At 40.3% G+C, this 72,089-nt stretch overlaps 3 protein-coding genes and 1 long non-coding RNA gene across 10 annotated transcripts in view; 3 read left to right on the top strand and 1 right to left on the bottom strand.

Annotated features, from left to right (window-relative positions):
* The window catches only part of LOC111870829 (putative methyltransferase NSUN7), a 24,702-nt gene extending 8,784 nt beyond the window's left edge, over positions 1 to 15,918 (top strand). For 2 of the 5 annotated variants that reach the window (XM_023863400.2, XM_023863398.2), the window contains exons 2-10: positions 3,676 to 3,935; positions 6,400 to 6,458; positions 7,331 to 7,632; positions 8,324 to 8,510; positions 10,236 to 10,411; positions 11,993 to 12,293; positions 12,600 to 12,863; positions 13,909 to 14,022; positions 15,330 to 15,918. In XM_023863400.2, coding sequence (XP_023719168.1) covers positions 3,701 to 3,935; positions 6,400 to 6,458; positions 7,331 to 7,632; positions 8,324 to 8,510; positions 10,236 to 10,411; positions 11,993 to 12,293; positions 12,600 to 12,863; positions 13,909 to 14,022; positions 15,330 to 15,911 — 2,220 coding nt within the window. In that variant the 5' untranslated portion in view covers positions 3,676 to 3,700 and the 3' untranslated portion in view covers positions 15,912 to 15,918. The remainder of the gene's footprint in view (positions 1 to 3,675; positions 3,936 to 6,399; positions 6,459 to 7,330; positions 7,633 to 8,323; positions 8,511 to 10,235; positions 10,412 to 11,992; positions 12,294 to 12,599; positions 12,864 to 13,908; positions 14,023 to 15,329) is intronic. The other 3 variants (XM_023863402.2, XM_023863401.2, XM_023863399.2) reach the window with 2 other exon arrangements.
* Positions 15,919 to 23,049: 7,131 nt separating this feature from the next.
* LOC117282823 (cytochrome b561 domain-containing protein 2-like) lies at positions 23,050 to 26,447 on the top strand. The gene is made up of 2 exons (XM_033754029.1): positions 23,050 to 23,237; positions 25,257 to 26,447. Exons 1-2 carry the CDS (start codon positions 23,073 to 23,075, stop codon positions 25,749 to 25,751), a joined length of 660 nt encoding a protein of 219 aa, XP_033609920.1. The 5' UTR covers positions 23,050 to 23,072; the 3' UTR covers positions 25,752 to 26,447.
* Positions 26,448 to 32,511: 6,064 nt separating this feature from the next.
* Positions 32,512 to 47,633, bottom strand: LOC111870859. Its single transcript, XM_023863451.2, has 9 exons — positions 47,123 to 47,633; positions 46,495 to 46,629; positions 42,278 to 42,612; positions 40,388 to 40,658; positions 38,541 to 38,632; positions 36,648 to 36,921; positions 34,918 to 35,016; positions 34,235 to 34,366; positions 32,512 to 32,627 (listed from the first exon to the last, which is right to left on the bottom strand). Exons 1-9 carry the CDS (start codon positions 47,267 to 47,269, stop codon positions 32,595 to 32,597), a joined length of 1,518 nt encoding a protein of 505 aa, XP_023719219.1. The 5' UTR covers positions 47,270 to 47,633; the 3' UTR covers positions 32,512 to 32,594.
* Positions 47,634 to 56,898: 9,265 nt separating this feature from the next.
* On the top strand, positions 56,899 to 63,318 carry LOC117282818. Of its 3 annotated transcripts, none has more exons than XR_004513709.1 (3): positions 56,899 to 57,050; positions 59,035 to 59,204; positions 61,040 to 63,318. It is a non-coding gene; the product is annotated as an uncharacterized LOC117282818 (long non-coding RNA). The 3 variants fall into 3 exon arrangements; XR_004513708.1 differs by having other exon boundaries at positions 56,899 to 57,060; XR_004513707.1 differs by having other exon boundaries at positions 56,899 to 57,068.
* Positions 63,319 to 72,089: the final 8,771 nt, after the last annotated feature.

Here is a 72,089-nt window from a genome sequence, read left to right as displayed (position 1 = left end):
TCACCGTAATTAACCTTTAAATCTAACCTTGAATATATACACAGTGAACTGGAATATTGGTAACTACCTATACTCATATTCATGAGGTGTTAAGTTCGAGACGCGGAGGAGACATTGACTCTGTGGTCTAACGGTCAGCGTTCCTGGCTACATATCCAAATGTTTCGGGTTCGATTCGCGGCCCTACAAGATTTTCTGAGAAGTAGTGGGTCTGGAACGGGATCCACTCAGCCTCGTGAGGTTAACTGAGAAGTTATTTCAAGGAAATAGCGGCTCGAGTCTAGAAAACCGAGATTAACGACCATGGGGATCCGTTGCTCTGACCACGCGACACCCTCTATCTGCAAAATTTGGCACTAACTTCGCCGACAAGCGGCGGTTTCTCGGTCGGTATAGTTCGCTTGCAGAATACAGGCCACGGAGTTTGTCGTAGTCGTCCTCGGTTCATCAAGGAAAATACTGGGATAGTACCTTGATTAATTCAAGATTGTTTTTTTTTCCAAATCATTTATTCATCTGTCATCCATCCATTTGACAGTATGCAATGAAGCTACTGAAAGCATCCTCAAATAACAAAAAATCTGTAAATTACGCCTAATTTTGTAGCGAATAGAACATATCGTACCACGAAATGAGGTTTTGTCATGTAACTGGCTAGATTTGAACTAATGTTTTTAGTTAGAACAAGGTCGATCATCCATTTTTCGGATGTTGCCATTTTCCTATGTGGTTGCGCAGTTAACCAAATCCCCCTCACAACCCCACAACCCCGAAAGTTACTGATTCAGGATGAACTACGCAGCATAGCGTGACTCTATCAAATATTTTTCGGTTTCTAACCACGGCTGGAGCCCATCACTGCCACTCGGAACATAGTCTGTCTCTGTCTCTCCTGGTCATCCTGTAATATCCAAATTTGGTTCATTCCGAAGCTAAACCATGCAAAAATGAAATTATGATAACGTGTCATATTTTGACACGACTTGATACTCTTTGATTGATTGTAGCGAGCTATCTCCTTCATTCTATTACTGACAAGCAGCCCTGTAATTTTAAAGAGATTTATCTCTTCTCACAGCTCGCAGACAGGCCCTTGAACTGATCCAACGTCCTATCCAGTGGATACTTTGAGATATTTTTCAGGAGGGTAAAGTTGTTGGAGCGTGATACTCACCACTCACCTCTATCTAGTTCATTAATTAATTATTTAATTCATCAATAGCTCTACAACCCCTTGTTGGGCCCTGACCTTTTCTTCAGTTTTGTAATCTTTTTTACACAGATGATATGACTCTTTGGACGAGTGATCAGCCCGTCGCAACTTCCGTCTTGTACCGAGGTTAAAGTGCATGGACTTATGATTCAACTCCACCACGTCTTCATGGCATGATGATTAATGAATTGCAAGGACAATATCACTTTTACTCATGGAGCCTTCCTCCATATTTGATTCTATGTACGTTAAAATTGTCGGACATAACCTCAAAGTTTCTCATTCTAGCCATGTTTGTGATTGTTGACGTCACACCGAACTTCATACGTCATGTATACTAATTTTTATGATCTTCACACAAAATTCCCAGTGCTTAGCTCCAGTGGGTCATTAGTTAAGATGCTAAAACCGAAAGCCAAAGAATATTTTCGCACGACCATCATGTTGTAATTTTACATCATACATAGAAAATTGCTTTAATCTAGAAATTTCGGATTTTATTCCTGCGGTGCCAAGCCGCCATTTTGGATCGTTAGAGCTGCTCTGTCTTCATGGATAAATAATATTTCTAGATATGCCCCCAAAATTACAATATGTGGAAAATTTTTTCCAAGTAGTTCCTAGCTATATAGTACTGATAAGTTCCCAATAGATGCCACTTGCTGTCTTGTATAAACTCATAAAAGTAGAAGTTTCTTACACTTGTCACTGGTAGGTTAATAAAAGTTTCAAGATGCTGAATTAAATGGCGCTAGTGTTGCTTCCACCTCGCAATTTTGTGCCTCCGCCATGTTGTCTTTATCGGTTATAGGAAATTATAAAATAAAATGTTTTTATGACGTGTAATGGCATACTTTCCTTATCAGGTTTCATGAGAATTGTTGAGTCAGTTCGAAAGTTGAAACAGGAAAGACAGATGCAGAAGGCTGATCTCATAAGTTCCCCCTCCCCCCATGACGAAGCAAAGTATGCTAAGAATTCCAGTATAAATGGAAAAATGGAAGTGTAGATAATTGTTCTTTCTTCACGTGGTTCTTTAGTCATAACATTTTCTGCAGATTGAATTACACAATAATGCAATTATTGGGAGCCCGGGATAGTATAGTCAGTATAACGACTTTCTACTGGCTGGACGACCGAGGAGTCGGAGCTCGAGTCCCGGTAGGGTTAAGAATTTTTTCTTCTCCACGTCGTCCAGACCGGTTATGGGGTCCACCCAACCTCCTATCCAATGGCACCAGGGGCTCTTTCAATGTGGGTAAAACAGCCGGGGCGTGAAACTGACCACTCATCTCCAACTAATGCCGGAGTCAAGAAAATGTGGATTTATACATCCACTCCTCCATACACCTTCGTGGCGTAATGCTTAATTAGTTAATCATTAGGACAAGTTTAATTAGTAGATAAAATTCGTCATATCAAAATTGTTGGGAATTCTTAGGCGCGTTTTAGAAGTCTCTTTATAGATCAGTTTAGCCCGTAGCGATAGAGTTGACAAACCATCGATTGCTGGGAAACAAAAGACTGTCTGGTGTCAAAATTTGGAAGATGGATGACCGTACGTGAGAAAATGACATGGAACGGACAGAAGCATAAAGAGAGCCTCAAAAGATTTTCACAGCAATTATTTTTGCTTCTTGCAAGCCATCCGGCCGTTTTGTTTTGGAGCTACATATATGAGTCAGGATACATGCACTCGAAGTGATCAAAGCAGGCATCAACCTTGAAATGTGGGGCTGACGTTTCAACGCAATTATAATTACGTTTTGCCCGGAAAGGAACCTCCGAAACTCGCAAAATCTACAGGCAAAAGTAAAGTTTTTATCTCTCTTCTGACATTCATCAGCGTGAAAGACAAGTCCAATTTTGTCTTAAAAACCACTTTTAACGTTTTCTGTACGCTAAATGCCGTGTAACCCGAAGTGAAACTGACAACAAACCGGAAACATGAAACATCTTGTATTTTTTTCTCGTGACGAAAATAACTTTGTCAAGGTCTCTAAAGTTGAAGATTTATGACATCTATTCCTACTAGACCCTGGTGCGTTCAAAAGTTGCCAAATATAACATTTTTTGCGGGGTGAACGAAAGTGCGCAAAACCCTAATTTTAAATATGTTCATGTAGATAAACCGGAGACGAGGAATGCGTATAGGATATTGGTGGGGAAGCCAGAAGGAAAGAGACCACTGGGAAGACCAAGGCGTATGTGGGTGGACAATACTGGGATCGATCTTAGGGAGATAGGATGGGATGGTATGGATTGGATAAATCTGGCTCAGGGTAGGGACCAGTGGAGGGCCCTTGTGAACACGGTGATGAACCTTCAGGTTCCATAAAATGCTGGGAAATTCTTCAGTAGCTGCAGAATTGGCGGCTTCTCAAGAAGGGTTCAGCTCCGTGAGTGAGTGAGTAAGTCATGTAGATAAACCGCAAATGGAAGAAAGTTTTATTGGCCAACAGGACGACGTGTGTGACGCCGGAGAGGATGGAAGGAGAGCCCACTTCGTCGTCCCAACCACAGGCGAAGAAACCCCGTCGGTCTTCATCCTCACTAGACTCGGGATTGTCCCTGTCGTCGACCCTGTCTATGGAGACCACATGGACCGTGTCCGATATAGCCAAGGCTGCACATCTGCTCACCGTCCTCCCGCGACCTCTCCGTTTCGAGGACGAAGAAGAAATGAGACGTGTCTATTCCATCATTTATGACGTCTTCAGATGTAACCTTCCCTGACTAATGACACTTAGCAGAGGGGGCAGTGGTAGCGTAGTTCCTTGAGGCACTACGCTACAAGCCGGAAGGCCGCTGGTTCCATTCCCGATGAGATCATTTGCTTTTTCAATTGACATAACCCTTCCAGCCGCACTGTGGCCCTGGGGTCGACTCAGCTTCTAACAGAAATGAGTACCAGGAATATTCCTGGAGTTAAAGGGCGGTCGGAACCTATGGGCCTCCACGGCCTGTTACAGGGATAGCTTTACCTTTTTGAATCTAGCAGAGTCGTACTCGAGAAGTTGATATTGTCTGGTACACACATCTTTGAGGGTACATCGTAAAGCCCATGTGCTCTGTGAATCAGGGTGCGTTATACTTTGTGCAGACAACCTTACGGAAGAAAATTCATTTTTAAATATGTTTGAATTTCCCATAGGCGTATGAATACCGAAGTGCATCGAAAATGCAATATAGTAAATATGTGTTGATGACGTGAAGTTCTACTTCACTAACTGGTGATGACGCAGCCCAGTGTCCGTAGCAGGCAACAATATGGACGTAGCGTTAAACAAGATCTCCGGTGTGACAATTCCAGTTCCCAACCTCCGCTGAAAATAGGTTCTGGTATCTTTTAGTGATGACACAAAAGTATCCTTAATAATTTCATGATGACGCGATTTTAGACACCGCGTAGCCAAGAAATTCTCCGTACTTTATGGAAGACGGAGGTTCATTACCATGTTCCTATCAGATTAATTTTAATATTATACTCCTACCTATTTATTTGTCCGGATGTCTTAGTACATCAACGATCTACGGGCTGGACGACCGTGGAAACTAGGTTCGATTCGGCGCAGAGGCAGTAACTTGCCTCTTCTTTGCAGAGTCCAGACCGGCTCTGGTGCACACCCAACTTCCTATCCAGTGGATACAGGAAGCTCTTTCCTCGCTGGTAAAGCGGCCGAGGCTTAAGGCTGACTACTCACCTTCAACTAGTGCCGAGGTCAAGAATGGTGGAGCCATACTTCCACTCTCCCATACATCTTCATGGCGTGGTGCATAATTATTTAATCACAGGGAAAAATTTGCTTTTACTTCGTATCTTACAGTAGGTACCGCAAGCTTTCCTCTCATAGCGCATGCGCGTAGAAGTTCCCTTGTATCACAGCGGTTAATACAGGCATCATCTGCTTTAAAAACTCTGCGTTTTACCCACGAAATGGGTTTTATTTGTGATTCTCGCAGTAAACAAATATTTACCTGAAGAGTATTAACAGTTTTATTTCTGTAATGGGGATGTTGTGTGTTTCCTCTGAGGTACGAACTGAATGTTCAAGTGTTATTTGTTTAAGGGTTAGATGTCAAATTGTTGAGGGCCTTTATGTAATTTCTTGTTGATGACGTGGAGGAAGTTGAAGTGGTGAAGCACGGAAGGTTCTACAGTCTGTAAATCTGCCCTGTAATCACAGAACCCTCCAAGAAATAAATCAGGTTCTTCACGCCTCTAGACTGCGTGTGTATAGACTAATATGCAGTGCTATGAAAGCTCAACCTGTGCATGCTATGCAAATCAGACTGCTCCAACTCGAAACATGCGAAGATTTCTTGCATGATAGCGCACGGATGGTATGGTTTGTGTGTATTTCAGTAAAGCATTGTGTGGTTGCAGTTTTGGTCTAATTACATTCTCTGATGCAGTTTACATGCAACCACAAACGGCCTTCAGAGTTTACACAGAACCATCCGGTAAGAGAGTTTTATAACGACAAGAGTGTATATACAAAAAGGTGAAAAAGGAAGTAAAGCTATCCCTGTAACAGATCCCACACATTTTCTAGACAATCGGCTCACAGATGGCGGTGAGGTTGTTAGCCCTACGCGCCGGCTGCCTTTTACCCCCAGGAATATTCCTGGTACTCATTTCTGCTAGAGTCTGAGTCGACCCCAGGGCCATAGTGCGGCTGGAAGGATCAGGTCAGTTAAAAATTCCAATCATTTAATCGGGAGTGGAACCCGTGACCTTCTGGGTTGTAGCATAGTACCTCAACCAAATACGCTACCGCGTGCCCACAGTTTATATACATGCTTTGTTTTAATGTATGTCTAAAACTGCTTAGAAAGTACGTGATATCTCGAGCAAGCAACCTTACCGGAAAAATATCTGTTTCTTTAAAAATATCTGCGATGTGGTGATCCTGGTTGCCATTATCTGTTAAGAAATTAAGAAATTGTTACAATTATAGCTTTACTTGTTTCTTACATTGTAACTTATTATTTTTTTTTAATGGCAGAAGGGTGTGTCATGCAGTCGTCTCTAAACCGAATTCTACGAGTAAGAAGTGTAAGCTTGTCTGTTCAGGATTTCCCAGAAAGAGATCTATCTCTCGGTTCGATACTACAAATATCTGAGCAAAACACTAGGTGATGTACAAGTAACTGACATTTATATGAAATATTTTTCCTTCCAGATAAATCTGTTTTGAACCAAGCCTTGATACAGACAGCCTTCTTCCTCAAGTATCCACAGGTAAAATAAATATAATTTTAATGACCAATTCCATTGAGCAAAGTCATTGTTGAGAAACTAATTGTTATTTTTTCCATATTATCAAAACACCCGTCAATATCTTTTGTAAAATATAAAATACAAGTAAAAGTGCCACTTTAATACTTTACGATGTTGTTAAAATCATAAAATATCATTAAGACACTAAAAGTGATAATCAAATTTTTAAAATGTCTCTAGTTTTACACATGTTTCTTCTCACTTTACATGTTTCGGCCGCACATGGGCCATTATCAGGTAATTTCTTTTTGTTTTCGGGGAGACCACTGCACTATTCACTTTTATATTAAAAAAAAAATATTGTTGCATTATTGACGGGCGCTTTGACAATAAGGATAATGGCCCAACACAACGGGATGCTGAAATATAATAAGTGAATTTTAATAAATTAGTTAATTAATATAAATTCATCTGTTGATCAACGAATATTTTGGACTCGTTATAGCTCAAGCGGTTAGTTGTTGGATGTCCCAGTTTCGATTCGAAGTCAGGTCATGCGGGATTTATGGTGAACAAAATGGTACTGAGGCTGATATTTTCCAAATACTTCGGTGTCTTTTTCCAATTCTCATTCCACCAACTTATTTCAAATTCATTAATATTTTTATCACTGATGCTGTATAATCTAAATAGTTAACAATCTCCGTCTCTTCTTGCCAACTGCTTTCACGTTGGTTTCTTGACTATCTTATTCTTCGATCCTGAAGATGGAGGTGATATTTTCCTCCGAAACTTTGGTTGACTTCTAACGGACTATACGGCGTTATATCCCAGAAGATACAACTCTTCATAATTACCACTGCGAGAACCTCAGGCCCTTTTGTGTCTGATAGTTCCAGAAGCAACCGTGTCTGGTGTCGCTACTGTTCTACGATTTGTACAAAAGACGGTTTCTACCTCGCGAAAACCACGACGAGCCTCTGCGGGCTCAGTTATTCGAAGAAGCAGGCCTTCAAGAAGCGGAAACGTGTTTGTGGGACGTAAGGGTTAAGCTGGCTGCTTCATTATCCAGGCTACGCATAAAGAACAAGGCTCTTAGCCTTTCAAAACTTCTACCCCCACACCTCAGGGACTCCCATGTGGCAGCCCTAGACGAACTTCCTGTCGCTGCCTGGATCAACACCTTCAAGATCGAGTGAGTTTGCTTTCAAGCAACGTGGGGTGCGACTGAGCCCACTTGTTACGTAATCCAATGTTTGGCCAATTTACCAGTCTCGGATAATAGAAGATGATGAGTGTGGAACAGTAGTTGAAATGAGAATTGGCAGGGGAAACCGAAGTATTCGGCGAAAACCTGCCTCAGTTACACTTTGTCCACCATAAATCCCACATTACTTGACCTTGGATCGAATTCGGGCAGCCGCAGTGGAAAACCAGTCACAAACCGCCAGAAATTTGGCATTGAACTCGTCTTACATAGTTAAAATCGAGCTTCCTATTGTGGAAGGCAAAAGTTAAATCCCAAGTCAGGATATTTGGGATTTGTAGTGAACGAAGTGTCACTGGAGCAGTTTTCTCTTCAGAATACTTCGGTTTACCCTACCAATTTTCATTCCATCTATACCTGACACTCACACTCATGTGTACGTGAGAACAAATAGAGGCCTCGTACCAAGTGGACTCAGTCTCAACTCATCACATAAATTAAAATAAATAAAACCAACAGACAAAGCAGCTAAATAACTGACCAGCTAAGTCTGTTTGCAGTTGGGCTCCCACTCAGAAGGTAAAATCAGTCCTAAGTTCTTTTTTATGGTTGGTCAAGTTGTGGCTGAAAGGTTACTGTGCCCAGAATTCTGAATACTTTTCAAATTTGTGCCGTGTAGTATGGATGAAGTCACACATCTGCTGGAGAAGGCTGGTCTCAAGCGTCTGGATTCAAAGGAGCTGAAACCCGACGCACTGAGCTACGTGCTTGATGATTGGTGCCCGAAATTAATTAAGTCTCATCCCACTCATCGGTCAGATCTCGCGCAGTCAGCTCTTGTGAAAAGGAACCTCATCGTGCTCCAGGTATTTGTTGCTACTCCTTGCATCTGACGATGCTCTCACTTGATCGAATGACTAGAGAGGAGATTTGGGTTGGTAACTACATTTATTGGACATTTGTACCCGTAACTACGACACTCCAAATATCACTGTAACAACTTCACACATGAATTCTTCTCAGTCTTCACTAGCCGTTGCTTAGTAGCGGCTTCCAACAGCGGTCGTTCCCCTTCCTTTGGGTTCACGAACTGTCCGCGGCCTCAGCTACCAGCTTCTCGCCACTGCATCTCGTTATATATTCGTGGCACTGACCGCACAGAGAACATATCTTTCATTATTGCGTGTTCTTTCGTTGCTGGGGTAACAACGTGTTCACAGAGCTTTTCCCTAGGAACAGCTGTTATACTGTTGTCTGTTTATGCAACTGTTATTTGGCAATGGGTCTACATGTCACAATACTAATAAGATTGAAAAAAGTATACACTTAAGAAGTTCAAAGGAAGGGGATTATATAGTGGGACATGGTCTTGAAAACTTGTGTGTGTGTGTGTATGTATATGTATATATATATATATATATATTGTTGTAGACTTGTGCTATGTGGTTGTCTCTGCGCAGCTTCAGTTTACCATAGTGACCAACTGTAAAGTCTGACCATTTTGCCTGAGAGAACTTGTAATCTTATTGGTTGCTCCCTGTCTCTCTGGAGGGAGAAGTTCTCGGTGTAGTACCAACATAAAACACACAGTTTTCCCAATTAAGCTACAGTGGACGGAGTAGTAATTTTTTTTTATTTATGTTGCGAATTCATTTGCGTTTTATGTTTGATACATACACTTGCAGATGTTGGTAAGAATGCAGGTTGGTTCGTATTGGGCAGCCATTCTTCACATGAAGGTCAAATACAATTTTATCGATTTAATGAAAGCATCTGATTGGACACATATACATCGATCGGTTTAGCATAGCAGTAACGCTCTATACTCGTATTCTGGATGTTCTAAGTTCGAATCTCAGCCAGGACATCGACTATCCTGACCGAAAATTTTAACGGCTTTCCTCAGGCCCTCTTGCAAAATTCTGGGATAGCATCTTGAAATAAATCATGGCCAGATCCTTCCTTATCCTTCGCAATTTATTAATAATATTCATCAAACCATACGACACTAAAGCGGTTAGGTACTGACAGCAAGGTGAAGTAACCGTCAGACAAGTACAAGATATTAAGATTTCAGAAGTTAGTATTTAATAAGGAGCTTCATAAATTGTACACTTCCCCGAGTATAATTAGAATGATCAAGTCAAGAGAATGAGATGGACAGGACATGTAGCACGGATGAGGGAGAGGAGGAATGGGTATAGGATATTGGTGGGAAAGCCAGATGGAAAGAGACCACTGGGAAGACCAAGACGTAGGTGGGTGAACAATATTAAAATGAATCTTAAGAGAGATAGGATAGGATGGTATTGAAATTATCTATCTGGCTCAGGATAGGGAGCATTTTATGGCTCTTGTGAACACGGTAATGAACTTTCGGGTTTCATAAAATGCTGGGAAGTTCTTGAATACCTGTAGAATTGGCGGCTCGTCAAGAAGGGCTCAGCTCCATGAGCGAGTGAGAAGTTAGTATTTCGCTGAGTGATCGCTATGAATACCTGAGTGTCACAACAAAAAGCAACAAATCACTGAACTTAGAAGCAAGTATCAATAAATATAAAGCTGAAACTGTAGAGACACTGTCATTTCAGGACCGAGCGTTCTGCTTTGGGCCAGCTGTCATGTGCAAGATAGTGCATGACCTGGATCTCGCGGGAAGACTGGTCCAGACTCATGTAGTTTCTCCCCGCACCACGGCGTATCTTGCGAACATCCTCTCCGACAACGAGAAGATTAAGACTCTGATTGCTTTCGGTGCAGGACAAAGGTGAGGGTGAGCCTTGACAACGTCACGAAAAGCATTACAGTCCTCGCTCGAGGCCAACTGCATCATTCTGGAGCAGACGTTCAATTTTTCGGAGACCGTCCCCGATGAACGAGACAGAATCATTGGAATTTTACACCGAATTGACGCGGCTGGTTGCCCAAGAAGAAATTGTATGACTGAGTATTGATTTATTTGGCAAGTAGTTAGTTATTTAGAGAGGGTGGGTTTCCCCATGCACGGCGACCAGTTTGATCTATTGTGCTTCCCTCTATGATATTCTACCAGTCTCTTTACCCTACAGATAAATGGTGCTTACCATCAGTCCCGCCGAGCAAGCGAGTTCGGCCACTTGCTTAGCGGTGTCTATAATGCTTCCCCCATCTATCAGAGGCCTTAGAGACTATTGTTGGGCGGGAAACGTCCTGGAATTTGGCTCAATGATCCCATTTGGGGATATGAGGTTCTTTTACGTGCCGTAAAGTTACGACACGGAACACACAGCTTAAAGTCCCTCCCGGAGGACTTGTTCCCTGAATTTTTCCGCCCTTAAAAATTCGACGACCTCCGCCGGGTATTTGAACCCGCGTACCACGAGTCATGAGGTGGGAACGTTACCTCTAGACTACGGAGGCCGCTTTATTTGTCAAGTAACTCTATGTGTTGAAAATAAACGTCAGAATTTGTAAAAGGCTCCCGTGTGGAGGCGGGGTCGAATACTTCCACCGTGATCTTGCGAGTCGTAGTAAAAAAAAAATTACTTTTGATAAAAACAAAAAAATGAATGCCCATTGCAGTCTGACAGAACCTTCTAAGAAAGGCTGTGGTCAAAGAGGACTGTATCGCCAATGATGATTATTGGTGAAAAGACTGTAAATACATTTACAGTTATCTCAGGATTCAAACAAAATGGCTACACTTAGAGGGGTCTCAGTTGCGAGGTAGCAGCGTTTCTCATTTGGAGATGAAACCTGTGAAACTCAAACTTTTGACGACCACATTCACCTGTTTGTGTGGCCTCCTACAGAACATTTTCATGGGGCTGGGATGGGTGAGGGGGTGGGGGGAAGTCAGCCAGAAATACATTTAAATATTTGGGACAAAATTTACCTACCGATCTAGAGTAGGCGTTGTGGAAGAATACTCAATCAATTTTGATTTTTGGTATTAATATTTCCTATGTTTCGTTCTTCCCCCGAAAACTGTGCCATAGCTCAAACGATTAATCGCAGGCGTCCCACTATGACGGCCTGGATTCGAGCCCAGATAAAGTCATGTGGGGTTTGTGGTGGACAAAGTGTCACTAGGGCATGTTCTCTCCGAGTACTTAGGTTTCCCCTGCCAGTTCTCATTCCAGCGACTGCCTCACACTCATTATCTATCATCCGGGGCTGGTACAAAAGGCCAAACAGTGGCCGACGTACCTAGTGGACTCAGTCCCAACCCACTGCAAGAGATTTTAAAGAGGAACTACATGGTTTCGAAAATCCAGAAAGGGAGATGCCTGTATCCTCCCCCCCATTCGACCTATATACCACCTTCAAGACTTCTAATTAAGAACACACAGACTTTTTGTAATTACAGGAAGGAAGAATACGATGCGTATCTTCGGATGTTGGGCGTGACTAATACTGAGGTTCGCGCCGAGAGCTTCCTGGATGTTCCATCCGACAGTTGCCTTCTGGAGAGTGTTGTTGGGGTCCTGGCGACCCCACCCAACACGTACTCGGGGGTCAGAGACCCTGTGGATCTGGCATGCAGCCGGGGCGGAGACCTCTCGATGCTGGAAGTGCTGACAGAGGTGGAAGATTGGAGAATGAAGAGGATTGACGCGATCCTGGAGGAAGAGCGTCAGACCTTGCGCCTCGCCATGTCCAGACCTCAGGTTAATAGCAGTAGCATGAAAGTGAAGCCGTTAGAATAATTCGTAAGTAGTGGCTTGAGACAACAATATTAAAATGGATCTTAGAGATATAGGATGGGATGATATGGATTGGATTGATTTGGCTCGGGATAGGGATCAGTGGAGGGCTCTTGTGAACACGGTAATGAACTTTCGGGTTCCATAAAATGCTGGGAAATTCTTCAGTAGCTGCCGAATTGGCTTCTCCTCAAGAATGGCTCGGCTTCATAAGTAAGTAAGTAAGGCTTGAGGTATGGGCCCTGCGGGATTTTGATCTCCTGATTTCAGATACAGGCTGTGTTGTATGAGACGCACTCAATCGTGCCCGCAGAGAACAATGAGATGGTTAACCGAATGGTTAATGAGATGAACCGCCGTGCGCACGAGAAACACGCGGAGGAGTTGGGCAAGACGGTCTTGGCCTCCCAGAAGGAGGAGGGATTGGAAACAGCCGACGAGAACGTCGTGGCGCCTTCAGACAGCGTCGCTTCCATTGAGAACATTTATATGAGAGAGCCAGAGAGACCGAAATTCACGGAAGCAGATGTAACAGTAAGTTCTTGTTATTGCTAATGCACCATTAGACATTAGTAATGTCATTCTTAAGGATTTTAACGATCCATTAGAGTCGGGATCGCTCAGTCGGTATAGCGACTGGCTACGGGATGGACAGCCGAGGGGTCGGAGTTCGAGTCCTGGTAGGGGCAAGATTTTTCTCCTTTCCACGTCGTCCAAACCGGTTCTGGGTCCCACCCGACCTCCTGTCCAGTGGGTACCGGAGGCTCTTTCACCTGGGGTAAAGCGGTCGGGGCGTGAAGCTGACCACTCACCTCCAACCAGTGCCGATGTCAAGAATACGTGGATCTATACATCCACTCACCCATACGTCTTCATGGCGTCATGCTTAATTAGTTAAGCACAGGGATAATTTCTTAACGGCCCAGCAAGTTACATAAGAGGTAAAGCTGTCCCTGTAACAGGCCGTGGAGGCCCATAAGGGTGTGAGACGTCGAGGGTCCCACGTTTTCTAAACAATCAGATCACAAATGGCGGTGAGGTTGTCAGCCTTACGCTCCGGCCGACCTTTATCTCCAGGAAGATCCCTGGTACTCATTTCTGTTAGAGACTGAGTCGACCCCAGGATCATAGTGTGGCTGGAAGCGTTAGATAAATTGAAGAGTACAATGACATCAGAAATCGAACCCGCGACCTGCCGGATTTTAGCATAGTGCCTCAACCAACTACGCTACCGCGTGCCCCTATACTGAATATTAATAACGAAAATTAAAAGTTTTTTAATTTAATAAAAACATTAATTTTAGAGGTATTAAATGTGAATTTGTGAAGACATTTCCTTGCTAGCTCCTTTCCCCTGCTGCGTAACTGGTTACCCGCCCTGTAAAGAAGAAACCTTCCAGTGCGCATCTTAGTGTCCAGGAAAACGACGATTTACATAATCACCGCTATGAAAACCTCAGATCTCATTTTGCTTTCATAATATTTCCAGAAAATTTGTATCCTTTTCTGGCATTCCTCACGCGTTGCTACGTGTTTCCTTGTCTCCCTCGCCTGTCACGTGATACATTTACTTTTCCAGGTACCGTCATGTGACGTCTTTGAGATTCGCTTCCTTCCTGGACTCTTTCTTCAGGAAGATATTCACGTCACTATGGAAGAGGAGGGCTGCTACTTGGCTTATCTGCGCAGAAAGGTCAGCTCCTGCATCTAGCCCCCAGCCCCTCCGTAAAGAGCAGGGTATCCCAGTCTGTATAGCCTGATATCGAGGTATCGTGGCTCGAGTCCTGCAGAGTTCCGAGACTGGTTTCAGGCCCACGCAGTAACGTGTTTAGTGGTCTACTAATTAAGTGACTTAATGGAGCTGAGCACTTCTTGAGAAGCCGCCAGTTGTGCAGCTTCTCAAGAACTTTCCAACATTTTATGGAACCCGAAGGGTCATTAACATGTTCATAAGAGCCCTCCACTGGTCCCTGTCCCGAGCCACATCAATCCAGTCCATAGCACCCCATTCTATCTCTCTAAGATCCTTTTTAATATTGTCCACCCACCTATATCTTGGTCTTCCTATTAGTGTGTTTCCTTCTGATTTTCCCGCCAATATCCTATATGCATTCCTTTTCTCCCTTTTGCGTGCTACATGCCCTGCCAATCTCATCCTCCTTGACTTGATCATTCTAATTATACTTGGATAAGAGTTCAAGTTATGAAGCTCCTCATTATGCAGTTTTCTGCAGCCTCCCATCACTTCATTTCTCTTCGGTCCAAATATTCTCAACACCCTGTTGTCAGACACCCTCAGTCTATGTTCCTCCCTTAATTTCAGAAGCCAGGTTTCATACCCATACTGAACCACAGGCAAAATCATAGTTCTGGTTCTGTATGTCTGTGAAACTTGGTCTCTGACATTAAGGGAGGAACACAGACTGAGGGTGTTTAAGAACAGGGTGTTGAGGAGAATATTTGGACCGAAGAGAGATGAAGTGACGGGAGGTTTGAGAAAACTGCATAATGAGGAGCTTCATAACTTGTACTCTTCTCCAAGTATAATTAGAATGATCAAGTCAAGGACGATGAGGTGGGCAGGCATGTAGCACGAATGGTGGAGACGAGGAATGCATATAGAATACTGGTGGGAAAGCCAGAAGGAAAGAGGCCACTGGGAAGACCAAGGCGTATGTAGGCGGATAATATTAAAATGGATCTTAGAGAGATAGGAAGAGATGTATGGATAGAATTGATCTGGCTCAGGATAGAGACCAGTTGAGGGCTCTTGTGATCACGGTAATGAGCCTTCGGGTTCCCTAAAATGCTGGGAAATTCTTGAGTAGCTGCAGAATTAGCGGCCCTTCAAGAAGGGCTCAGCTTCATGAGTAAGCGATGGTGAAAGCAAACTGTGCAGTTTCAGAGATATCATCGTACGTTTATAAAATCTTTTGGTATACAGAGGTAACCTGACAAGGTACATTCTTTCTCTGAAATGTGTTGATTTCCACCGCGCAGGAGGTTGTGCGGCTCAACGCCAAGTATATGATCAACATAGCTGCGTCAAGGGGCCTGTTCGGGGGCGAAACTGGAGGTTCCAAGGAGGCCAAGAAGTCCCAGAGTGGACGGCCGCAGCGGAAGAAGCCGGATCTGCAGCGTCAAACTTCCGGTACTCCATTGTTAATTAGACCCACAAGTCGACGAGTTGAAATGGAACGTATTGCAGCCCCAACACAAGCTTCCATCTCTCGTCGGGCCACAGGCCCAGGGAAAATCTCATCAGGAAACTTCCAACAAGGGACTTGGTCCTCCACCATTTGTCAACGTCATCAAAATCATTTTCAGCATGAATTCACGCCAGTTGTAGGAATCAATCCCAAAATGGTTGCTCAAATAAGACGACAAGATGCCAGAAAATGGTGGCGAGAGGCAGCGAGACATATTATCGTGTTTGGTTTCAATTTTGAGCTTGATCAAAATTCAGTGGATAGATATATGAGACCTCGTTTGAAACTATCTCGAACAAAACCATATTATAAAGTACCATTACGTGTTAATGTTGCGTCAATACAATTCGATGACCCTAATAAATTTTTGTAATCTCTAACCCAGTGTTCAGGTTCTGTCACATCCATTATGTATGTCTGTTCACAAGTTACAATACTCGTAATGTCAATTGTGGATTGTGAATACATTTTGTTATTTTGAAAATCATGTGTTCTACCGAGGTTCAAGTAGACTGAAGGCAGAGTTTTTCCAGTGCCTGATCAATCCTGTCCATACTACCAAGTGTATGTACATTCTCTGATGTTAGATTCGCTCAGTCGTGGAGCTGAGTCCTCCTTGAGAAGTCGCCAAATCTGCAGCTACTCAAGAACTTGACAGCATTTCATGGATCCCGAACGTTCATTACCGTGTGTACAAGAGCCTTCCACTGGTCCCTATCCTGAGCCAGATCAATTCAATCTATCTCTCTAAGATCGATCTTAATATTGCCCACCCACCTACTTCTTGGTCTTCCCAGTGGTCTCTTTCCTTCTGGCTTTCCCACCAATAACCCTCATGCATTCCTCTTCTCCCCATTCCTGCTACATGCCCTGCTCAACTCATTATCCTTGACCTGATCATTCCAATTATACTTGGAGAAGAGTACAAGTTATGAAGCTCCTCATTATGCAGTGTTCTCCAACCTCAAGTCACTTCATATCTCTTCGGTCCAAATTCTGGTCTTAGATTAGGTTATGTAATGTCACGTTACATTGTGTTAGAAAGGGTTTGAAAGCATTAAGCTACACGTCTTAAGGGAGTATGTGGAGGCGGAGGTGTGTTGAAATACAAAACGAATTACGAAAAAAGTAAAAGTTGAAATGGAGATTTTTTTTTTAAGAGTATCCTGGGTATTGGCAAAATTGATGTGTCCGAGAAGTACACAGTTCGAGTCTCGGTCGGAATACCGGCTATCCTGGCAGGATTTTCTTGTTTTTCTTCAGGAATTCTAGGAATATGCATAGATAATAAATTAAGCAATGAGAGCTTCCTTCCATATCCCTTCTAATTCACTACTCACAATCGTCCTATGCAATAGCGTAGTTACCTCAGGCATTTTGCTATAAGCCGAAGGTCGCGGGTTCGATTCACGATGAGGTCATTGGATGTTTTCATTTTACCTAATCCTTCCAACCGCACTAAGGCCTTGAGATCGACTCAGTCTCTAACAGAAATGAGTACCAGGAATCTTCCTGGTGGTAAAAGGCGACCAGCGAGTAAGGCTGACAACCTCGCCGCCATCTGTGAGCCGATTGTCTAGAAAATATGGGAGCCTCGACCTCTCACAACCCTATGGGCCTCCACTACCTGTTACAGGGATAAATTTGCCTTTTCTTTGTCATGACCCTGTCATTCAAAACTACGTAATCTGAGGTTCTGAGAGGGCCATTTCGAAAAAAGTGCAAATAAATAAAAGATAGATGTGCTTGTGAATCAAAGTTAAAAAAAGTTTTGGGTATTTCGAAATGTTTTAATTCTCTGAGAAGGAACTCCCCATAACAGACTCCTTGCTAAGAAGTTAATGAGCGATCGGCTAATCAAATGCATCCCGTTTATGGAAGAACCTGCCTCAATTTTTAGGATATAATGACACTTTCATGCTCATATTCTGGAGAGTGAGGCCACAATTTTACGCTGAAGATGAAGGCAGGTTTCTCCTCCGAAATTCGGTAAATATCTACAAAAGTACACAGCGTCAGAACCCACAGCATGGTTATTTTTAAATGCTGTTATGTCGTTATGTATGTTACTTATTAGTTGGTAGCAGAAGGTGGCAGATTTTGTAGTAGTTACGGAGAGGAGCTGAAGATGGGAACAATAAACATCACTGGCAGTTATGCCTGAGTTGTCGGTACTGTAATAGACATAGTTTCATAGTACAGCCTGCATGTAAATCGTGTAAATTAGTACATATATATTATTGAAGAGGATTCCAAATTCTTTGGTGACGTTAGGTTATTTTTGAGGATCAATTCCCCATTGCAATTTGAATGGATTTAATGCAAGTCATTTTCATATAAACGCATTTTAATTTTCCCAGATCATGATAATGTTATCATTCTAACACCTCTTTAAGTGCATGTACAGAGATGAAAGCGATATAATGTCATTCTCTGGGCGTGATACAAGATAAAGTTTCGATAACAGCCACTTACCATTTAATGACAGTATGTCGTCTAATTCGACCAGGCAGTTGAGGATGAGACACTGTCTTTTATTCAGCATATTTGAGTCCAAAGCTGTATTTTCGCCCCTGTTATTACTTCAGATTCTAAAGAAAACACAGATAAAACCAAACTATTTAGCTTCACACAAGATACATCATGTTACGACTTAAGTTTTGTGGTTAAACACGTCGACGTTCTTTGAATATGTGATAAGATATGAGAAAATGTTCACAGGCCGTTTTTAATTTTAATAGTTGAAAGATAGTTCGCGAAATTCGTGGAACCTGTAAAATCAAGAATGTCAGAAGTGTATCGCTACAGGATTAAGTGAGGTTATGATGCATTATGATATGCCGTATGTATAACCAGCGGCCAACAATGGGTGTCCCGAATAACAATCGGATTTCTTTACCAAGGTAACACAGTTCAAACGCAGTCCTACGTGTAGAACGGTATACAATATTTTTTTCACCGATTTAATTTCTGGTTTTTAAAGCAGTTACCGATCGAGAAGCGGTGTTGTGACCTTTACCAAAGGGCTCAGATGACATGTGACCTGTATATGCACCATGATGATCACCAACATCGAGAAATCTGTCTTCCGCGGCACACTTTTTTTTTTTTTGAAAAAATGAAAATTGGAAAAAGAAGGAAGAAAATAATATTTATACTAACAATTAAAGCCTAATAAAACAATTATTCTTCTGTTCTCAATACTGTAGGGTGATTCCATAAAATATTTTAAACTGCTTAAAGATGGTTGTATCAGTGTTTTTTTTTTTGCCGTGCTCCCTTGCCAGTTTAAACTATTTAAAAATAAATCTCTTGCAAGTACTAATTGTCTACTTTTCTTTGTTGCTGTAATGATAGCAAAGAAAAGGTAAAATTGAAAATGGGCAGACAGACAGCAACGTGATTCCATAACCCTCTTTTACTTCTTTTTTTTTCAAACTAAGGAGAGTACTTTAATATTGCACAATAATGCGGAGATAGCATCATTTCGATTTTAGTGTGACTTATGGATTGGTTTCGGATTGATGACCGGACTTATTGAACAATTATACGACTTCTTACTACACTTTACAAATCAATATAGGATATGTCTTCTCAGGCTGTTACAATCTTGACTAGCCGTTGCTTAGTAGCGGCTTCCAACTGCGGACATTTCCCTTCCTCTGGGTTCACGAACTCTTCCCAGGCTCAGCTACAAGCGTCTAACATAACAGTTGGCAACAACAGAACCGCAGCGGTTCTCTAACTGGAACACGGTCGGGTAAACTGCCGCTGGCCTTCGCCAGCACAGTCATTCCTGGCTTTAGTCTCTTCGAGATCCAGAACCAAGATTTTTATTCTCTCCTAGACATGTACATGTTTCGAAGTGCTTTTCTTGTCCTGCTTATAACATCTAGGCATGGATCGCACAGAACCCCCCCCCACTTTCTTGCTGTTTCCGGGCCTCTGCATAGTAACGTCCGTTGTTATTTCGCGGTGTAACTAGTATTCCGGAGATAGTTGTTCGAATCTCGACTGGGAAACCGACTGTCCTTACTGAAGTATCTTCTGCCTCGAATTTTAGCGTAAATGGTGACAAAATATACCTAAGCCACTACCAAGCAACGGTTAGTGAAGACAGAAGACTTTATATGAGCTGTAGTTAATACTCATCTTTGGAGTGTCGAAACTCAGTTGGACTGTCGTAGTATACGTAGTTACGTTCTGTAAGCGTGCAGTAAATCCGATTACAAAATTCAAATCTCGTCGAGAGTCAGTCACGTGACAATACGATATGAATTTAAATCGCACAGGATTTATTTGTATGTAATTTAATGACGCGCTTCGTGTCCAGATTGGATTTTTCAATTGATCTAATCCTTCCAGCCACACTGTGGCCCTGGTGTCAACTCAGCCTCTAACAGAAATAAGTACCAGGAATCTTCTGGTTATCAAAGTCAATAGAAATGGCTGAGATAATAATATCTATCCTAAGGTCCATCCTTCATTGTCCTGCGCTTTAAATCTGATTACTTGGTAAACGTACCAAATGTCACGTATCTCACTTCGCGGTGAGTCATTCTAAATTCATCACAAACTTAGCCGGTGTAGATTCCTGTCTTGTGGGATAGAACGCCATACAGACCGTAGAAAATCAAGGTTTCGGAGGAAATTTTCGCCTCCATCTTCATGGTACAATAATAAGACAGGGAAAAACAAGCATGAAACAGACAACATGAGAGTGTAGTGTATGAGATTTACAGGTAGTTTAAATTTTTCCGTAATAAATTCATAATTACTCTTGATTATATTGTGAAGTAAGACAGCTGTGTCTGAAGACGGTGCCTGTCAGCATGTCTACTGATAATTCTGTCCGTCTGTGACCGAATATCAAGGCCCAAAATCCCTAAACAAATATTTTATAATTCGATATGGGAGACTTTTTCCATAAATTGTAGGGTATTTTCAATTTAAGCTAAATTGAAGCAGAGAGATCTGATTCTTTGCTTGATGACCTACATGAATTTTAGAGCATTTTGATGGATATTTTTCTTGATATCTATCCGTTTGTAAAGTATTCAAAACAAACATTTTACAAAGAGGAGTGAAACAGATTTCAAAACAAACGAAATTCAAGTTTCCGTTCTCTTATCTCTTACCAGAAGAACAACTGGCCTCATCTTGATAAAGTTTATAAGCTTAATGGAGGCCCTTAAACGAGCTTACTGAAGGTTATATTTGTCTAACTGTGATCTAGTGTTATCACCTAAATTGCTGATTTTTTTTTTCTAATTCGATACAGAGAACTTTTCGCTATAATTTCTCGGTCAACTCAGATTTTTAGTCAAGTTGGTCCAAATTAACTCCAGTATATTAAGTCATTACATATTTTCGCTTATGTCACAAAATTTTAATAGTGTCTTATAAACAGATTGCTGTAAATGACAAATTAGCTGCTGTAACGTTCAAAAGACAGCTCTCCTGCAGATTTTGAAACGCTGATAAAGCAATGGGACCAGTGTTTCACAGCTGGTGGAGGATATGTCGAGAAATAAATGTTTCCCCCCTCCCCATATTTGAATATCAAACAAAACAAACTCCGTGGTTTTAGTCCGCAAGCGAACTATACCGACCGAGCGACCGCCGGTTGTCAGCGAAGTTAGTGCCAACTTTAGGGGATAGAGGGTGTCGCGTGGTCAGCGCAACGAAACCCCGCGGCCGTTAAATTCGGTTTTCTAGACCGGAGCCGCTATTTCCTTGAATTAGCTCCTCAATCATCCTCACGAGGCTGAGTGGACCCCGTCCAAAACCCACTATTTCTCATAAAATTTGGTAGCGCCGGGAATCGAGCCCGGGACTTCTAGATCTGTAGCTAGGAACTCTGACCACTAGACCACAGAGGGGGTCCATATTCGAACGTCACATGTTTTAAATTTTGTATCCATTTTTGGTCAATTTACTGACTCTCCCTCGTATTTGGTACATTATTTTTAACGATTCTGTTGGAAATAATTTCCCCTCCTATGAATATTCAGCGAGATACGCACATATATATCCATTAAATTTGTCCCATGAATATGAAAACATGTCGAGATTTTTTTTTCTATTTTCGTCAAATTATCTAATTTAGAATTTCATGAAAATCTTCTCTTCCTTTCTTGAGTTTCTTGCCTACAGACGAAGGGGCGATTAGATTTAGTAGGCACTCCGCATGGTTTCCAGGGAGTCTAAGAAGAGGGACGGCTGAAAATATTAACGAATCAATTGAAATGATCTTCTACTCTCGGAACTAATTTCTTCACTCGTAGCGGACAAGCAGATCAAAGTCTTAGTTGAGCCCCGCATGTTATCAGCAACAAAAAAATAAACAGAATGAAACAAAAGGAATATCATTTTTAAAATGTTGTCATGTGTTTCAGTTGCATTAAGTGATCCTTCAATGTCACTGGTTTTCAGATGCAACTGTTCGCCTTTGTAGAATGACTGGCAGAATTTCTCTTTCGTGGACGATTGTTCTAATATTCAAATCGTCTTATCAATTTAATTAAAAAAACTCTTATCTAAGATCTGAATTCTATGCGCTAAGTTATTATTAGTAATTATCATAGTGTCATTATCTCTTATTCTGTTTTTTCCCCTTGGCACTACAGCCCCAGTGGGCCTAGGCCTACCTCCATGAACTTCTCCGTTTACTTCGGTTTTTCTAGATTTTACACGTTCGGTAGGACTCCTTGGGTGGGTGATCAGCTCGTCGCAAAGCCTCTACCTGTACACAAACACAGAAAAACGCGCACACACAAACTAAACATCCATACCCTGAGTGGGATTCGAACTCACGATCCCGGCTTCCGAGCGAGCGAAGACAGTGCATGCCTTAGACCGCTCTGCTACCGTGACCGGCTCTCTTATACTATGCCACTACTAAATTTCATACTAAACCGTTTTACATAATTCTTGCAATGGATTTTAAGGAAATTGTGAAATGTTCGTGAGACAGCGATTAGCTCTATAAGTTTGGCCCAAATGAGTATATTTTTTACCTGAAGATGGAGGCAGAATTTAGTCCCCGAAACTTATTAAATAAAGAAACAGATAACGGATTAATGATGAATTGTAGATGAGTTAGGAGGAAGTCGTTGTGCCACAATAGAAATCTTATTCCGGAATTTTTATTAATGTTTTTAAATATTGTCACTTGTAGGGGTTTGTATATGACTTATAAGCGGGTGACTTATAAGTCACAGAAAACACCACTCTTGTATTGTTGCATGCATTCTCTTCCGCGGGAATGTGTTTACCGAGCTGTTACCTAGCAACAAACTATTCTAGATTTCAGGCGTCATGTCACAATATTATTTAGATGGTCATTTTTCATGTATAAATCTATGTATTCTCAAATTAAGTACAACGATTTATTATGGAGAAATAAGAAAGGGCTGTTGTATGCCTAATCTCGTGTTATCTCGACGCGCTGCAGTTCATATAAAGCAAGAGACTGGCCTAGTGGGTTAGTGAGGTTTGTTGCGTTGCTCATAACACAACTCACCTGAACAACATGTCTTCAGAAGGTGACTCGGGGAGCAGTCTGTATAAAGTATACAGAATAACAGCTACTGCGCTAAGCCTGATCATTTTAGTAGGCTTAACAATTTATATATTTTATGACAGTTTTCAAACGACAACATTGTATTCTTGGCATCCCTCATTCTTCACATTGGGGGTAAGTAAATATAAGATACCTTTTTTTTCCCCCGAATTTATGAATTTACTATAAGATATTATTTATCTGACTTATCTGATAAGTCTATGTTTAAAACTTTTAATTGGAAAAAAAGAGAAAATGAAGGGTATATTCCTACCGAAACGACGGCCTGCAATTTTGCTTCTAAAATATTCTTGAGGGTGCGCCATTGTCACATAATAATTTAGATTCTTAGACAAAGATTACAAACTTAACTGCATTTTATTTTGAACATTGAATGGCAATAAACACCACCATGCCAGAGACACAAGACTGTTTCCCCTTTCAGGTTACCTACTGTAGTTTTTTATTGCTAGTGGGGTGGGACTAAGTCCCTTGTACTGCGGCCACTTCTGGCCTATTGTACCAGCCCCAGATGATATGTGAGGGTGATTGTGGAGCAATTGGTGGAATGAAGATTGGCAGGGGAAACCGAAGTACTCGGAGAATACCTGCCCCAGCGCCACTTTGTCCACCACAAATCCAACTTCACCAGACCCGAGATCGAACCCGGGCCGCCGTGGTGGGAAGCTAGTGACTAACCGCTTGAGCTATGGTGCGGCCCTACCTACTGTAGTTAATGACATACTTTCAAACATGGTTTAGTCACCGAAACTTCAGTTTCATTCATGGAAGTTACCCAGGTCCTGAGGAGTGTTGTTACTCATTCCTTCTTTTCATTATATTAAAACTACATATTTTCAGTCATTATATAAGCGAAATTATTATTTATTTAAAGTGCAAAAGGGTTTTTATCCGATGGAAGTGGCACTACAGTAAGACACAGCACACAAATAACACACATCACACAACATAACACACCACACTCAAACAAAACAGAGCACACAAAACTACACACAATGAATAAAATACTAATATAACTACAACAAATACATGAAGTCGTCACGTTTCTGAATGAAAAATATATTAAACATATATTTACATATTTTGATTTCGCTATTTATTTTCTTCTTGGCTCTGTGGATCTCTGAAAACCTTTGTCACCTTTAAGGCAATAGCCCATTTTCTCTTATTATTTACATCTTCACTCCACCTTTTCAATTTAAGGTGTTTTAAATCATTTTCCGCATGTTCCAGCGATTACACACATCGAAAATAACGAGTAGCTCCTTTCTCTTACAACACATTTAAGATCTTTAGTTGGCTCGAATTGTTAGTGGTAGTGCGAGGTTATGTTTATTTAGAAACTCAGATTTTTCTATATTCAATGAAGATGGCAGAAAAGCTTTAAATTATATTGACGTTTTATTAGTTACATATCACGGGGTCTCCATCAGTCGTGCGAATAAAACACAAATTAAATAAACATAATCTCAGTTTATTAATCTTTCTATACTTAAACATACACACAGTGGAACACGAATAATTTTACTTTAATTTGAGGAGACGCCAAATCTGAAGCTACTCAAGAAATTCCCAGCATTTTCTGGAACCCAAAGGTTCATTACCGTGTTCACAAAAGCCCTCCACTGGTTCCTATCCTGAGCCAGATCAATCCAATCCATACCATCCCATCATATCTCTCTAAGATCCATTTTAATTTTGTCCACCCACCTACGCCTTGGTCTTCCCAGTGGTCTCCTTCCTTCTGGCTTTCCCACCAGTACCCTATGTGCATTCCTCATCTCCCCCATTCGTGCTACATGCCCTGCCCACCTCATCCTCCTTGACTTGATCATTCTAATTATACTTGGAGAAGGGTACAAGTTATGAAGCTACCAAAAATTTTAAAGAATATAAATCCGCTATCCCCCCCCTTTTCTTGAGCCAAGCTGGTTATAGATTTCTGATGGTTTCATAAGTCTGCATTTTTATGTTGACATGTTGATTCACGTAGTTTTATATTTCGAAATTTTGTTTAGTATGTGTTCTGTTTTCAGTCCCTTAACATGTCTTGATTCAGTGAACTATAAAACAGAGAAATACGCGAATGTAGCTTCTACTGCTTTACTAATAATCTGAATTCTTACCTTTCAGTTCTCTCTACTGATGGCAGAGTCTATTCTGGTACTATCGAAAGACAACGTCCTCTTCTTCTTGCATCCTAGCGTACAGAAAACTGTTCGTGCCCATCACTGGATTATCCAGATAATAGCTGCTATCTGCAACCTTGTCGGATTCGTAACAATTATACTTAACAAAAATAGAAGCGGCCGCTCCCATTTTGTTTCAGATCACGCCATAGTTGGTTTGGTAGCAACCATTTTGTGTTTCGTCACCTGCGCTGGAGGATTTATTACTCTGTACGCTACGAAACTGAAGGATTGGATTAAGCCTTCTCATAACAAACTTATTCACACGATTATTGGGATTCTTACATTTGTGCTTGGGGTCGCAGCTGAAGCTACAGGTCTTGAACTGTTGCGTGATGAGCCTGTTGTCATAGCAACAATAGTTTTGTTGGCTGTTGCGTCATTTGTCGTGTTTGAAGGATCAGTGAAATCTGCATATTCAAGAATAAAACGATTGTAAGAAGTGACGTTCTCGTGGCTATGATACTGAAGGTTGCTATCCTGCAGGATGTGAGATCACAGCACACTACACAGCATCCAACGGCAGGATGATTTGAGAATAATGATTTGGAAAGTATTCAGGAAGGAACAATCTATTCGAGATACTATTTCGGTATTTGCTGGTGTAAGAAAGTAAAGAAAAAGAGAGAGAGAGAACCTTATTTAGGACAGGCGGTATTCCTGCTGAAATTCGAACCGAGCACCTTATGGGACAAGACTAGAACTTTACATGTAGTCCAACTTTTTAGGTTATGGTAGGCCATGTAGTCTCATTTACACTCATCAGCATTATGAAGGAACCTCTTGCCTCCATTTTCAAAGAAGGAAAGCAGAATAAAATAAAGAGTAACGTAATATTTTTATAACCTGAAAGCTGAGACAGAAAGCTTTTCTGAAACGTTCATAAGGATCTACCAGGCTACACAACGCCATGTTCTCGAAGAGAGTAATCATTATAATATTTGTTTTTCTGGAAGATAAGATACCTTGTGTTTCTTTTAGATTTATTTCTTTATTTCTATATCGCAGTGGTTGCTCTATATATTCCCTTCTTGAAAAGTCTTTAATCTCTTCATTCTGCCCATACAGTGTATATATATGTGTGTGTGTTCCTTAAGGTTCTCACAATAAACAGCGATTACTTCCTTAAACAGCATTAACCGGTTGGGCTTTGTAACGGAGACGTAATGTGTTTCCTGTGAGGTACGGACTGAATTGCTATATATTCTGCCCACACAGTGTATCTGTGTGTTCCGTAAGGTTCTCACAGTGAACAGCGATTAGTTCACTAAACAGCATTAACCGGTTGGGCTCTGTAGCGGAGACGTAATGTGTTTCCTGTGAGGTACGGACTGAATTGCTATATATTCTGCCCACACAGTGTATCTGTGTGTTCCGTAAGGTTCTCACAGTGAACAGCGATTAGTTCACTAAACAGCATTAACCGGCTGGTCGTTGTTATGGGGACGTAATGTGTTTTCTGTGAGGTACAAACTGGATTCTGTTTAGATTATCTACATGTTTCAGAGGGTTACAAAGCGGACTTCACTGCTACGTATAGTACAATATTTTCACTTTTCCATTCGCTAAGTTTTTAGCGCCTAGAATAAAGTTACAGGCATCGGTGAATATGTTTGGTAAGGATAACCAATATTTACATTTAATATTGTTATTTTTATCGCCAATGTGATTGATTATAGCTCTTTTAAAAGATGTAATCAACTTTTCAAGTCGAAAGCCAATTGTGCGTTTTTCGATTAGTTTATTCTGTTGCTACATTACAGTGACCTGCTTATGATAATAGATGGGTTAACAGGGCAGTGGGGGAAGATTTTTAAGTGTACAGAGGGCCATGTGGGCATTGTGTAGGCCATTTTTGTATATATTGTACATGATTTTTCTTCAAATTAAAGAATTATAAGTGGAATCACGAACTCTATTCAGTTGGAAAACTGTGGAAAATAAGAGAATTTTAGAAACAAAGAAGCGACATTGAGGGCCCATATTTTAATAAATCAGGTTTTTCTATGCATGTGTCAGTTTGGAGTTCTCACCACAGTGAGTGTGAAGAGTAGGCTCCTGTTTTATGGGATGTGACCCCGTGTAGTCTAGTAGTCATTCGCTGACATTTCTGAGGAACTCAGTGCCTGCACCTTCAGGGTGGAGGAGTCAGCCAGCCAAGCAGTCAGCAAGAAACAAAGAACAAGTTTGGAGCTTGTTTCATGTTTCTTTTTCTTTGCTTACTTAACACATTTTGAACTATGATGATGGAAGCAGTACACACTTCCGAAACGTTGGCGAAATTCTGTTGAACGTCATGTTGTCGCATTTCAGAAGACAAGAATCTTCATACTGACCATAGTGACAGCATCAATCAAGTTATTTTTTTGTATTTTATGTGGAAAATGTTATTGTAGGTTGTATAAAAAATAAATCAGTGTAGTTGACACAAATGTTATTTTTCTTTTATAATTTTAACCTTTTTATTTATTTATCTTATTTCCTTCAGTCTGTTATCAAGAACTGAAAGTTCGCCATATTTGTGCCCCCCCCCCCGAAATATAATATAAATCAGCGGATTGTCAAGATATTCGGTATGAATGTCATGCCAGCTGAGGCCATTCTAACTACGTGTCTCTCACTTTATTATAATCGGCATTAAAAATAAGGGGGGGGGGCATGAGTGTGGCAAGAACACTGGAGACATTTAGTAAGGAGTCGCAAAATAAAGGAAGATAATAGACAATCAAAAGCATGTAAATTTTATTAAGGTAATTTTTTAACCTGATTCAGGAGGAATTTAAGAGGAGATTGAACTCGGGTAATGCTTGCTACCATTCAGTCCAAAACGTTTTGTCTTCACGTCTGTTGTCCAAAAACATAAAATTTAGAATATGCAGAATTATAATTTTGCCTGTGGTTCTATATGGGTGTGAAACTTGGTCTCTGACATTAAGGGAGGAACACAGACTGAGGGTGTTTGAGTACAGGGTGTTGAGAATATTTGGACCGAAGAGAGATGAAGTGACAGGAGGTTGGAGAAAACTGCATAATGAGGAGCTTCATAACTTGTACTCTTCTCCAAGTATAATTAGAATGATCAAGTCAAGGAGGATGAGGTGGGCAGGTCATGTAGCACGAATGGGGAGATGAGAAATGCATATAGAATATTGGTGGGAAAGTCAGGAAGAAAGAGACCACTGGGAAGACGAAGACCTAGGTGGGTGGACAATATTAAAATGGATCTTAGAGAGATAGGATGTGATGGTATGGATTGGATTGATGTGGCTCGGGATATGGACCAGTGGAGGGCTCTTGTGAACACGGTAATGAACCTTCGGGTTCCATAAAATGCTGGGAAATTCTTGAGTAACTGCAGAATTGGCGGCTCCTCAAAGAGGGCTCAGCTGCATGAGTAAGTAAGTAATTTTTGATAGAATATAAAACGAAATTATAGAGACTGTTCGAATGTGTTAATTTATCTTAATGTTCGACAGAGGTAACGGCATAAATAGGACCGTATACGCAACAATATCTACAAAATGAAGACAACAATAAACACTAACGTACCGATATTTATTATTATTATTATTATCAGACAGATGCGTAAGGGTAACTGGAAGATGTTCCAGAACAACAAAAGTTAAATTAACAAGATCTAAAAGTTTGTGACATATTTTTGAACATTGTCCATCCTCTTGTCTTTACCTCAAAACTGTCTTGATTATTTTTCAAAACACAACGTTTCGGAGACTGGATACTGTCTCCGTCTTCAGGTAAAACCTACCCAGTTGGATCCAATCATAGAACTAGTCCTTATCTCCGGCCCAACTGAGGATGTTTTACCTGAAAACGGAGACAGTATCCAGTCCTCCGAAACGTTGTGTTTTGATAAATAAACAGGACGTTTTTAGATAGAGATAAGACGATGGACAATGTCCAAAAACATAATATTTGTACCAAAATTTAACTTCTTATATGTAGGTTTCTCAGATATTAAAATGAATGAATACCTCCTCCCTCCTAGGCACAAATACGTAAGATAAAACAAACTTCTGCTGCAGTCAACTAATAAGATAGCTGTGTGTGTGTGTGTGTGTGTGTGTGTGTGTAAACTATGGATCTAAATTCTGTTAACGTGCATAAGAAACCACGAGATATAATTTTGCAGAGAAACGAGGAGATACAAGTAAAACACAGATTATCGATAAGATCCCTGGATTTTTTTTTCAAGTGACCTAAACCTTCCAGCCGCACTATGGCCCTGGGGTCGACTCAGCCTCTAACACAATTGAGTACCAGGAATTTTCCTGGGTGTTAAGGGCGGCCGGTACGTGAGGCTGGAAACCTTACCGTTATTTGTGAACCGACTGCCTAGAAAATGTGGGAGCCTCGACGTCTCACAATCCTATGGGCCTCCACGGCTTGTTACATGGTTAGCTTTACCTTATTTTACCCTAAAGGACAAGAAAGAATATAAGAAAAAAGAAAGAAAGGAAAACGAGAGAATGAGAGAGAAATTGATAACGAAATAAATAAATACAAATTAGAGAAGATATAATTTGTATATTTACGCGTGTTAATATATGTAGTGTGATGGAAGAACATACCAAAATGACACATAAATAAATAGCATTATTTTCATTTCCTGACTGACAAAAACTAAAAATTAAAAAAAAACAGTGTAAACTTGTTATTTTGGACCCAGACCAGAGGCCTCATGGTAATTTTACTTTACATAAATAGCTGACACAACTCCTCAAATGACTATCAAATAACAATAGCCTCTTAAAAAGATAATTATTTGGAATAAACGCTTTTAAGTACTCAGTATTGTTGATTCATATCAGATTATCTCGAATTCAAACTCCTACACTCAAACGGCGTAACCCGTACTTGAAAGTTCATTTTGTAGATGGACTTATCAATTGTAAATATAGAGAAAGTGAGCTGTGCCCTTCGGAAACGTTTGTATGGGAAACATGCAACTGTATGATACACCAATCTGTGTATAATTTTATTGATTACCACTAAGTGAAGTTGATAACATGATTGTAACTTGCCCAATATTTAAATGTTAGGTAATGGTGTAGCAAGGTCAAACATTACTGTACATGATAAGGTTTTGATGGATCCATTGAAAAGTCGAAGTTTGGACTTTTTAAGTTTACAGGACATGTTGTTTCTCACGTCGCAGTTTTTACAATTGCAATAAATTTATTTAAGGTTTTGTTGGACCCATTGAAGACTTGAAGTTTGAACTTTTTAAGGTGACAGGACATGTTGTTTCTCACTTCTCGTTTGTTACAATTGCAGTAAATTTATTTGAAACATTTAGTGTCCTGTGGATAAAGGAACGTAGTTTCATTGTGCGGTAGTTATACCATACAGCTAGACGGATGTTACTAACTTCCTGTCATCTGATATTCTAAAAACCAGAAAACAGCATCTTTGGATCTAAATTTTCTGCAGTCCTCAAGTAGGGTGTACGTATTCAGTCACATCAACTGAAGGTTTAGACCCTTCGAAGTGTCCTAACAAAATCAGGAGCGAACAACGGACCCCACAGTATTCTGAATGCTTGGGGCAACTGAGCTATTTGTTCCTCCCTCGAAGTCGAAACCAATATCTAAGGAATTGTGTCCGTTATAAAGGGGTAATCATGGAACATGATCTGAAGGTTATGTGATTGGTAATAAATTTTTCTAGTTTATCTAGCCGAATATAATCACTCATTCACTCATGGAGCTGAGCCCTTCTTGAGAAGCTGCCAATCGTACAGACACTCAAGAACTTCCCAGCATTTTATGGAACCCGAAGATTCATAACTGTGTTCACAAGAGCCATCCAGCGGTCCCTATCCTGAGCGAGATCAATCCAATCCATACCATCCCATCCTATCTCTCTGAGATCGATTTTAATATTGCTCACCCACCTATGCCTTGGTCTTCCCAGTGGTCTCTTTCCTTCCGGCTTTCCCACCAATATTCTATATGCATTCTTCTTCTCCCTTATTCGTGTTACATGTCCTGCCCAGCTCATTCTCCTTGACATGATCATTCTAATTATACTTGGAGAAGAGTACAAGTTATGAAGCTCCTCTTTTTTTGCAGTTTTCTCCAATCTCCTGTCTCTTCACCCCTCTTCGGTCCAAATATTCTCCTCAACACCCTGTTGTCAAACACCCAGTGTGCTAATTGCAGAACCACGATTGTCGTAATTCCGTAAAAATGATACATTAATAGTAAAAAAGTATTATCTGCTGTAGAATCAGGTATGCAGCTCCTGTTCTGGTTTCTGCAGTCGTTGCTCATGCCACGTTGTTGCAGTTTTGTCAGTGAGTGTACGCATTTTCGTTTTGGTTCCTTGTGATTGTGTTTAAATGCATACATTAACGAAATATTAGTAAAAAGTAAAACACAAAAAGTGAAGCTATCCCTGTAACAGGCCGTGGAGGCCCATAGGGTTGTCAGATGTTGAGGTTCCTACATTTTCTAGACAATCGGCTTATAGATGGCGGTTCGGTTGTCAGCCCTGTGCGCCGGCCTCCTTTTATCCCCAAGAATATTCCAGGAATATTCCTGGTACTCATTTCTGTTAGAGGCTGAGTCGACCCCAGGGCCATAGTGAGGCTGGAAGGATTAGGTAAATCGAAAAAATATCCAATGACCTCATCGGAATTCGATCCCGCGACCTTCAGGCTTGTAGCATAGTGCCTCAACCAACTACTCTATCGCGTACGTCTGATGAAATGTTAGTACTTTTTAAAAATAATAATCCGGATTCTGATGAAAATTTAACGGAAATTATCTTTCTTTTTAAGATCACGTGCCGAGCCATCTGTTATGACATTCTGCGGTCAGCGCATATACAAGTCAAGTGGCGTCTCCATCGGCCCTCCCACGAACTAATTGCGAAATGGCAAAGAACGGACGTTACATTAAAATTATATATAAACAGACGTTAGTCAGAAATATGAACTTTTAATGATTTCAGGTGTTGAAGCGAAAACAGTAAACCACAAGGCGTAAATTTGCATTCTTTTATTGAACAAGATCGTATGATAAATAATATAAAAATAAATCCTACAATAAATCATTTACTTACTATAGAAGGAAAAGAAAAACTTATTCTAAAACAAAACAAACTCCGTGGTTCCAGTCCGCAAGCGACCGAGCGACCGCCGCTTATCGGTAAAGTTAGTACCAACTTCAGCGGATAGAGGGTGTCGCGTCGTCAGCGCAAGTACAGCATGTACAGCCGAAGTTTCTCAAACGCAGTGATCTTCCCGCGGTCACAATTCTCACTCATCATCCTCATCTGAATCTGGGAGGTCCTGAAACGTTCCAAACACAACACTTGTCACAATTTGTCCTGTTTTTGTAGGAAATTAGATTCCCACAGCAATAGTTATGAAGAGCACTATAATGCAGTGTAGTCCTTTGAAAATCAACTGATGTTTCGAAGTAACTTATCGCTTACGTCGTCAAGGTCGAAGAATAAGGAGAGAAAGAAACCTACTGGAAAGCATGTGGATAACTGAGCTCCCTTGGCTTATTCTTCGACCCTGAGGATGGAGGCAATATTTTCCTTCGAAACGCCGGTTGACTTTCAAAGGACTACACGGCGATATATTCTAGAACATATCACTCTTCTTTGCCCTGTTTTATATGTTGAAATTGTGGGACAGCAATATTCCCTGCTGTTTTTGTATGCTCTAAATGCAATCACATTCTCTACACCGTGTACCAAAATGACTGAAGAAATTTCACCGAGTGGAGACGATAGGGCTTCATTTCCAGTCTCCCGCAACACCCTCCCCCCACACACTCATAGTTCACATCTCCAATTCACGACCCGCAAGGCTCGCAGATTTCTTCGGACTGCGAAGAAAGGACTCTCTCACTCGTTCCACACTTTCTTCTGACACACACGGACGTCCTGCAATTTTTTTTTTCCTTTTTTAAAGGCACCCCTTTATCTCAAACTGCTGATACGAACGCCTAATGCTGTTGGCAGATGCGGGATCATTCTAGAATTGTCGCCGGAAGGCCTGCTGAACAGGAACACCTGATTCATGCTTCGCAAACTACAACACACGAAACGCTTTCTGCTCCGGAGTCGCCATTTTATCTTTGTGACGTCACGGACCGATAAAGAGAGAGGGGGGGGAAGTGGGATTGCGCACGCGATCAAAACTTGAATACCTGCTGTTTCATTCCATGTGGGAAACATACTTCTGCATGCATATCGAAAGCCGTTATGGCCGCTTCAAACTGCTCCAATCATTTTGGTACACCCTGTATTAATTATTTATTTTGTTTATTTGCGGTTCATCTGACAACGCTGCCAGTGTCTCACTTTGTATAGCGTAGAATGGTAAGATGATAAGGCAATAATGAATTACTCGCGGCCGAAGGAGCGTTCCTGCAGCTAATTCGGGGAGTCTCCAAGACGGGGATCGGCTATCGTGCCTGAGGTTTTCTTTGTTTCTCTCAGTCCTCCCTCCAGATAAACATCGAAATAATATCACAGATTACGGTTCAACCACTTCCTTCCACATCCTCTCCAATTCATTTTTCACTACCACTTGCCATCCGACGTTATCATGGAAATACCACGGACGCGCCTGGAGCACCGAAGAAAGGCACGCTAGCCGGTTTCTATCACATGATATAAACCCCCGACCTTCTGAATATGAAGCAAAATGCTACCCGTTTAGTAGGAGTCGCTCTTGAAGGCCTTCTCACGGGTTTCCCCGTTTTATAACACAAGAGAGCCGACCACCGTGTTAGGAGCCGCTACTGGTCCAATTACATTGATGACTAATTTAAAGGAATATAAAAGAGACGTTCAGATTTTCAATTTCTATAAACTGGGGCTGCTGAGATAAATGTAATAGAATATTATGTAAATTAAATTCTTCTGATAGGCAGTACTTACAGCTCTTATACATTTAATTAGCATCTCCATTCTTCTACTCTGTTTCTTCATAATTATCATGTACTTCTTCAGGGATAGAGCGTATACTTTTCTTAGACTCTCGAATTCCTTCTCAAGATGTGCGCCTTTCCTCTGAAAACATTAAAGCCAACCACAGAATAAACTCATGTTCAGAGATACAATGATCGAACAAAGAATAATATCTCACAATAAAAGACAGACACAGTAAGTTATGGAACAAGGCCGCGCCATAGCTCAAGCGGTTAGTCGCTGGCTTCCCACCACGGCGGCCCGGGTTCGATCCCGGGTTTGGTCAAGTGGAATTTGTGGTGGAGAAAATTTTCTCCGAGTATTTCGGTTTCCCCTGCCAATCTTCATTCCACCAAATTCTACATCATCATAATCACCCGAAGCAGGCTACAATAGGCCAATCAGTGGCCGCCGTGCCGAGTGGACCCAGTTGGACACCACCCCCACTAAGCGAATTTAAAAAATAGTTATGGAACAAACCAGTGCTTCTGTAACAAACAACAGAAGATGTAAACAAAATAGCGTAGCATATTTCAGTTAATTGTAAGACTTGGCATTCCTAACCTCGCTTCACCTCTTTCCAAGAATCAAGACAAGTCATTATAACCTCCATATAGAATTGTACCGTTCTTACATGCCGTAGACCTACTTACTTCTGTCAGGATTCTAAGGATCTTCCTTTGGCTTCTATTGTTCTTTTCCAGTGCCCTCAACTGTCTGGCTCTGTTTTGTTGTCGCAGTTTCATGTGCCCCTGAAACAATCGAAGACAATCAGAAAACTGTCACGTTTGCAGGCAGTGACATTAAAGAGAAAGGATTCAATAAATGGAACAACAGATGAAATATGCCGTATTTTGAAGCATTCTTTGACAAATTATATTCGTCAGATTCTGTTTTCATAGTTCACAAGATGGTAACTGTGCCCTTTATATACACAAGCCTTCCTATCATTGTATAGTTGAACTTAATGATATACTGAGAAAGCAGTTTTAATAGATCGTAATATGTCTATGGCTATACGCGTATATAGGTACATCCACCTGCAATTACATTTCTGTTCGAGATATCGATTGTTGATTGTTACAGCATGTCGAATGAATTATCTTTTGAGATACAGTAACTCCCTTCCATGGAGGATGTTGAAATGATGTGTATTAATATATTTTCAAAATTTATGCAACTATTTGAGGTTATATTGCTGTAGAATGATGAATATCAACCTGCAAATTTTGTTGTTGCTCTCAGCTGGACGGAAATAAAAAAAAATTAATTTGGGCGATGTATCCAACATTTGGTAGGAAGACAGATAACAGACACGAGTACATACAGCGTACGAAACATTATTTGCCTACCAGCATTTACAGTATTGGCGACGGTATAAATCTCAAGAAGTAGTAGCCTGCAAGAATCACGTAAATGAAGCCGGTTCTTGATTAATTAGAATTTTATCAGAGTCTGTAATGAGACGATGAAGTTGATGCTGATAACACAGGTAACCCACTCAAAGTTTCAGGCAATATTAGTAAGAGTAGTGAGACCCGCGTGCTGTCTGATCACGTGAGCACTGAGAAACGAGTCCTGCTCACTAGCCCATAAGCTAAGTTACATTTTGTTGTTATATCTTAAATATTTTCTATTGCTTTCTCCACAGCATTCCGGAAGAGGCTCCCTGACCAGTAAAAGTAAGTAAAGTTGTCCCTGTATCAGGCCGTGGAGGCCCATAGGGTTGTGAGATGTTGAGGTTCTTAAATTTTCTCTAGACAATCGGTTCACAGATGGCGGTGAAGTTATAAGCCTTACGCTTCGGCCGCTCTTTACCCCCAAGATTATTCCTGGTACTCATTTCTGTTAGAGGCTGAGTCGACCCCAGGGCCATAGTGCGGCTGGAAGGATCAGATCAATTGAAAAAAATACACCTCATCGGGATTTGATCCCGCGACCTTCCGGCTTGTAGCATAGTGCCTCAACCAACTACACTGCCTTTGCCTCTTCCCTATACTGTTGCAATTCGAAATAAGTTTCTGAACGCGGGACCTCGAAGTTTGGTAAGTATCCTTGCCCGGAAAGGGGGGGCTGTTCGGCCCATGTCGAGGGTTGTCCCTTTCCAGAACAAAACAAGCACAGATGAAACGCGAACAAATAACATCCCTTCTGGGCTACGAAGGAACAAACCCTTACTGGATTGTTAGGAAACAGCGCGCCTTAGCCTACACCATGACTGAGATCAATGGAAGAGGTGGAAATCTTTACAATAGGAAACAGGTATATGAGGTTTCCACGGAACTCCTCTATATTCCAAGGGCGATTCTATCCATTTCGTTGTATCCTCACAGCCAGCTTTCCTATTAACCTCCCAGCTACAAAAATACTCACAGTTCCTTACCTGCTCTACATTTGTGTTCAAGGACCCTACTTCTGTTGATGACGACGCATTTTCATTGACTTCAGAAGCATGTAAACTAAGTGTCTGTCCGTTTTTGTCTTCTTCAGGCACTTTGTTTTCTGCTTCGTCGTTCTTTGTCCCTGCGCCCGTCATGACCAGCTCCACAGATACCACTAAGAAGTGCTTCTCTCCTTCTTGAAGTATGAAAGCTGCATCGGTGGAGAAATCGCACTGGTCACCTCTCTTATGTATCACTGGTTGGTGGACTTCTTTCCTGTAAACACAAAGCGAGGTTCATCACACAATCAGTAGATGTACATGTATATTTAATTGCTGCCGGTCACGGTAGCCGAGCGGTCTAAGGCATGCACTGTCTTCGCTCGCTCGGAAGCCGGGATCGTGGGTTCGAATCCCACTCAGGGCATGGATGTTTGTGTTCGTTTTTCTGTTTTTGTCTACAGGTAGAGGCCTTGCGACGAGCTGATCACTCGCCCAAGGAGTCCTACCGTATGTGTAAGATCTAGTAAACCGAAGTGAAACGGAGAGTTTCATGGAGGTAGGCCTAGGCCCAAATTGGGGCTGTAGCGCCACAGGAAAAAAAATTAATTGCTAGGGCTTCTTTCTACTATACACACAGTCATAACACCAAATCTTATAGAACATGTGGATGTCAGGGTTCTAAATTTCATTTTGGAAGGCCCTATGTTCGAATCTTTGCCGGGATATTAGCTGTCCAGCCTGTGGGGTTTCGTTGTTCTTCTTAGTCCCTCAAGTCAAATTCCTGAATTAGTCCTGGACCAATTCAGTCCAGGTCATTCCAGTTCTTCAATCACACTACAATCTGACTCTACACAGTCTACATACCGAAGTAGTATCGGTAAATAAAGAACAAACTCTAAAACAAACAAATTCCGTGATCTGTAGTCCGCAAGCGAACTATACAGACCGAGCGACCGCCGCTTGTCGGCGAAGGTAGTGCCAACTTTTGTGGACAGAGGCTGTCATTTGGTCAGCGCAACGGATCCTCACGGCCGTTAATCTCGGTGTTTTAGACCGGAGCCGCTATTTCCTTGAAATAGCTCCTGAGTTATCCTCAGGAAGCTAATTGGACCCCGGAAGAAAAATTCAGTAATAACAAACAGATACGTGGCATAATTCAAAGTGGTCTGCCAAGTAGTCACACTTGGTTACTCGAATGTTGCGCATCATAAATTGGTTGTATTGAGAAACACATCGGCAGATGGAACAGCGTTACAGATGGAAGATATGGAGGATCGAAGTAAAGTGGAATTATGTAACTCTCGCTTCCAATTCAATGGATCAGGCGATTTCACTGATGAACTAGCAGGCATGAGCAAAGAGAGGGCTTGGACCCACTAGTGGTTTAATATTCAGGTAGGATTGTACACTCGAACGAAAGTAAAGGGAGTTGCAGTTCATAATTGCTTTACTTATGCAGATTTATATGAATGTTTGTCGTGGTGACTTTTATTTTATGAAGCACAGAGTGGCTATGGTCTAATTAGCTGCACTCGTACTACCTAGACAGTCCGATGGAGTGACTGAGTTAAACTACGCAAGCATCAGTATTAAAAAGAAAGAGAAATTTTCGAAAAGCTTCTCTCATTCATAACAATTAGACCAACAGATGATGTACCTGTATTTTAGAGTATGAAATACACGTATTATATGCATTCATCTTCATCTGCTTACTCGGCTGCATGACAATAATTTCTTACGTCCATATCCGCAAGATATAGCAGTGTTCTGATATGAAACTTGTGGAGTGCTCATGTACGTCCCATATCTTACACGGTGCCAGTTCAGTGCACGCGAGCAGCCGATGTACCTCACGGATTGAAACCCCGAGTCAGACACTAGAAGTATACATACCTGTCGCTGGGTCTGTCCCCCTGACCAATTGCTGGGCTGTCATCCTCGTCGGTCGCTCTACTCCCGGCGCCTCTTGTGTCGTTCCGAGGCACCTGCGAAACAGAACATCGCAATGTGGTCATTATCTGGTAGCTAAGGGGCTTCTTAATCACCGTCGGTATTACGTGATTCAAGAGTAGTTTGCGGCATCACAGAATTCATATTCGTTGTGAGTGTTCTTCGATTCGAACAACTATACCATGGTAAGCTGCTTCACACACACACACACACACACACACACATGCACACACAATGTATTGTGCCAAGTATGATCATTTGCTAGGCAACGGTTTAGTGAACATTGCCTAGAAACCGGAATGGTAGTTGAAACGAATATAATCCATTGCTACTCGATTAATGGTTAAAACAATTTTCGCTGAAACGAACAAGCGTTTCCCCGAATTAACACAAGATTCAGAGACAACAGATTCATGGGAAACCGTAATGGAGCCCTTCGACCTGGTGACTTCAGTGAGGACCGCGTGGTACTTATAAAAATCAGTGGATTCCTGAATTCGTGAGGCAGACATTGTTTAAGGCATCGAGAAAGTCATTCGAAAAAATTCGAAATGCAGTTCAATAGTTGAAGTGTTAACCAGATAAGATTCGTTACCGAACAACGACTGAGCAAGCAGACGCCGATGACTTTGTATGTTACAGCCGCTGTAATCTTTACAGATTTATAATTATTTGTATTTACAACTTGTGCGTGTCCAGTAAATCTATTCATCGAACCCAGAACCCATTATTATTCACGTCAATCAGGAATACATGACAGTACGTATTTCTTTGTTGTATGTCCCCATGCCTAGTCGCAACGAAGTCTGCAAGCATTACGTAAATGAAGCCGGTTCTTGATTAATTAGAATTTTATCAGAGTCTGTAATGAGACGATGGAGTTGATGTTGATAACACAGGTAACCCACTCAAAGTTTCAAGCAATATTAGTACGAGTAGTGAGACCCGCGTGCTGTCTGATCACGTGAGCACTGAGAAACGAGTCCTGCTCACTAGCCCATAAGCTAACTTACATTTTGTTTTTATATCTTAAATATTTTCTACTGCTTTATCCACAGCATTCCGGAAGAGGCTCCCTGACCAGTAAAAGTAAGTAAAGTTGTCCCTGTATCAGGCCGTGGAGGCCCATAGGGTTGTAAGATGTTGAGGTTCTTAAATTTTCTCTAGACAATCGGTTCACAGATGGCGGTGAAGTTATAAGCCTTACGCTTCGGCCGCTCTTTACCCCCAAGATTATTCCTGGTACTCATTTCTGTTAGAGGCTGAGTCGACCCCAGGGCCATAGTGCGGCTGGAAGGATCAGATCAATTGAAAAAAATACACCTCATCGGGATTTGATCCCGCGACCTTCCGGCTTGTAGCATAGTGCCTCAACCAACTACACTGCCTTTGCCCCTTCCCTATACTGTTGCAATTCGAAATAAGTTTCTGAACGCGGGACCTCGAAGTTTGGTAAGTATCCTTGCCCGGAGAAGGGGGGCTGTTCGGCCCATGTCGAGGGTTGTCCCTTTCCAGAACAAAACAAGCACAGATGAAACGCGAACAAATAACATCCCTTCTGGGCTACGAAGGAACAAACCCTTACTGGATTGTTAGGAAACAGCGCGCCTTAGCCTACACCATGACTGAGATCAGTGGAAGAGGTGGAAATCTTTACAATAGGAAACAGGTATATGAGGTTTCCACGGAACTCCTCTATATTCCAAGGGCGATTCTATCCATTTCGTTGTATCCTCACAGCCAGCTTTCCTATTAACCTCCCAGCTACAAAAATACTCACAGTTCCTTACCTGCTCTACATTTGTGTTCAAGGACCCTACTTCTGTTGATGACGACGCATTTTCATTGACTTCAGAAGCATGTAAACTAAGTGTCTGTCCGTTTTTGTCTTCTTCAGGCACTTTGTTTTCTGCTTCGTCGTTCTTTGTCCCTGCGCCCGTCATGATCAGCTCCACAGATACCACTAAGAAGTGCTTCTCTCCTTCTTGAAATATGAAAGCTGCATCGGTGGAGAAATCGCACTGGTCACCTCTGTTATGTATCACTGGGTTGACTTCATTCCTGTAAACACAAAGCGAGGTTCATCACACAATCAGTAGATGTACATGTATATTTAATTGCTGCCGGTCACGGTAGCCGAGCGGTCTAAGGCATGCACTGTCTTCGCTCGCTCGGAAGCCGGGATCGTGGGTTCGAATCCCACTCAGGGCATGGATGTTTGTGTTCGTTTTTCTGTTTTTGTCTACAGGTAGAGGCCTTGCGACGAGCTGATCACTCGCCCAAGGAGTCCTACCGTATGTGTAAGATCTAGTAAACCGAAGTGAAACGGAGAGTTTCATGGAGGTAGGCCTAGGCCCAAATTGGGGCTGTAGCGCCACAGGAAAAAAAATTAATTGCTAGGGCTTCTTTCTACTATACACACAGTCATAACACCAAATCTTATAGAACATGTGGATGTCAGGGTTCTAAATTTCATTTTGGAAGGCCCTATGTTCGAATCTTTGCCGGGATATTAGCTGTCCAGCCTGTGGGGTTTCGTTGTTCTTCTTAGTCCCTCAAGTCAAATTCCTGAATTAGTCCTGGACCAATTCAGTCCAGGTCATTCCAGTTCTTCAATCACACTACAATCTGACTCTACACAGTCTACATACCGAAGTAGTATCGGTAAATAAAGAACAAACTCTAAAACAAACAAATTCCGTGATCTGTAGTCCGCAAGCGAACTATACAGACCGAGCGACCGCCGCTTGTCGGCGAAGGTAGTGGCAACTTTTGTGGACAGAGGCTGTCATTTGGTCAGCGCAACGGATCCTCACGGCCGTTAATCTCGGTGTTTTAGACCGGAGCCGCTATTTCCTTGAAATAGCTCCTGAGTTATCCTCAGGAAGCTAATTGGACCCCGGAAGAAAAATTCAGTAATAACAAACAGATACGTGGCATAATTCAAAGTGGTCTGCCAAGTAGTCACACTTGGTTACTCGAATGTTGCGCATCATAAATTGGTTGTATTGAGAAACACATCGGCAGATGGAACAGCGTTACGGATGGAAGATATGGAGGATCGAAGTAAAGTGGAATTATGTAACTCTCGCTTCCAATTCAATGGATCAGGCGATTTCACTGATGAACTAGCAGGCATGAGCAAAGAGAGGGCTTGGACCCACTAGTGGTTTAATATTCAGGTAGGATTGTACACTCGAACGAAAGTAAAGGGAGTTGCAGTTCATAATTGCTTTACTTATGCAGATTTATATGAATGTTTGTCGTGGTGACTTTTATTTTATGAAGCACAGAGTGGCTATGGTCTAATTAGCTGCACTCGTACTACCTAGACAGTCCGATGGAGTGACTGAGTTAAACTACGCAAGCATCAGTATTAAAAAGAAAGAGAAATTTTCGAAAAGCTTCTCTCATTCATAACAATTAGACCAACAGAAGATGTACCTGTATTTTAGAGTATGAAATACACGTATTATATGCATTCATCTTCATCTGCTTACTCGGCTGCATGACAATAACTTCTTACGTCCATATCCGCAAGATATAGCAGTGTTCTGATATGAAACTTGTGGAGTGCTCATGTACGTCCCATATCTTACACGGTGCCAGTTCAGTGCACGCGAGCAGCCGATGTACCTCATGGATTGAAACCCCGAGTCAGACACTAGAAGTATACATACCTGTCGCTGCGCCTGTCCCCGTTTCCGATCGCTGTCCTGTCGTCGACCTGACCAATCGCTGGGCTGTCACCCTGACCAATTGCTGATTTGTCGTCCTTGTCGGTGGTTGTGCTGTCACCCTGACCAATCGCAGGGTTGTTGACGTGATCTGTGACTGTGTTGTCCCCCTGACCAATTGCTGGGCTGTCATCCTCGTCAGTGACTGTGTTGTCCCTCTGACCAATTGCTGGGCTGTCATCCTCGTCAGTGACTGTGCTAACGCCCTGACTAGCCGCTGGGCTGTCGTTCTCGTCGGTCGCTCTACTCCCGGCGCCTCTTCTGTCGTTCCGAGGCACCTGCGAAACAGAACATCGCAATGTGGTCATTATCTGGTAGCTAAGGGGCTTCTTAATCACCGTCGGTATTACGTGATTCAAGAGTAGTTTGCGGCATCACAGAATTCATATTCGTTGTGAGTGTTCTTCGATTCGAACAACTATACCATGGTAAGCTGCTTCACACACACACACACACACACACACACATGCACACACAATGTATTGTGCCAAGTATGATCATTTGCTAGGCAACGGTTTAGTGAACATTGCCTAGAAACCGGAATGGTAGCTGAAACGAATATAATCCATTGCTACTCGATTAATGGTTAAAACAATTTTCGCTGAAACGAACAAGCGTTTCCCCGAATTAACACAAGATTCCGAGACAACAGATTCATGGGAAACCGTAATGGAGCCCTTCGACCTGGTGACTTCAGTGAGGACCGCATGGTACTTATAAAAATCAGTGGATTCGTGAATTCGTGAGGCAGATATTGTTTAAGGCATCGAGAAAGTCATTCGAAAAAAATCGAAATGCAGTTCAATAGTTGAAGTGTTAACCAGATAAGATTCGTTACCGAACAACGACTGAGCAAGCAGACGCCGATGACTTTGTATGTTACAGCCGCTGTAATCTTTACAGATTTATAATTATTTGTATTTACAACTTGTGCGTGTCCAGTAAATCTGTTCATCGAACCCAGAACCCTTTATTATTCACGTCAATCAGGAATACTTGACAGTACGTATTTCTTTGTTGTATATCCCCATGCCAAGTCGCAACGAAGTTCCGTTGACGTGTGCATAAGAATATGATACTTTCCATTATCCTCAGATAAATAAAACCCACAACCTCACAAACTATCTATGAATATTAATATTATCCTGTGATGTACAGTATGCCTGGGTGATCAGGTAGGTCTCTCGCCTTCAAGCCTTACACTAATATGATGTGTTCAAGGTGTGCTACAAGTCTGTCATCTCATCAAATTCCTATTAGATATAATATTTCATTTTCCTTTTGTTTCTAGGCATTGTATATATTTCATATAATAATGTCTTTGAAGATGAGGTGAGCAGGGCATGTAGTACGAATGGGGGAGAAAAGGAATGCATATAGCAGGCATGTCGATCGCGGGACGATTTTTGGTCGATCTCATAGGCCTATAAGGAAATTATGCATGAAAAGCATGTAAATTCACTTGTAATATGATTATATTCAGATTTTGAAGGGAAAATACATATTAAAGTAGTCTGTACTTTCAGTGTACGTTGCTTTTACAACAAACATCATGTGTCGTGTTATTTTTACCAATATTGTTGCTTAAAGCGCGGTACGACGATAGTAGTAGTAGATCACAACCTGTTTGAAGTTGGTCATGCCAGGCATATAGGTTATTGGTGGGAAAGCCAGAAGGGAAGAACAAGACGTAGGTGGATGGACAATATTAAAATGAATCTTAGAGAGATATGATGGGATGGGATGCTATGGATTGGATTGATATGGCTCGGGATATGGACCAGTGGCGGGCTCTTGTGAACACGGTAATGAACATTAGGATTCCATAAAATGCTGGGAAATTCTTGATTAGCTGCAGATTTGGCTTTTCCTCAAGAAGGGCTCAGCTTCATAAGTAAGTAAGTACTGTCTTATGTTTGGCTACTGAAGACGCCGTTCGGATTGTTAATTGGTTTAATTAACAACCTACAAGTCGTAACTACAAATAACTACAACACTCTAAGGATTACTGCAATTATAACACATAAATAAAATCTTCTATATGCATTCACTATTCGTTGCTAGGTAACAGATCTGAACTATGGCTAAGCCTTGACAGTGTTTTCACTCTCCCTTTCCTGTTAACGGATTTTACACAGGAACTATAAACGTCTCAATCACACACTCCCAATATCACTGTACTACAGCACACATAAAGTCTTCAAATCACACCAAAGTGTTTGCTCGACGTGCATTCCGTGGCTATCTTCCACCGAGAACTCTTTTCCTGTCACTTAAACACTCAAACACTCCCGAATAATCCAAGATACTCCCAAATACTGACATCTGTTCTGTTCTATATTGTTGGAACGTGTTTACCGACTGATTGCATAGCAACGGTCGCGGGGTGTTTCGCTGTCAGTTACCTAGCAATGCTGTGTCTATCCACTTTACAATAATGTGACGTGTTGCGCAATGGAGGACGCCCCCTCCCTCCCCAGCGGTGGCGTGTCGGGTGAGTCGGCGCTCCGCCCTCCCCCCCCCGCACTGTGACGTGACGCGGCTTCCAGATGTGACGTGACACCGCTTCCTACTGTGACGTGGCACGCACGTGGGGAGGGCGGGGGCGTTCTCCATTGCGCAACATGTCACAATATTGTGGCGTATAGACTCGTCGCTAAGCGGTGACTCTGTAAACAGTGGCCGTTGCTTGGTAACGCCCTCACTATACACTATACACAATATAAAGCTGTGTTTTCTTAATGGTTATAAACGGGCTATTACTTAAGGACTATGACCGAAAAGACTTCAGTTAAAAATTGTGGTCCTGATCGGTGGTAAACCGCCAGTCGTAAAACCACTTTGACTTTGACTTTGCTCAGAGTCTGGAAGTCTCCCAGAGCCGTTAGACATAAACTATAGTCATGAGTCCCGTGGGACTCGAAACCAAGAATCACGATGCTGTTGAGGGCCAGCAGCAGTTTAACAGCCAGCTAAGTTCAGTTGTGAGAGAGTGGCCAGCCACGAATGGCGTGAGTACGGAAGCTGAAGAATCTCCACTGTTAGAAGCCATTATTTGGAAACGACTAGTGGAGACACTGCTGTCTGGAATACAGTTAGCGTGGATTCTAGTTGTGTGTAAATTGTGGATATTAGCGATGGCGTGTGTTAAAGTGGTCAATAGAACGAGTCACCAGACCGGAATTCCGTCTATAGCCACTCATAAGTAAAGTAAAGCTATCCCTGTAACAGGCCGTGGAGGCCCATAGGGTTGTGAGACGTTGAGGGTCCCACATTATCTAGACAATCGGCTCAAAGATGGCGGTAATGTTGTCAGCCTTACGCGCTGGCCGCGCGTTTCCCAAGGGAAATTATTTAATTAATCCCTGGTACTCATTTCTGTTAGAAGCTGAGTCGAACGCAGGGCCATAGTGCGGCTGGAAGGATTAAGTGAACTGAAAAAATCCAATGACCTCATCGGGACTTGAACCCCTCGACCTTCCGGCTTGTAGCATAGTGCCTCAACCACTACGCTACCGCATGCCCCCATAGACGTGACACTATTTACAACACATCTAATTTCACAATTTGCGAGAAACATATGTTTCAATTACAGTCAAAGTTACATTGCAACTGACGGTCAGCCAGTCAGTCAGTCTTGGTGTCGAGCCCAGTCTGGGGTTTATGACCAGATATTTATTACTGTTTGACAGTTTCGGTCTTATTTCTGTGGGGCGCCCTCTCTGACGAGAAGATGGGTCTCTCTTTTGTCAAAGTCATTGTCTGCAGTAGTAAGTCATTTAACATAATGTAAAGGATATTTATATTTTACATGTTAAACATGTTATTAAATAAATATATAGAAAATATATACAGGGCCTCTGTCAGGCCAGGTTCAGTATAGAGGATTATGCCCTATTTCTAGTAGCTTCCACTACAACGGCAGTTTAGTCACTTGAACGGTCGTATGCTTGACCGCCGCAATGTTTAAGCCTCTTATACTTTCTATATCGGGCTTCGCCTTGTCCAATATTGTGAACATTTTCGTTATCATGATTTTGTATGACTTCTGCTTGTTTCCTGAATAATTTTGTGATATAATCATATACGTACGGAATGTTGAAAGCACGTGATAATCTGCTTTTGTAATTTCAGTATAAACATGTCTAAACTTTGCTTACCTTCTTACATACCCATCCTCTGAGCCACTCGAAGCAGCCACTAGTGGACGAGTCTGGGAAGTGTTTCGCGGCCTCTTCCGTGTTGTTCTCTGGACATTTCTTCTCATAACAATCGCCATCACTGTCCACACATTTCTGAAAAGGAAAACGAATTTTATCGAAGCCTCGGTTCATATTTTAGTCAGTAAACTGCTTACGAATTCTATATTCGTACATTATTTACTTCAAAAATTTTCCAAAAACACATGTTTCAGTCAACATGATTTATATTTACATTTATTTTCACCTCATGGATCCAATCATCTCCCTGTAGGGCTGCATGTAAAACGTGTCGCATATTACAAATTCATTATGACTACATATCCTTCGTCCTTGGTCCAATAAAATATATAACCAGGCCTCTCACAGATAGCTCAATTTGTCAGGACAACACACATGAGTCGTGGAAAAACCACTGTCAACTTCACACCTTGACATTCCACACACACTGGCAAGCCATAGCATCCAAACAGTTACATTAAAAAATATTAAAATTCATAACAAAACCAGACATCATACATCTGAGGCATACCACATCCAACAATCACTTTTTTTTTTTTCAGTATGAACATGTCTGAAATTAGCTTACCTTCTTACATATCCAACTTCGTACCCACCCGAAGCAACCGCAGGTGTACGAGGCTTCAGTGTTGTCTCGGTGTTTATCAGAAGAAGAACTATCACTTTGCATGTTGTCCGGAAAATAACCAAGAGTGCTACTCCTACCATGTTCCATACTCTTGCAACGAACACTGAGTATCAACTGATAGCGGCACCTGTAATCGCCTTGCTTATATAGCCGAGAACGGACGTCGTGTTGCTAGAGAACAATTCCTTGTCTGGCTGGCAGAGTTTATTGACGCGTTGTTACGCAACAAGTTGTTGTCTAGTAACGGGTTGACGTGTCGCTATATTGTTACGCGCATGAGTGACCACAGACGTGGTTAGGATTGTTGAATAGACGTATTAACCATCTACAGGTCGTAACTACAAATAACTTAATATTATCACCGATTCCCGCAATTAAGAAGTCACTACATGCTTAAAGTAAAAGTAATAACTTTTACTTTTTTTATTTTATTATAGAGTCGAGCCAACCATGTGTTAAAAATAGTTGTACTTCATACTGCTCAAGGTATTTTTAGTTCTGCTACAGTCACCGTGCTTGGATAATTCGTCGGGCATTTTGTCTGGCTGCGCTGAGGTCAAAAGAATTGTTACTGCTAATTAAAAATTATGTAATTGATATGATGTCTGCTCAGACATTTGAACCAACAGAAACTATATGGTTGTCTGTGTAACGATAGTTCCTCGTCTAAATAAACATGCTAAGTAGCATATAGATATTGCAGGTATTCTGCCTTTGAAATATTGGATACGAAGTACTGGTAATGGACATGTAACTATATCAGAAACAAGGATGTTCGTTGCATTTATCTGGTATAGTGACATTTTAATAGGGAAGAAAGAGTGACGCAGAAACAAAACAGATGGAAGTATTATCATATGGAAGTGGACGTATGGAACAAAGCAAAACAAACACTGCAGTTGCACTGAATCGAAAGGACGCGGGTCAGCAGCAAGATGGTACATTACATGATAAGGCCGACAAGACAAACAGTTTAATCGGCTCCGCCATGAGCGTGCTAAGTCACTTGATATTCGGGGTTTTTACAATATACATAATATTTCTTTGCTTTGAAGACTACAGTTTATTTTCATGGCATCCAACGTGTATGACAGTTGGGGTGAGTTGATGTGTAATTTCAGTTCCACGTATGAAGGATTGTTTTGAACCTAACCTTACTTAGATAGTTAAAGTGTGGTTTTACGAGTTTAAACTATTCGTTTAAGTAACATGGAGTTGTGTGGTATTCACTAGGTCCTAGTAGTTCAAGGTATTATAATATCCTATGATCATATACACTTTTAACTGTGCTGCAAATCAGTGGTTCCCAAGCTTTTTGGGACCAACGCCCGCTTGGTTCCATAACCTCACTCCCAGTGCCCGTGCCCAACCGTATAAAAAGCATTCTTCAGAATAGCGGTTTGCACAACCCACCGAGGAAAATAATAATAAAATAAGAAACCACACCCAGGAAATACTATGCTGTTAGTAAATTCTTAATGCAATGGGTAGGCTTGATGAAGTGATACCAGTTTCCCTGTGTCTGGTGTATAGTCACTTAAGTCGTAAGTAGGCAATTAACGCACTCAGAGGGGCCCACCTCCAGGGCCTCCTTCCACCCACTTGCTTCTTAATGCCCCACCTGATAATCCACCACCCTACTGGGGGCAGTACTACCCACTTTGGGGACTGCTGTTTTCAGTAATACATAAACAGCCTTGAATTACAAGAATATGCTGTAATCTTATTTATCTTCAACATTAGCACTTGCAGGATTGGCAAGTGTGGCAATAGTTTAAGAAAACGCAAAATAATGTTATGTTCAGACAAGTGTAGACAAATATAAAATTTCTCATTACTGTGATGGCTCCTCAAAGCTGGTAGCAATTGAATGTTACCAAACCAAACGAGATCAAGTCAATGAAAACTTAATTAACAAGGATGAGATAAAATATGTAGCATGAATGGAGGAGAAGAGGAATGCATATAGGATATTGGTGGGGAAGCCAGAAGGAAAGAGGCCACTGGGAGGACCAAGGCGTAGGTGTGTGGACAATATTAAAATGGATCTTAGAGAGCTATGATGGGGTGGTATGGATTGGATTGATCTGGCTCAGGATAGGGACCAGTGGAGAACTCTCGTGAACACGGTAATGAACTTTCCAGTTCCATAAAATGCTGGGAAGTTCTTGAGTAGCTGTAGAATTGGTGTTTCCTCAAGAAGGGCTCAGTTCCACAAGTAAGTAAGTAAGTTAGGTTTTGTCTCTATTCCAGTCCCTTCTGTTGATGGCAGAGGCTGTAATGATCATGTCGCAAGATAACATAATTGCTTCAAAACTCAGTCGTCAAGGAAGAGTTCGACTTCATTGGATTTTACAGGCAATAGCTGCTGCATTTATATTTACAGGTTTCTTAGTTATAGTAATTAATAAAAATATACATAATAAGAGCCATTTTAAATCATGGCATTCAATACTTGGTTTAGTTTTTCTTGTTTCTGTTGGAATCACTAGTAGTGGAGGGGTTATAACACTGTATTCGTTTAGATTAAATCAGTATTTAAAACCTGCTAAAATGAAACTGTTTCACAATTTTTTGGGTGTATTGACATTTACTGTTGGCGTGGTTACTGAAATTTTTGGTATCTATACTCTTTGGTTTCCCAAACATGGTAGCTTATCTGCTCAAGTTGTATGCACCGTGTTTGTTGTACTGGGAGGAATATTTACTCTTGAAAGTGCTGTAAAGTCTGCATATTCAAGGTTTAAAGCCCTGAATCAGAGTCTTTGATGTATGTTTTTAGTATGGCCATGGTAACAGTATTATTTGGGTTTCTTGATTTCTCTCATCACCTTATTGTTCCAAACAAGAGACAATATTTTGGAAACTAGTCTCTTTATGTCCTCACCTTTTTACCTCCTAGCAGAAGCAGAGCCCAGTTTCCAAAAGATGTTCTGTTTTGAATACTGTATGATAAACTGCAGAAGTTCAGTATTACCAACTGTCACAGCAGTATTACAAATGAAGAGTACTGTCTTCCTTGGACATGATGCCATATTGTCTGGTAGAAATTTATTGATGTTCTGGAGGAATGTACTGCCTCATTTCCAGCGTAGAAGTGTAAATCTCGAAACTGCGTGGTGTCACATCACAGGAGACCATAAACTTTATCCTTAGTGCATGTTCTCTTGGGGTAAGAGACAATATTTGTTATCCAAATAAAAGAATATGAAATATCTTAGTTTTTAATGTATTATCTTTAGGTTTTTTGGTAGGAGGTGTGACAGTACACTATTGTGCTTTGTATGGTAGCAAGCATTTACTGAATTTGAAGACTGTCATCTCTTAGGATGTGACACTTTGTGATCTGATAGAAATTTGCTGACATTTTGTAATCGCGACTGTGAGAACCTCAGATTTCACATTTATTGAATATAATCTCCCTTTCATTGTGTATTTAATTTTAATTTTGATTTGCTGGGGGGCATACAGCAGTGTAGTTGGTTGAGGCACTGTGCTACAACCTGGAAGGTTGCTGTTTTGACTCCCAATGAGGTCATTGGATTTTTGAATTGGCCTAATGCTTCCAGCCGCACTGTGGCCCTGGGGTCGACTCAGCCTCTAACAGAAATGAGTACCAGGAATCTTCTTGGGTCTAAGGGGCAGCTGACCCATAATACTGATTACCTCACCGCCATCTGTGAGCTGATTGTTTATAAAATGTGGGAGCCTCAATGTCTCACAACTCTATTGGCCTCCACAGCCTCATACAAGGAAAGTTTATGTCATTCCCAGGTTATCTGAAATTCTTAAAAATGTATTAACATCTACCATAGTTTCTTCGTATGGCGTTTATATTTATATCATAATACACCAAAATAATGCAATCACATTATACAGCCAAGAAATCAAAGCCGTGTGTCAGCCATCGTTTCTGTCAGGTACTGTCCTTTGAACTAAGAATGGTGTCAGTAAAGTTGCCGGAGGGCTCATAATTTGTAGTGATGGATATTTGAAATCTCACAAAGCTCAATTCAGAATATTGCTGTTTACTTTTAAGTGGAATATTTTTACTTGCAGTAAGTTGATACCTTATAAGAATTTCTATCTCAACATTTGTTACTCTTTTGTTAGTAATATTTTTATTTGTGCTTTGTGACATAATGTAAGTGAATTCTAATGTGACATGTTGCTGATGAAAAAGGAGTATTCTCGTGTACGAGACTTTCAAACTGACTGTGAACCTGACCCATTTTAATATTATAGTCTTCTGGATTATGACAACATATTCCAGTCTGGTTTTTGGGTACAAACATTTTGGCTGAACGGACTGACACCATCTTAGGGCTCTAAGCCTGTACAGGAAGTATTTTCCGCCAGAATGTTAGTACCCACCAAAGAGACTATGACACAGTGTTGTACCTAGGAGTGGAAATGACCTTTGAGAGCTAATTAGATGTTCCAGATGAAAGGAAGAGCCAGGGGAAATGACCAGTTCACATTAAAAGTATGTTGTTACAGTGTAGGATTGTGAATTTTTTCCATACTGTTGCTGAGAATGATAGTTATGACATCTTAAGCCACTGGAAATAGATTCCTCAAAATGAAGTGCTCTGGAACTAATTGGTTGACATCTAGCGGTGTCTAGTTCCATTTCCAGCTCTGGCTACAGCACAGAAGTCTAGAATATGAGTCTCCGTGTTTTGAAAACTTCAGATCCTAAATAAACAAATTTTGAGGCTGATAAGTGCATAACATATTACTGAAGCTTAGAATGGTTCAGATTTATCAAGTGCCATCTGGTATACCAAAAGTTTATGGCTTCTATTGCATTTTAAGATACATGTTTCCATATTGTATTTGGAAATTTATATAAAATGTTATTTTTTTATATTATCATTGTCTTCCTGTTTTGAAATTAAAATGTTATGTTTCTAATACTAATTTTAATTAGTATAATCATAATACTTCAACTGTTGACATAATTGCAAGATTGTTTTACTTAAAAAATAAATTAGAGTTGATATTTTTTTATATGCAAAACAATGAAAATTTTGTCTTATGCTAGGAAGAACAGAGTTTTGCAAAACTATGACTGATAAAGACATTGTGATAATATATGAAATATTTTACATTTCTTGAAATCACCAGGATAACTACTAAATATTTACATTATTAAATAAAATTATTTCTTGAACCTCGACATGTATACAACTAGTGATGTAATAATTATACAGTGAATTTTCTAGACAGTGTTTTCATGAAGTTAAGAGTTTGCCTTACTTCACAGATGGATTGTCTGACTCTTCAGTTTGAGCATACATTTGAAAATCATACTCCCTGTTCTTTGCCCTGCTTTGAAACAAGGAGTTTTATAATTTATTTGCAAATTGTAGTAAACTTATATTCATTGTCTGAACATTCAAATCCACACAATATCAGTTTGATTTGAGGGGTGCTTGATACTTTCACCCCCAAGAATTCTGGTGCTGATTTAAATGCCAGCCCAGCCATTTGTTGCAGGACCCTGACATACTTGTAATATTCCACAGGAAAGAAATGAGTTGTGAACAGTCTATATATCTGTAAGGAACAGCAGGGTGCACCATCTAATGGAAGATGAAAAGACTATATGCTTAAAAGGGTGTTCTGAAAGAGAACTATTTTGTTTTATCACAGCATGTTACTGTGTGACCTTGATCAGTCTGGAAAACGCAGCAATAGATGACCCCCCTGGAACAGGGGAGCAGAAGGCTTAAAAACCAAATTCAGCCTGATGCTTTGAAGTTGAGGTTGGGTGGGATATTATGCAATGCAATATAGTATATTATCTAAGTGCTGCAAGCTATTTATGCCAGTTCTTGCCAATGTATTACTGTTGTGATGTAATGTATCTTGGTTCCTATCACTAAATTTTGTAATGTTCAGAAATATTTTGTTATTCAATGGATCCAAGAAAGATTCCTTTTAAGGCCACTGTTTTCACCCCTTAGTTTAGAAAGCTCTGTAGTGTTGCATACCTAGAACACTATAGCCGCAGATCAGAAAGAAATATTTTTATTACACTGTTAGGAATCCAGAGTTGGTTTTAACATAAATAAGGTCATGACCATGGTTGCTCTCCGTCCAGTAAGTAGCAGTTACATCTCAGCTCTTATCTTTGCATTTATGTTCACAGTACAGAACTTCGAACAGCTGTCTTGTGAGTTTTTTTCCTTCCTTTTTTTTTCTTTTTCTTTTTCTTTTCCATTATGGCTCTGTTATTGTAGGTGTGCAAATATTTTATGAAGATCGTGGACTTCTGAAATACAACAACTTGTAGTTTGGTAGATAGCAAGCAATATACCAGAGGAACCTGTTTCCTTCTTGCCGAAGGTAATGATCATGTTCATTGCTTTTACAGCCTTAGATTTAAGATATTTAGACGATTGCTCAGTTTTACTGTAATCATCAATGTGGTTATACAATGTACGAGTAGGTTTCACATCACTGATGTTGTCTTGTGTTATTTTAAACTACCAAAGAATGTGATTTGTTTCATTCTGGTCCGTCACACTAATATTATGAAAAAAGTTAAACAGTTCCGTCCAGTGTGACAAGTTAAAACTTTCTTACGTCATGTTTTGGTCTTCAGAGACCATCTTCAGAGGGACACCTTAACAAACTAACTATAAATATTTTAATGTATTGGAACAGCTGCTGTAGTTGTAAAGACTTTAGATTTTACAGCCACTTGTATATTGTTTATATTGTATGATTATATTTTAACTTTTAGAACATGTACTGTAATAGTGGCTTCTAACTGTATTGATGTAAAGGTGTCCCTCTGAAGATGGTCTCTGAAGACTGAAACATGTAAGGGCATGAATAATTGACGTAAGAAAGTCTTAACTAGTCACACTGGACGGAACTGTTTAACTTTTTCATACCAAAGAATATTGTGCAATATTTAAGCAGACAATGTGTATGTGCTTATACTAACAATGCTAAGGTTTTGTTTGCCACTGTACTTTAAGATATTAATTACATTCTTCATTTGTTACCCTGTGTGGATTTCGGTGGTGTTGCTGATATTTCAGAGGTACGTGCAGCTTCTGTTTTCAGGGTCAAAGTATGTCAGGTGGTTGAATTTCTTTGTAGATATAGAAACTCACATTACATTCTTGAACTGTGAAGATGGAGGCAGAATATACCTCAGAAATGTCACCAATATTAGTGACATCCATACAGTGTAACAACATGAGAGTGAAATTAACGTCAGCAATTGACCACCGGGAAAGCTTAAAATCACTAATTATACTTTTTTATATAGAAGAGAAAAAAGTTATATAATTGTGTAAACTTCTAAACCATATGTTTCTGAGCTGAATTTACAACTGTATATTTTTATATTAATGTGTCAAGTTATATCTGTATGGTTGTGGGATTAAACATGTGCTGTACTAAGTAAGATTATGTGCCTATCATAACTCTAACCCCGTTTAAATCCAGTTCATCACCTGATTTTTGGAGTGTACTGTGTTCATCAACACCAGTATTTTGGAAGATGGGTTTGAAGTTAGGGAACCAGCTGCAGTTTAAATATGATTTAGAGCAAAACACATTCTGAAATGTCATTCCCTGAAAATAAGGTAGAACTATGGAAATATGTGAAGCTATGCAATACAACATGGGAATCATCAAAGTGCATTATCTCTTTTTCACCCAAAAGTGGAGATAGAACAGTCCAATACTCAGAAGATGAATTATGCTTGGGCACACCAAACTGTGAATTTGTCATCCTATTATCAACATATACTCTCCCCTGAGTTGTTTTTTTCTGTAATTTAACTTGAAACCGTTCATGGAAGAGTTTAGCATGAACAGGGGCTACCATGAGCCAGGTCCAGCTTGCATTTGTGCACTGTAATGGCAGGTTCAGGTGATGTCGTCTAAGGGACTACAGCAGCAGAATGCAGTCTCTGAGCTCTGTTGCAGCAGACTGATGACAACACAGTGAGACACTTTACAACACAACCTGAAGTTACACATACTGTGTGCACTTTGTGTTCGATTTGTAATATACAGGGTGATTTAAGCAGGAACCCAGTGTTCATAATATTTCATTAAATTGGCCCCAGCCCATTAATACATGATGTTAATGACATTCCTCATGTTGTATCCCCTGAGTTTGGGGATGGCGGAGCATTAGCCGAGCGGGACCTGTAGTTTCGTTGTTTGGTGGATGGAGATGACTGTTAAAAGAGCTAGCTTAAAACGATGTTTATTATATGCACTTTGCATTTGTACAGACTAGAGGACAGGTATATCGCCTAAGGCCAATGGCGAAGGCCGGCTTCTAAACAGCATAGAGTCCCCCCCCCGTACAGATTCGTAGTGACTGGCTTTACAACTGTATTAACTTGGTTTTTATACTGGTATTTGGGATAGTTTCTCCTGGAAACTTCTGCTGCCCTTTCCCCTTATGGTGACACTGATCAAGCTTGAGGACGTTCTGTAGATCTTGGCCTAATTGTACATTGGTCTTTCTCTTGGACTTTTACTGATGTATGTGGTATGTTTTCAAAAACAAAAACGTTCTACTTTTGTCTTTGCCCTTGGGCTACAGGACAAGATAACTTTAGAAACTTTACAAACAACATCTGTGAAAGTTCAAATTACAATATTTCCCTGTGGTACAGTCCTTGTCACAAGTTTGATATTTTGTTCATAAATCATCATAGTTTATTCCACATCACCAAGTTACTGTTAGCATATACAGCACTCATATTGGGTTCTCATTCAGAAAGTCGTCCTGTATAATAAAGAAGAAAGGAAAGATCATTAAAGAGAGAGAGTAGGAAAATACCATTAACATTAGGTTCTTGTTTAAAAGAATCACCCTGTATATTTTTAATTGAATAATTAATGATGATGTCAGTATCTAGCTCTATGTATTAACTTAGAATGTATGATGTTGACAGGTTGTCTATATCTGTTTGTGTTTCTTCTGTATTTTTCAGACCAGAATCAGACCATTTTGCTAAGTTTCTGACTCGTAAAGGAGAGATTTCTAAGATTTGATTCTGAAAGCAATGAGAATGCCATTGACATTCTGTGCTTCTGCACACCAGTTTTTGTTTCTCATTATGAAGCAAGAACACAGCAATGAATGTAACCTAATTTAAAATTATTCATGTTTAAAATCATACAATTTTAGTATTTGTTTGAGGTACTATGCTACAAGCCAGAAAATCATGGGCTCAATTCCCGATGACGTCATTGGATTTTTCAGTTGACCTACTCCTTCCAGCTGCATTATGGCCCTGGGTTTGACTCAGCCTCTACCAAAGATGAGTAACAGGAATATTCCTGGGGTAAAGGGCGGCTGGTAGTTAAGGCTGGCAACTTCACTGCCATCTGTGAGCGGATTGTCTAGAAAGTGTGGGAGCCTTGATGTCTCACAACCATATGGGCCTTCACTTTCTGTTACAGGGATATCTTTACTTTACCTTTTACCTTATAATCAGAATTCAAGGTCAGCAAGGATGAAAAGATTTGTACTGTAGTCACACTGTAATCAGTTATTTTATATTTTTAATTAATGAAATGTGTTTATTGGAAACCAACTTAAAATGTAATACTCTCACTGCTATGTTATCTTATTCCCTTTTACTGTCTGTTGATAATATAATGTAATATGAATATCCTATCATTAATTTGTCCAAAGGTAAAATTATCCATGTCCTTAATTAAGCACCATGCCATGAAGATGTAGAGGAGTGGAGGTATAGCTTCAAACATTCTCAGTCTCAGCATTAGAAGAACTAAGTGGTCACCTTTGCACTCCGACAACCTCTGAGGAACAAACCCCAGTACCCACTGGATATGAGGCTGTGTGGACCTCACAGTCAGTCTTGGTACCGTGGTAAAGAGGATAATGTACTTCTGCATGAAATTGAACCCTTGTTATTCAGCACGCAGTCTAGTCACTACTGACTGAGCTTACCAGTTCCTCTTTCTTAAATCTGTCATTAATTTATAGATAATGATGCTGTAATTTTCAGTTTTTCCATTTAATGAGTCTTAATACCTTCATTGCTTTTATCTAACCTTGTACAAATTCTTATATGCCTGAAATGTTTGCTTTATGCTATTGTCGTGTGTTTGCTAGGAAACCTGACAAGAAATTGTGTGGGTTCTCGGATTTGAATGAATACCTTTATTGGACAGACGCTTTTACGCTCACACTTACAGTTATACTCCATGTCCTTTAGACGTTTCTTCTCCAGTGTTACACAACGCTTCTGTTCTAGTCGGATAATAACTCTTTCCTGCTAAAGTTGAATACAAACTCTGCTGGTCTCTGGGTGATATTGAACTGTTATAACTTGCCCTCAGACTGCACAGGGAATACCTTGTCGAAGGGTTAATTCTGCCTGCTGTTAAGCAACAAATGCAGGACTACATGTCTGCCTCAAACAATTCGCGTGTAATGATGGAAACTCCATTGTTAGTCTTTCATTTCCGGGGCAATGATTTCCTAGGCTTCGTTGCCTAGCAATTGCTAGCCGTTGTATAGCAATGGATGCATTCTGATTCAAAATATTCCGGTCCTAGGCAGCACACCACACTGTTATTCTTCATATGGTGTGTTTTCCTGCACCCAAAATGGCTTCCATATATCAGGGCAGCTGAAAGGAAACCTGTTCACGTGTTTGTCGAGGCTGCCATGGTGCATCAGGTCCGGCAACAGCAGTCCAGGGAATTCTTTATGGAGGGGATACATCAGCCAGTGCATCAATGGGACCCCTGCCTCGCCATCCACAAGGACTGATTGTAATAGCCTCTGCTCCTTCACCCAGAACAATCCCTGAACAGGTTTCATGTCAATGGCCCTGATAATAATGTAGGAATTGTCATCTCTTTATGAAGTTAGTGATGTTAATTTTGTCTTGCTTTCATTGTTCTGCAGTTTCTTCTCATCTCAGGAATTCTTTTGCTGTGTCTCATGAACCTCATTAAAATAGTGTATTGTACGTTAAGTATATAAATTGTGGAATCTAATTAGTTATAGAGTTTTAAGAATTGTTCAAAAACTCAAACACCAATTTGAAGCTTTTTTTTTACCACGTTTGTACAATTAGAATGATCAAGTGAAGGAGGATGAGGTGGGCAGGGCATGTAGCATGAATGGGGGAGATGAATACATATAGGATATTGGTGGGAAAATCAGAAGGAAGGAGTCCACTGGGAAGACCAAGGCATATGAGTATGAGTATGAATATGAGGGGTGAGCCATAAAACTGGCCCTTGCACTGCAACTTTCAGTGGTCTATTGTGCTTCCCCTTTGGATTAACTCTTTATTAATCCTACACTTCGAATGAAATGTAGGACTTTGTTTACAGGGGTGTCATAAAAGTCGCTGGGTTCCATGAAGAATTGACCCAGGTGGCCATATCTTAAATAAGCTGTAGCCTCACAGTCACATAAGATGTGTGTGGTTGATTCATCTTCTTGTAAGCACCTCTCACAAGTTGGATCCTCTGTCAGTCCCAGTTTGGAAAGGTGTCCTTTTAGGTGGCAGTGTCCAGTAAGTAATCCTACCACAGACCAAGGGGTAGGTGGGTGGATAATATTAAAACAGAAGTTAGAGAGATAGGATGGGATGGTATGGATTGCATTGATATGGCTCAGAATAGGGACCAGTGGAGGGCTCTTGTGAACAGGGTAATGAACCTTCGGGTTCCATAAAATGCAGGGAAATTCTTGAATAGCTGCAGATTTGGCTTCTCCTCAAGAAGGGCTCAGCTCCATACGTAAGTAAGTACCATGTTTGTGCATTAAACCATTACCTGTCATTACATAGAGGGTACATTTTTATTTTTCCCAGATGTTGCTTGCAGATTCTACTGAAATTCTTACTGTGGCCAATTAAATGAATCACAATAATTGAACCAGGAAATGGAATTAACTGCAACATCATTCAGTGTGTGGCTGGTTTTATAGCAGTTTGATGTATATATGTCTGAGAACATCATGGTTTCTCTTCATCCAAAACTTGTAAGTACAGGCTGAAGCATATCCCATAGAACACTATTTTTTTTTTTAGTTTATTTTGTGTTCTCTATATTTTTAATTTCCTACTATGAGTAATCTTCATATGAATAAGAGCCATTTCCTGTTGTAACATTTCTGTCAGTAAATGTTTTCAAGTAAATCTTATATGTTGAAACATTCAATTTATTCCATTGATGAATTTATGTCCCTCTAATTCTTAAGTGAGTGTGTTATGGTTTTATATTATGACAAACATCTTGTCCTCACTTAATCTATAAAAAAATCCTTGGATACAGGTTTTCTTTTGGTTATTCAATTGTTGTAAGTGGGATGATGTATTTTATGATTGATGTGTATGAAATCTACAGGTAGTTAAGTTTTATAGGATAGTTGACCTATGCGTGATAATTATGCTGTATTTTTTTTATTGCTAGTGGGGTGGGACTAAGTCCCTTGTACTGCGGCCACTTCTGGCATATTGTACCAGCCCCAGATGATAGGTGAGGGTGATTGTGGAGCAATTGGTAGAAAGAAGATTGGCAGGGGAACCGAAGTACTCGGAGAAAACCTGCCCCAGCACCACTTTGGCCACCACAAATCCCACTTGACCGCTGCGGTGGGAAGCCAGCGACTAACCACTTGAGCTATGGTGCAATATATGTTATATTAATATGTAGTTACTGACTTGTTCTATATCTGTAGGTTGTATCACCAAATATGGATTCTTGAAACAAATAAATCGATTGATTGATTGATTGATTGAATGAATGAATGAATGTTTAGAGGAAGGAATGGGCTTTCACATGAAATATTTCTATTGTTTGAAGTTCATCTGAGGGAAGTATTGTGGGGTTTTCTATGCTACTGCATTTACTATCAGCTATTGTCATTTTAACAGATAGTTGTATGGTAGTGTCATGGCAGCCAAAGGTTTCTATATGTAGGGAGCTTTTATTTACTCATGAAGGAAGGAGGAGAGTAGTTCCGATAACCTAAAATGGTGGCTTCACACTGTAGGATTTAAAGCTTTCACTGCTTGGATCAATGACTGATCAGAGGACATTTTTGGGAAAGTTGGATGTTTGGCCATCCTAAATTATTGGGTTAAATATGTATGAATAATAGAACCAACACTGATGAACACTTCATAGCTTGAAATATATTCCAACATATCTTTTTCTAGATTCAATATAACATTGGGTTATGTGCATACATTCAAGTCCACATTCATTCTTAGGCCTGTTTGTTTCTACAACAGTTGAATGAGCTTCCAAAATACATTTTTATTATTTTTCTTAAAAGTAAATCCTGTTCTTTATATACTACCATTTATCTACACTAAGTAACATGCTTTCCTATTGAAATTTCTAAATTTAGTTACAATTTTATTCATGTACCTTAAAATAATAAGTCTTACAAAAGCAGCATTTCCAGTTTGACATCTGTAAAAAGGAAAGAATTACAAACCTGTGAAGCATAATGGGTATTAACAGAAATTACATTGATTTAAACAATCCATAGAGTATGTTGTGTATTTATACAGACTGAACCTCTGAACGTGCAATATTTACAAAACACGAATCCGACAGCTAATACTTAACAACAGTACCATATTATCTACAAGCTCTTATCCAGTTTACATCAAAACATTAACCCAGAGTTATTGTCTTAGAGAGTTAACTGTAAAACATGGCAACACACTTAATGATTAATCACCATTATAGCTAAATTAAATTAAAAGTTTTCTAAGTACAGAAAATTTTTCTTCAGTTATATTCTCCTAATTTTAATATTATGTGTTTTCCATTACACAAATCCTACGAATTTTTTCTCCTCAGATACAGACTAGAAGTTCATTGTTCCATGTATAACACCCAATAGCATCATGGACAAAAAGTGGAGATGAAAGTAAAATAAAATGGAAGTCCTCCACATGCTTAATTAAGCAGCATTCCAGTGAAAGTGGTGGTATAGATCCACATATTCTTGACACTAGGCAGAGGTGAGTGGTCAGCTTTATACTTAAGTCAGTTTAACCGTAGGAAGGAACTCCCAGTATATCTTGGTTAGGAGGCTGGTTGGGATCAAAAGTCAATCTGGATGCCCCAGTAAAGGAAACAAATATTTTCCCCCACTGAGAATCAAACCCTCATCGTTTAGTCTCTATCCTAGTCAGTTTGTTGCCCAAATTGGCCTGACTGTATTCATAGCAATATATTTTCCATAGTAAAGTATAATTTTCATTTTAAGATGCATTTCCCGATATGAGCAATGAGGAACGGGAGCAGAGATGTCTGGAGCAAACAAGGGCATGATTTGTTGTGACAAAACAGTTGATCTTGTATGTGTAAAAGTGCTGCCATAAATTTCCAGAAACTTGCGTGCAGGCTTGCTTCATAAAACGTTAAAAACACAACAAGAAGTCTGTTGTGGTCCTGTGGGCCATGACACTACTCATAGTGGTAGGTGGTTACCAGTATTTCAGAGGAATATGCCACCTCTGTCTTCATGATAAGCGACCCAAGTTGGGAAGTTGGCAGATTATATTAGGGGCGTGGGGATAAGAGCAGGTTAGGAAGAACAGAGTAGCCAATCAATGCCAGGGATGGAGAGGATGACACTGGGCCTTGAGCTGGCCAATGAGAACTGTAGGGCCCAAAGGTGGGGCAACAGCAGTTAAGAGCCATGTCCCATGGGATATGACGTATGGTCTTCTAGATGTTTACTTATGTTAGGGAACATACTGCCTGTATCTGCAGGGTTGAACAGTAAGTCAAGCATGCAAATGAACTGCATCACATCCCCGAAGAAGATACTGTTCATAGTCACTGTCATGGGAACCTGAAATCTCACGGGACAGTAACACTTTCTCAACTTGGCCCTCTTCAACCCAGAATGTGGTGGCATTATGTTCTCCTGAAACACTGGTATCAGTCTACCAGACTGCAGTGCGTCATATCCCTGAAGATGGCAGCATAAATCTTCAGTGTCATTAAAACCTCAAATTGCATACATTAAGATGTGTTTGTAACATGCAGATGAGAGTTGGTTTGTGGAACCTATGAAGAAATTTTAGTTGGCTTCTGGACCATTGATGTCTGTAATTCCTTGAGCAGGTCTGTGGAATTATGATCGAAACTTCGAACCTCTTTCTGATTACAGTGTTATACATGCTTTATTATTGAAAAGGAATAGATGAAAGAAACTAAGTATTTCATTACTGCCTTGGGAGTATATATTCAGTATTTTTCTTTACGGTCAGTTTATGTATAGAACATATGATCCGTCAAATCAACGACAAACTGGGTACAACACACAATGAACAAAATTCCATTGCTCTGATTTTGTTGGTGATGTTATGTACAGGGTGTTTCTGTAGGCCCTTCAGTATTGCTTGTTGTATGGACTGTGACCTGAAGTTACGTAGGAACCATCTGGTAATTTATATCTTGATTGACTGAGCAGCCATTAGCTTCTCAAGATGGACTCTGCTCCATTTGGGTAGTATTTATAGGCTGTGTTTCTCGATGTGGCCTCTCATTTGCACATGAGAAGAATGGCAAGAAGTAGCAGGGCAGTGGATGCAGTTACACTGTGGGACGGAGAAAGAGTGATGCAATTTACCTAAGGCTGTCCTATATCCTATACATGCCATACAATCCTATCTCAGTTAGTGAACTTGACGAAATCCACTGCTCGTTCTGCTGAGCATGGCCTGATCTAGGTATACAGAAGATGTGACACGTCAGGCAGTGCCATCTGAAGTATATCCATGTAAATATTTAATGTGTGATGGTATGGCAGTTTGTTACAAGATTATGGTCTTTATGTATATGTGGCTATGTAGTTCGGTAGTTAGATACCAACATTTACTCGTCTACCCTGAAGATGCAGGCAGCAGGCTCTTCTGAAACATTGGCGCCCTTCTACTGAACTGCACTGTTGTCACATCACAAAAGATAATAATTTTTAATTCTCACTACCATGAGAACTTGAAACATCGTGACCTGTTTATTCTTTGGTGGTATGCAGTGATGCAGCATATCAACACTTTTTTTTTAATTCACTTATTGGGGAGTGGAGTCCAGTTGGGTCCACTCGGCATGGCGGCCACTGATTGGCCTATTGTACCTGCCCCGGGTGATTATGATGATGGAGAATTTGGTGGAATGAAGATTGGCAAGCAAAACCGAAGTACTCGGAGAAAACCCACCCCAGCCCCACTTTGTCCACCACAAATCCCACTTGACCAGACCCGGGATTGAACACGGGCTGCTGTGGTGGGAAGCCAGCGACAAACTGTTTGAGCTATGGCACGGCCTATCAACACCTTACTCAAATATGAAAATAACATTTAAAAAAATCCCCTACTAAATGTGAAATAACAGAAGTTATATTAAGAATGGACTTTTAATTTCAGCAAATTTTCTTCATGAAGAAAACTTTGTCCTAAATAATCCTGCCTGCTCTAACTTGAACACTGCATGAAGTGTTTCGCTGTCAAAGAATGCTGTCTTCTGGGATGTGGCGCCATTTAGATATTGTGTTAACTGACATTTCGGAAGAATGTATTGCCTCCATCTTCAGGTTATAAGAAATCTGTGAGCGATGAATCTGCAGACCCTGCAGCCACCTGCTCACAGTGGTTCATCACTTGCGGATTTCTTATACCCTGAAGATTATTATTATTATTATAGAGGAGGTGGGTTTCCCCATGCACTTAGACCAGTTATTGGTCCATTGTGCGTCCCCCTTTAATTTCTGCTGTCGCCATACCCTACCGGTACTGGTGCGTGCTATCAGCCCCATTCAGCCAACGAGGTCGGCCATCGGTACCTGATATTTCCCCCATCTATCAGAGGCATTGGAAACTACTTGGGCGGGAAATTGTTGCCTAATTTTGCTCAGAGGTCTCCCAGACACATGAGGAGCTTTTACATGCCGTAAATCTACGACACAGGACCCACGGCTTAAAGTCCCTCCTGGAGGACTTGTTCCCTGAATTTTTCCGCCCTTAAAAATTCCACGACCTCCGCCGGGTTTGAACATGGGAATGTTACCCCTAGACTACAGAGGCCGCTTTATACCCTGAAGATGGAGGCAATACTATCCTCCGAAACGTCAGTTAACACAATATCTACATGGCACCACATCCCAGAATATGGCATTCTTCATAGTCACTGCTGTGAAAACCTCAAATCTTACATATTTCACTGTTTTTAGGTTGTAGTCATTTGGAGGTTACTGGCATTTCAGAGGAACTTGCTGTCTCCACCTTCAGGGTAGAAATCTACCCTGAAGGTGGAGGAACAGTGTTGCAACTCAAAATACCACAATCTAAACAGTCACAGCCACAAGAGCCTCAAGTTTCAGATCTGACTACTGGTTCCCGAGCGCAGTCATATTTCACCCCAAATTTGAATGAAAGCTGAAGAACTCAGATTCTTTCAAATCTAACATGTGTAGGGTGGAACAAAACATTAGGGAGTTATAATTTAAGTTTAGTTGAAGGGATACAATAATATTTATCCTGTAGAATGTTACAGAATCACATGATTTTCAAAATTTTGTGAAAGATTACTACAATGTCCACACACCACAACATCACAGGATCACATAAATTAATTTCATGTGGAGCATTTCTGTACATATAGAAGGAAATATCACTGACTGTTTTTATTTTCATTGTATATATAAGGAAATATATATTTTTATAAGTTTTGTTAATGAACTGCTCCATATACATAATATTGAGTGCTCGTACCTAACAAATACTAAGCACTGCTATTATTAGCACATTCACTATCCATTCTGTCATATAACAGGTTACATTTACTAGGTTTCAGTGCTATTCCTGTCAAGTGGTGGGCTGTTACCACTGTGTACAGCCCATGCTTTTAGATCTGACCTCTGGATTCTACAAGAGGAGAAAGTGAGAGAAATATGGCAAGAAATAGTGGGGCAGTGGTTGTAGCTGCAATGTGGGGAAGAAGTATGCCATGCTGTAACTGAGGCCTTGATGTAAACTATACATATCCTGCAGTCCTTGTCTCAATTGGTATACTTCACCAGATCCACTTCACATTTGGTTAAGAATGGCAAGATCTAAAACCATGGACAGTTTATAGATGCCATTTTCTCCTACAGATGTCACTCAAATGCAGAAGAATTTAAAGTATAGTTTGTTAGAACTTGAAAGAGTTTAAATATGCAACAATTGTAAATTATGTGTAACTTATTCTGTTCCATTCATGTTCTGAATATAGTAAGTTCAAAATTCAGTTCATACAGAAAAATTATTGCCCCAACAGTTAATATCCTGATATTGCGGTATGATGGCAAATGTGATAATATCGACAGATAAGCATGAATCGTCACAGATGAAAATAGATGAACTGGAATAAGTAATTGTGTTTTTGTTAAGTGTTACATAGCGGCGGAGATGAGAAATGCAGAAGAAAATGAGATGACACTAACGTAGTGTTCATAAATTATTTCTCTACAAAATTATTACAGTACCATGCTGAGATAAACTCTTGTATCCCTTTACCAAGATAATAGTACCATGTGCATCTCAGTAACAATTATTTGTTTCAGTATCTGCTTCTGGTTAGCATAAAAAATTATTACTATAAAACATACTAGCAGTTGACAATTACTGTCTTGCGAGATATGACACCATGTAGTTTTTTATTTGGGTACCAACATTGGGTCTTCAACCCTGAAGTTGGAGACAGCACATTCTCCCAAAATAATGGTAACAAAATCCCTGAGCACAAAATGCCACATCCCAGGAGACAGCAATCTTCATAATCACTGCTGGGGAAACCTCACAGCACATTAGCAATAAATGCATATTCAGTGTTATCAATATAAATCATTTATATTTTGTAAAGTAAGTACAGGAAACCCTTTCTAATCTGGAGTGATGACGGGAGGTCATCTGGATTAAGTGGTAATTGGTTTAGTGGAGCAAACGGTATCCTTAGGACACAAATAAATGGATAATTTAATAATGTAAGTAGCACTATGGAAAATAAATAAATAAAAAAATCACTGTATGGCCTTTATTTAAAAACAATAAAAATATAGTATATTATTCATCGATAGAAGACTCATAAATTGTGCTTGTTTTTGAACGTAATAATATGGTTTTGAGCTGGTCACGGTAGCCGAACAGTCTAAGGCATGTACTGTCTTCGCTCGCTTGGAAACCTGGATCGTGGGTTCGAATCCCACTCAGGGCATGGATGTTTAGTTTGTGTGTGTGTGTTTTTCTGTGTTTGTGTACAGGTAGAGGCCTTGCGACGAGCTGATGACCCGCCCAAGGAGTCCTACCGAATATGTAAGATCTAGAAAAAACTGAAATGAACGGAGAAGTTCATGGAGGTAGGCCTAGGCCCACTGGGGCTGTAGTGCCAAGGAAAAAAAAATATGATTTTTAAGAAACTGTCAAGTTTTGTCTGAACAGACAAGTGATTCATCTGTCTTCTTAAATGCCATGTATCTTTTGAAGTGTGTGCTCAGCTGTGAACAGCATTTTTCACATTTCCATCCGGATTAACCATAACTGTAACTGGATTAGCAAGGGTTTACTGTATTTGAATAAGGAAGTCTGTCTGAAACCATGTTAGGTGGGTCCCTTGTCACCACAGCATGGCATGTCCTCAGGTTGCAGATGGAGTAGATGGCGGAAGGTGGTCCTCCAGTTTGGGGGTTGGGTGTGGGGCTAACAACTCCTCACCACAAAAAATAGCTTGTTACAAAATGTCACACAGGTCCTCAGGCCTGAGCAGATTCTTTGGACAAATGACCTAATCTAAGGAAAATGTGCACGGAATTTGGTACACGGCAGGTTTGCTCGTGACAGTTATGAAAGAAATATCAAAATATAAGTTAAATTTAGTGGTAGTAAATGTCAGACGGGACAGAGGTGGAACTGAACCAACAGGGTCTACTGCATCTGTCTGAAACAGAAGCTTAAGCCATCATAATTTGAACCTAAGTTCTTCTTTGCTGTTTGCTTGGCTTCCCCTTTGACCCTTAAGATGGAGTTAACATCAGTGAACTTCTGCAAGACCACACAGTATCACATCCCAGAAGATAGTAGTTTTCAGAATAAAGAAATTTATTGAAATTGTTCACAATGATGTGTTTTCATAAAACATATAATTAGTTGGTATTTGAAGTTCTCATAGTGGTTGCTATGAAGATGAATATTCTGTACTGGGATGCCTTGTAGTCTGGAAGATAAATACCAGTGTTTTGAAGGAAACTGCTGCCTACATCTTCAGGGCACAAGATGAAGGCATATCCTGAAATGAATATAGCTGCTTCGTCTGTAATGTTAATAAGTATGTATCAGTCATGCTGTGTCACACACAACAAGACAGTAATATTCAAATAATCAATCGCTTAAAGTCTGGGAATTTATCATCATTTCTGATATCAGAAGAAAGTACTCTTTGGAATTTTTTCACCCATGAAAGTTGCAGAAAATATCCAACAATAATAAATGTCACAGAAACAGACCTGTTTAATATGCAAATAAGATGAGGAAACAAAATAATAAATACATTTTAAAGGGTTATATTATTTTAGTCCTATACTGGACTGGTGTATTAATTATTGAAAGCTTGAACATGAAGATATATTTAAATTTCTTTAAAGGATTAAAAAATGTTCTGAAAATTTATATTAAAATATCATTGTATAATTTGAGTAGTTGACAAAATTAAGAAAATGTACATTCAGGGGCATAAAAATACCACATTTCCTAGTTTCTTCCGAATTAATCCATCAGAGTTGATAAGAGTGAAATGTATAGATGCACGTATGTGAGGATCTATAGATCCACATTTTCTTGACCTTGGCACTAGTTGGAGGTGAGTGGTTAGCTTCACGAACCTGGCCGCTTTACCCCTGGGGAAATAACCCCCGGTACCCATTGGATAGGAGGTTGAGTGGACCCCAGAATCGGTCTGGACGATTTGGAGAAGAGAAAATTCTTGACGCAACCGGGACTCAAAATCTGACCCCTCAGTCATCCAGCCCGTATCCAGTCACTATACCGACTGTCCTATTAAAGATCGTGATGCCATTTGTCAGTCAGATTATGTTAGACATGATTGAGAAAAGAAAAAAGCCATTCCCAAAATGGTGCATGTAGCAGAGGAAGACTGGCATTGATTATGTTTGTGGACATGCCTTACAGTGCTGTTAGCAGCTGACTATATCATTGAGTGGTAGAATCACTGATTTTTTTTAAAGAAGCAGTTATTGCCTCATCGAGATGCTACTTCAGAATTTTCATGGAGGGACTTAGGAAAACCGAGAAAATCCTCAGTCAGGACAGCTGATGCCCCAGCCAGAATGATCACCTCTCGAATATGAGTAGATGTTACCATAGGATGCCACGCTCGGTGGTTATGTTTGTGTTCTGGCATTGCAGTCTTTGTAACTGATGTTAATGCAGTAGGAACAAAATAAAATGCTTTATTGTAAAGTATTTTAAGATACCTATTTATTGTTTAGAAATATTGTGGCTCACATCTGAATTTATTAAAATTGCTATATTTAAGAAACTAGTTCTATTTACATATTCACTGTTGATGTCCATGGTTCAAAAGTATCTGTACCAAGAATGTCATACTGTAGGTTTTCTATTATGTTCACATGAAGATGGAAATAGAACCATTTTACAGAACTAAGTAGTTTTAATAAACTCTATCAGTGAGCTAATTCCAAATCAATGATTTTAAATAGTATGTTGCAACTTCATTAAAAAAAACCTCTCGGCTTAGCTTAATTATTACTTTTGAATATGTTATTAATTTATGTATGACATATATATTTGTAACTGAATTGGTTAGTGTAACAGTAAACAGATGTTTTTTTTTTGCAGCCATTTTTCATAAAACTTTCCTTCTTTCTATTCAATTCCTCATGTTTAAGCAAATTTATATAAACTGATCCTGTGGTCTGCTGGGTTAGAGGTTCCCACTGCTTTGACTATGAAGACTACAGTGTAGTTTAGAGAGAGCCCATTCATTTAGAGGAATATACTGCCTTGCAACTTCATGGTCAAGCTGACCTTTCCACCTACTTCTGCTGGTTTCTATACTTGCTTTTTAACCCAGAACATGAAGATATGTTCCACTGAAATGTTGGACTATCTCCCAACTGCATGGCTTTACAAACCAGAAAACCATGCTCTTCCTGACCCTCTATTAATAGATATCTACAGCTGCAATATCATCTATTTCACAAAATTTCTAAAATATATATATAGTTATACTGTGTTATAGTCATTAAACAACATTAATTCTCTTATTAAAAGTATAATTAACACATGTAACAGGTTTAACAAGATTACAAAGGCTGACCATTGGCTACAACTTATACAAATGTCTGAAGTATAACTGTTATTTGAAACATCATGAACACTTTAGTTGTTGAGGTCTGGTCCCCTAGTGGTACTTATTTCTGTGGGTGATGTTATGTTCAGCAGTTGGTGGCTGTAAACAGTCTTTTACAATAGTGACATTCCTTATATGTTGAAATTTTAAATATTTAGATGAAGATTCTGGAATATGATGCCATGTAGTTTAAAAGGAACCGTATCTTAGAAGAATTTAAACTTTGTCAGATCATACACACTTACCTTAAGCTGTACTCCACAGAGGACCTAAATGTGAAAATTTTATGTTAAATAAATTCCAAAATTCAGAAATCTCTTATAATTTCAATGCCTTTTTTTTTAATAACAACAGACATTTGCATGTTGCTGGGGTACTTCATTTTCCAACCTGTGCAATCTATATTGATAACATTTGCACCTTGTACTCTCAAACAGCTTACAAGCACCACACACGCACACAGACATACTGACACACTGATATCTGTTCTTCAACAGGCACTTATAATTCTAATGCTTCATTCTTCTGTCTCTTTCAAAATCTAATCACAGTATCCTTAGTACAGCCATTATTATCAAGATTGTGGTTTCTTGTATGTTCTGGGATGTAGATTATTTTATGAAGCCATCACTAGCCCAGGTTATATATCATCAAATTTTGTATGACTGATGGATTGAAAAAGATTCTGAAGGAAGTAGTTATGGCCTGATCAAGGTATTATTGCAGCATTTTTCTGGAAGAGCTGCGGGAAACTAAAAAAATCCTCAGTCTGGATAGCTGGTCACCTGACAGACCCACACTGCGGACATCCTGAATACAAGTCTAGAGCATAGACCAGCCTGCTTGATGCTACCCTATATAGTTTTGTAGAAAAATACCGATTTTTGGAGGAATGTGCAACCTCTGTCTTTAGAGAAGAACAGACTCTTTTTCCTCTACAAAACTACATGGCATCGCATCGTAGTAGAGACTCTAATCTTAATATTTACTACCATGAGAACTGAAATCCCAGAGCCATAATTATAACTCATATTCCCCCATATTCTTATTTATTGACTGTGCGTTACCCTTGTGTGTGTTCTGATGATTGGTCATTGTATTTTATCAGTAAAGTTCATATTTGTTCAGGCTTGTCATTGAATTTAGACTAGTTCTAGTTGGTTATTTAACAACACTGTTAGTATATGCCTTTAGTCAGCGGCCTCCGTAGTCTAGGGGTAACGTTCCCACCTCGTGACTCAAGGTACGCGGGTTCAAACCTGGCGGAGGTCGTGGAGCCAGTAGAGGCCGAACTCGCTGTCTGAGTCAAGACTGATGGCACGCACCAGTACCGGTAGGGAATAGAGACTGGTAGAATACCATAGGGGGCGCACAATGGACCAACAGTTGGTCTAAGTGCATGGGGAAACCCACCCTCTCCAATACAATACAATATGACTTTAGTCAAGTGGGGCGGGGGCTTAAAATTGCTGTCCCTATATGAGAAACATAAGAGGAATGCATATAGGATATTGCTGGGAAAGCCAGAAGGCATAGGTGGGTGCACAATATTAAAATGGATCTTAGAGGGATAGGATGGTATGGATTGGATTTATCTATTGAGTATAGGGACCAGTGGAGGGCTCTTGTGAACACAGTTCCATAAGATGCTGGGAAATCCTTGAATAGCTGCATAATTGGCGGCTTCTCAAGAAGGGCTCAGCTCCGTGAGTGAGTGAGAGTGATATGAGAAAATGTGTATAACTATATTGTGTGATACTTCTGTCTGATTACCCAGCAGTTTGATGTTTGATCAAGAATGTGTTTACACAAAGATTCTGTTCTCTTGCATCGTGGAATAACTGCAGAATTAATACTGTACTTTTTAGGTCACTGAAACATAAGTATCAGAATAAGAGACACAGTACTTAAAGAGGCGGACAAATTTATGTGGAGAGTGAAATAAATTCTGAAGGGAAAATTAATGGAAATAGCAATACAATATAAAACAATTCTGAATTTTATCAAATTATGGAAGGAATATTTTAGAACAAAGAGATCCTAAAACAATGCAGAACACTAATCTGTGAAGTATATTATGAACCTAAACTAACATAACCTTGGAGTCTAGCCTCAGGATGAAACCAGTATGTTCCTCTGATACATTTACTAATGAAACTACAGTATGTCATAACCCAAATGAACATGATCTAAACGTCATAATTTTGTTCAAAATATATTTTCTGCCTGTGACCTGTAATTATATTGAAAATTTAAAGAAGGGGTGGGGGAGCGTATGACTGTATATATGTCATTGACCATAACCTGACAGAATGTTCATTCCACCCAGAGTTTCTGTTTTCTTGTAGTCACTTTATATCAGTTCACATTCATATTCTCACATGAAATTTCAGTAATATATAATCATGATAAACTGAACCACATGAATGAATTCTGGGGTTATATGATTGATTGTATCTTTGAGTACATT

Source organism: Cryptotermes secundus, unplaced genomic scaffold (assembly GCF_002891405.2).
Source record: "Cryptotermes secundus unplaced genomic scaffold, Csec_1.0 scaffold632, whole genome shotgun sequence".
Taxonomy (NCBI): domain Eukaryota; kingdom Metazoa; phylum Arthropoda; class Insecta; order Blattodea; family Kalotermitidae; genus Cryptotermes; species Cryptotermes secundus.
The sequence above is the reverse complement of the archived record's forward strand: the minus strand, read 5'-3'. Positions and strand labels throughout refer to the sequence as shown.

Coding starts and splice junctions, on each gene's coding strand:
- LOC117282823 (XM_033754029.1), top strand. CDS start 23,073: ATGTCTTCAGAAGGTGACTCGGGGAGCAGTCTGTATAAAGTATACAGA. Junction 23,238..25,256: donor CCTCATTCTTCACATTGGGG/GTAAGTAAATAT, acceptor CTTACCTTTCAG/TTCTCTCTACTGATGGCAGA.
- LOC111870859 (XM_023863451.2), bottom strand. CDS start 47,269: ATGGAACATGGTAGGAGTAGCACTCTTGGTTATTTTCCGGACAACATG. Junction 46,630..47,122: donor GAAGTTGGATATGTAAGAAG/GTAAGCTAATTT, acceptor TTTCCTTTTCAG/AAATGTGTGGACAGTGATGG. Junction 35,017..36,647: donor TGAACACAAATGTAGAGCAG/GTAAGGAACTGT, acceptor CGATTGTTTCAG/GGGCACATGAAACTGCGACA.